General features: G+C 39.0%; 3 protein-coding genes across 5 annotated transcripts; 2 read left to right on the forward strand and 1 right to left on the reverse strand.

Moving 5' to 3' along the window:
* The first annotated feature begins 8,849 nt into the window (after window positions 1-8,849).
* LOC111890572 (glutamate receptor 2.8) lies at window positions 8,850-12,148 on the forward strand. The gene is made up of 5 exons (XM_023886677.3): window positions 8,850-9,152; window positions 9,249-10,588; window positions 10,670-10,982; window positions 11,083-11,489; window positions 11,587-12,148. Exons 1-5 carry the CDS (start codon window positions 8,873-8,875, stop codon window positions 12,049-12,051), a joined length of 2,805 nt encoding a protein of 934 aa, XP_023742445.1. The 5' UTR covers window positions 8,850-8,872; the 3' UTR covers window positions 12,052-12,148.
* Window positions 12,149-35,989: 23,841 nt separating this feature from the next.
* LOC111890602 (histone H3.2) lies at window positions 35,990-36,616 on the forward strand. Its single transcript, XM_023886705.3, has one exon. The coding sequence runs from the start codon at window positions 36,060-36,062 to the stop codon at window positions 36,468-36,470; it is 411 nt and encodes a 136-aa protein (XP_023742473.1). The 5' UTR covers window positions 35,990-36,059; the 3' UTR covers window positions 36,471-36,616.
* Window positions 36,617-51,252: 14,636 nt separating this feature from the next.
* LOC111890595 (glutamate receptor 2.7) lies at window positions 51,253-54,991 on the reverse strand. 3 transcript variants are annotated; one of them, XM_052764787.1, is made up of 6 exons: window positions 54,659-54,991; window positions 54,227-54,543; window positions 53,201-54,145; window positions 52,754-53,066; window positions 52,271-52,677; window positions 51,253-52,175 (listed from the first exon to the last, which is right to left on the reverse strand). In XM_052764787.1, exons 1-6 carry the CDS (start codon window positions 54,918-54,920, stop codon window positions 51,705-51,707), a joined length of 2,715 nt encoding a protein of 904 aa, XP_052620747.1. In that variant the 5' UTR covers window positions 54,921-54,991; the 3' UTR covers window positions 51,253-51,704. The 3 variants fall into 3 exon arrangements, with proteins under 3 accessions (XP_052620747.1, XP_052620748.1, XP_023742467.1); XM_052764788.1 differs by having other exon boundaries at window positions 54,649-54,779; XM_023886699.3 differs by having other exon boundaries at window positions 53,201-54,543.
* Between the last annotated feature and the right edge of the window lie 17,098 nt (window positions 54,992-72,089).

The following is a 72,089-nucleotide window of genomic DNA, read 5'->3' on the forward strand; positions in this document are numbered from 1 at the left end:
TAGTATCTGGAACTATGTGCTGCAGCAGGCTTCGAGGACGAAGCCTAATTTAAGTGGGGGAGAATTGTAACATCCCAAGTCAGAATCAAGAGTTCAGGGGGTAAAGTGTAAGTTTGGAAAAGAGGAACTCGGCGAGTAGGAGTTGCAACTCATCGAGTCTAAGCGTGTGTCGGGCACATGTTAAGTGACCGGACTCACCGAGTCGGAGGCTAGACTTGACGAGTCCGTGCTAGAATGAGAAGCCCTAATTTCTAGGGTTTGCACCATATATAAGGAACCTTAAGCCCCACCACATCCTCTTTAGCACCCCCTTTGATGTCCAGAAGCTTTCCCCATCGTTTCCAAACCCTAATTTGAGAGTGAGAGGGAGTTTAGTGTGTTGTAGAGCTTGGAGAAGAAGGATACTTGAAGCAAGAGTTGGGGGGATCATAGAGGAGCGAAGTGGATCTGACTTCTTTGCTTGTTGGCATCAGATTGAAGGTAAAAAGTTGTTGCCTTGACCTTGTTGTGCTTAGATTGTTCATAGATGAAGTTTTAGAGCCAAATTGTCATATATGAGTCTCTTTTCGAGTATGGGGTTCAGATATGTGGTTGCTACTACAGATCTAGACTGGTCTTGACTCATGAATCAGGAAAGTGATAGCTTTGGGGCTTGATTGAGAGTGTCCTTGCCTTAAACCTTCAGTTTTAGCTTGTTGGAGCTTGTTGAGCCTTACATACACGTAAAGTTGGAAACTTTACGCGTGAATCTGACCCTAGGAGTCCAGATCTATGTATTGGAAGCAATGGAATGGCCTGTAATCGTCTTAATGAAGATGTCACGAATGGACTCGGTGAGTCTGGGAGATGACTCGGCGAGTCGGGCTAAGGATCAGACTTTGAGTCGCGTAGTAACTTGGCGAGTCGCATGGGTGACTCGGCGAGGAGTATGATGATAAGCTTGGACTCGGCGAGTTGGAAGAACAACTCAGCGAGTCTGTTGAATATTGCCTTGGACTCGGCGAGTCTATTCTTGGACTCGGCGAGTCTGGTCGTGAAGTCATAACCTTTTCTGGTTAAGTTGTGAATCGGTGAGTCGAGGGATGACTCGGTGAGTTAATCAGGAAAGGACTCAGAGCTTGTTGAACTCGACGAGCATTGGGGCGACTCGGCGAGTTAAGTAGTGGCTTGGGGAGTTCTGAGCATAGGAACTCGACGAGTCAACAGGTTGACTCGGCGAGTAAGGTCAACCAGGAAGGTTGACTTTGACTGAGGACTTTGACTTGGACCAAGGGTTGACCAGTTGTCTTCCAGGGGTATTTTGATAATTATTGGTGTTTATTGGTTTTGGTTATTTGGTAATGATCAGTGGTGGAGTTCGTGCTGGTGGTCGAAGTAGCATGGTCTTATTTCTTCAAGTCGGCAGTTGCAGGTGAGTTATCCTCACTATATCGACAGGGTCTAAGGCACCAAGGTCGGCCCTTTATCGGATGGGAATCCGGGTAGTTGTTTGTTATGTTATTGCCTTGTTATGTCTGTATCCTGGTATTTAGGATTGTATATGTTAGAGAGCTGGTTAAGGTCGGTATCCTGGTATTTAGGATGGTATATGTTAGAGACCTAGTTAAGGTCGGTATCCTGGTATATAGGATGCTATGTTAGAGACCTGGTTAAGGTCGGTATCCTGGTATATAGGATGATGCTATGTTAGAGACCTGGTTAAGGTCGGTATCCTGGTATATAGGATGATTCTATGTTATGTGATCTGCTAGATCGGTTGATTAGTTGTGAATTGCTATATGATTATATGTTTATGTGCACATGGTTGTTGGACTGTGGATGGGTTGAGGCGGTCCTGCTTTGTTCTGTAGGCCAACATACCCAGGGCGGACCGGTTAGACCGAAGGCCCGGCGAGCAGTCCGGATAGGCCGAAGGCCCCAAGAGGGTGGACCAGACGTGCCGAGGCTCGGAGAGTGGACCAGACAGACTGAAGGCCCGGTGCGGGCGGACCAGTCATACTGTAGACTCGGAGAGAGAGTGGACCGGGTGGACTGAAGGCCTGGTACAGGCGGACCAGTCACACTGTAGACTCAATATGCATGGTTGTTCTGTTTATGATATGATATGTTATATGTATGGTATTGTGGTTGGTATTTTGGGGGTAACTCACTAAGCTTTTGGGCTTACAGTTTTAGTGTATTATTTCAGGTACTTCAGGAGACTGTGTCAAGTCGAATGCGTGATCGTACCGCTCCTCATGTGTTATGATTTATGTGATATGGTTCTGGGAAATGTTCTGATGTTTAAACTATTTTGAAAACAAATGTATGAACTTAATGGTTTTGAATGAATTAAAATGTTTTAATTTGGCTCAAATTTTATGGTCGTTACAATATGGTTAATTACACGTATTCTAGCTCGGGGATCATTGCAACCTCATCGAATCTAACCAAAAACACGTACAGGAGGTGAGTTCATACCCCTGCGTTTTTTACTATTTTTCACTTTTTTATGGGGTGAATACAAGTCTAACACAAGAATATTGTGTTTATAAATAAATGATTTTTAAATATTTCTAAAACAATTTTAAATGTTTTATAAACTCTTTTTAACTAATATGTTGCCAAAATCATATTTATATATATAGTTATATAAATAAAATTTAAAGGGCTTAGGACTAATAATCCGCTCTATTTACTTTTCATTGTTTGCATGTGGGCTTAGGATAGAGTTATTTGTCCGAATGTCATTTCAATTTTAATTAATTATATATATATATATATATATATATATATATATATATATATATATATATATATATATATATATATGTGTGTGTGTGTGTATATATATATATATATATATATATATATATATATATATATATATATATATGTGTGTGTGTGTGTGTGTGTGAATATAAAAGTTACTCTAATCATATTAATATCCTCTTTGTAACATGTCGAGCAAAGAAGGTACTTTCATGAATATTACATGTCAAACGTAACACACATATAAATTATAATAGGTATAATGTATGGAACTTTCACACCATTTTTACTAGTCAAGTATACAAAGTTTAACTATATACTCTCGTACAAATACTTTATACTAAAGTGGTACAAATGCAAAGTACCGGATTTTACTAACGGAGTACGAATGCAAAGTATCGGTTGATATTAATGGGGTACAAATACAAAATATCAGTTTATACTAAAAGGGGTACAAATGCAAAGTATCGAATTTTACTAACGGAGTACAAAGTCAAAGTACTGGTTTATACTAATGGTATACAAATACAAAGTACCGGTTTATACTAAAAGGAATGTAAAGTACAGGATTTTACTAATGGAGTACAAATGCAAAGTACTGGTTTATACTAATGAGGTATAAATACAAAGTACCAGTTTATACTAAAAGGGGTACAAATGCAAAGTACCAGTTTATAACAAAGAGAAAACAATGATTAATTTACTAATAATGTATTATCAAATAATTTTATTCGATTATTAACGTTACTTACGGGTTTCATAGCAAATGTATTTTCAATGGTTTTGTTTAAATAATAAAACCATATTACCTTATTTACTAGTACAGAATTTCCAGACTTACATATAGTCAGATGGAAAGTAAAACATCGCCTTATTTATTAATATGGTACGAACAAGAGGTCCAGTAAACATATATCGAGCTTCCAATTTATTAAAGTCTATGATTACTTAATGTATATGTCAAGATTATATATAGTAAAGATCCGATAGACAGTGGAATGTGTGACTTCCGCCCTTCTTCATGTTCCTTTTTTGGTTGTGGGCTTAGGGCAGATTCACCCAATCGACTATTTGTTCGATTTTAATCATTTATAATTAGTATACGTTAAGCAATCATAGGAGGTAACAGTACAGGTCATTTCAAATGCATGAATATGAACCTTGAGTCACAAGAGTTTTAACAATAAGAAACTGATACTTTTTAGTCTCAAATTACAAAGACTACAATTTATTTACTAAGAAAATATAGGATTTTCTGGAGGAACAGGCGAACCTTTCCAATGAACTAAGAGTATACTTTTTATAACAAAATACTTATGAACTCACCGACTTTAATGTTGACACTTGTTCAAACCACTTGTATGCTCAGGAAAGTTAGTAGACAGGTACATCCCCAGGATTTTGAGAAGACGGAGCGGTATAGAGACATGTCTTTTAGCTTTTGCTATATAACTTTTGATGTCGCATGTACAATGACTTGAATACTTAAGTAAAACTTATACTTTATTAATGCAACAGTTGTTGTAATTTGATTACTATGATGCATGTGTTGTGATACTTAATATGAAGTCATCCACCCCCGTACGTTTCCGCCGTTCCGGTTTGGGGGTGTGACAAGTTTCGAATTCGATAGCAAGAAATCAGGAATTCCATAGAAAGAAATCAGGAATCATAATCATATCCAAACTTAATCACCGGTTCTTGAAGGTATATTCTCTATTAAACCCTAATCCTCTTCCCTCTCCATCAATGGTTTGTTGCAAGAAACGGCATTCGAAACGAAGCATTAAGTGAAATCAACAGAAATCGGAGATGGTGTCACAGAGCGTTAAGTGAAATCAACAATTTTTTTTCATCACAGAGAAACGAAACATCTAAATGAAAGAAATGGTGTTCGATTCCATCAATCAGGTGAACTATTTGATTATATCATTTCAAATTTACGTCTTAACATGTTTGTCTTTCTCTTCTCCCATTTTACTCTAGTAATTATAGGCGGTTTGAGCTTTGTACAGCCTCCCTTCCACTCTTTCTACAACAAACACCACTCACGTCGATACAATCACTGAACTGGCTCAGGTACGACGACTTATCTTGACGAAGATGGATTTGTCAAGTTGTGTACTTCTAATTTGATACCAGAGGTAAGTTTGATTAATGTTGAAACGTTTTCCTACCAAGTGATTGGTAAAAGTTCTTAGTCAACTTTTTAAAGTTTGAGCCCTAATCTCTTACCTCTATTCTTTGCTCTGTATATTCAGCCTTATAAATTCATTAAGTTATAAAATTTGAAAGGATATGGGCATATTATGGCTCCCAAGTCCAATATTGTTGAAGGTTAATTTCATCTCTTCTTTGTCACTTCAATTATTGCTTTTACCCTTACACTGTTGTATAATTTGTAGGAATCGTGATTTTTGTGATTGTTTATCATGTTTATACCAATTTATTGTGGGTAATTGATGTCTTTGTTACTTGATCATTGATTGTTATATATTCGATTGATCTCACTAAGTTTACTCAAATGGTAGGCACAAAAGAAGACTTCATATTAGGCAACTCGTGAAAGAAACATGCTATTGATATGACTGGATTCTCAAGACAAGTTTATGAATCAGGTATGAATCTTGCATTTATTTATTCTTTTTTATTTTAGGGTTAATTTATTGCATGAAGCATCATGTATATCCATAGTTTTCAAAAATACCATGAAGAAAATCTATGTTGAACCAGAGAGACAAAAGTTAGCATACTAGTTTAAAGTTGGAGAGGTTCCCAGTCTATTTTGTGGCTGGAGATTTTCCAATGCTAGAATAACCTTTCTATAAAATTACCCATATATCCCTCCAGCAGTAAGATTTACCAAAAGACATTTGGCATCCAAATAATTAGTAGTATTTCATTAAAAACACCAAAAATTTATTAATTCACTTTATAAAAATGTTTTCTTTTGTTTTTGTTACAGTTTAACCGGATGACAAAGTTTGTATATTCAATTTTTCATCTCTGAGATGATGATCCTATTGCATACGAACTTGCAAGTGAGCACTAGACTCTAGCCCATACGGTATACCAGAAATAGAAATGTACTAAATTTATGTGGTACTCTTGAACCAACTAATCATATCATGAAATATGTACATGTTATAGGGGTTTAATGCATTTCTCATGATTCTGTAGGGTTGGAACTGTAAGTTCTCCAAATTCTTTATAATTATATGTAATATTAAATGATATTTTGACTAAGTTTGGTTTTCATGCGAGAGCCAACTTCAAATATTACATCATTATAATGCCTCATTAGACAATTGACATAGTTACTTATGGCTCTTACTTAGATGATTTCCATGGTTTATGGAAGGAATTTGATTGTTCTATATGAGCTTCTTTCTGCTTGTATAGCACAGATGGTTTACCTGAAGATAATAGTAAATATGAAAGACAAAAAAGGTTATCATGCTCCACACCATGCTGATTTATAGTTACAGACAACATGGTTTGACTTCAAATGGATCAAAGTCGTTAATTACTCTTCCTAGCAACTATTCTTTTAATTTATGTAATGCATTCCAAAAAGGGGAAAAAATCATTTTAGGAAGCAATTGATATTATTCTGGCATGCTTGCTTGTGGGTAAAATGGAGGCATACAAGTATCATTGGAGCTGCTTCCATTTGGTTTATTTGTTGAGTGACACCATTTGGTTGATTTTGTAGGTTGGAACTTACTCAGAAGGGCTTATTGATGGAGGGTTGACTCACTTACAACATGTGAGTTTACCACCTTCAATTTCCTCACAAATTGAAGAAAAAATAAAGTCGATTGATATCTTATGCTTTCAATTTTTTTTCTTTTGTTATTGGATTTTCGTTTGTTCAGGAGGTGTTTTGTGGACCTTGAATGCAATGAGAGCCTGGTATTTGAGGTTTTTGAGTAGAAACATGAATAAATGTGTTGTTGATTGAAGAGCAAGTACCACTAGATTATCACAACAGTTGAAACTCAAGAGGGTGTTTGTTTGACTATATAGTGAAATGCTTGGTACTTTTTTTTCATTTATTTGCTAAAGATTACTTCCAAATTTACATTTTTTTTTGTTTTAACTTAAAAACAAATGAACAATGTCTTGATGTTTAAAGGTAGCATAATTGTGCAATATATATTAGACATTTAACAAATATAGTTTCCCAATAGTATGAATGTAAGCTAAATGTCGTCCAGAAGAGATAAAGCTCCAAGAATAAAAAAGTATTTGCCAAGAAAGGATAGGAGTGGAGCTTCTATGCATCACCATTGGCCATTTGTTAAGCCCAAAAGTTAAAGTGCAAGTAAGTTGTAAGTCTATTTTATGTGAACTAAAAGAAGTCAAAGTGTAGATTTATCATGTTTATTAGATTACATGTTTCTATAGGGTGGAGGTTGAGCCTCAAGTATTGTCAATTAATGTATTTACCAAGTTCAACTATTGCAACAATATTCGGTTCATATGGGAAAATTCTTGCATCTTTTCTAATTATATTGTCAAAATAATCGATTGGGAAATATCTAAAGGTTCTGAGTGGACATTGAATAACACCTTGGGTGGTAAGATACAAAAGCATTAACCCTTTTTATTATTGTGACCTAATTAATTTAACATTTTACTTTCTTTTTTTTGATTTTACAGGTTAGATTTCACCTGTTGTGTCCAAAAGGGTACTTTTACTTTTTTTGCCATCTTTTTGCGAGGTAAAGAGTGTCCCCACTTTTGTTTCAATGTTAAGGCATGATGATAACCTAAAAATTAGGATGAGAAGTAATACATTCTTGATCATGAAAATAAGAAGCCTTAGCTAATACATATGTACATACTTTCAGTTATGTGTACGTGAAGATATCATTTCTATTATGATAGCCTACTTCCATTCTTACATATTAAGGATGAAACTTGCATTGTAATTTCATTACTTCAAGTTAGGATGCTTGAATCAACAACACCGAGTAAACCAACTATAATAAGTTTTATTCGAGCAATTAGAGAGTTTAGACCATTTTTTCATAAAAAGTTTGCTATTCTTTTTAAGGTTACAATAAGATGCTTAAGGTCACAGTATATTTTGCATTAAACCCTTTTTATCTATATTCAAGAAATAACAATGAAAAAAAATTGATATTGTATTGTTGCATCTTTACGTAAACCATTGGGAAAAAGCAATTTACTTCATTTTTTCTTATTACAACAATGTATTGGAAAATATATCTAATTATAGCATCATACTTGTGTCTCTACAAATGTCTTCTGACGCTCAATGTCTATGGGGCTGTTGCGGTGATTGCTTCCTAATTCCAGTCGATTTCATTGTTAAAGTGTTGGTTGGTGTTAGGTATTTAAGAGTTGATTGCTAAAGTTTGTAGTATCTTTTTAAGTTCCCAAGTTATTCATTCATGACATCCTTAATATTCAAATTTGAATAATAATCTCTTATTATTATTTTCCTCATTAAGACATTATATAATTAAATAATTTTCCTCATTAAGACAGTATATAATTGACAAGAAATGACCATATTTTTGTTGATTTATTTATTATAACATCACATTTTAATTTCTTTCTATTGTAACATTGTATTTTGAAAAATTACCAAATTATAGGATATGACATCCAAATAGATTTGAATATTGTTTCTTTTGTTTTTTTGCAAACCACTTATTTAGTTTTGCTATTTTAATTTGTGTGTTAGTAATATAAATGTTGAATTCACTTCAGAGTTCATAGATAATTTGACATCAATGCTTTCAAGGACCGGTATCATGCATTAACGTAGAGGCAGACGGCAGTTATCAATCATTACGTCTGATTTTGTTCCTAATTTTCTTTTATTCTCCGTGTTCAACTCCAAAAGTCATACTTGTCAATGTCAATGTATACCATTGATCGTCACTCTGTCTAGAAAAAGGGACCGAGTCAAATTAACTACATTACGTATATATAATCTTTAAAGGAGGTAGAATGGAATTTTAGTCAAGTCAACTCTTTATGAGGAGATTCTCTATATTTCTATGTATATATGTATATTATAAACCACATAGATAATTGCGTTTGTCTATATCATTTAAATTCAGCTCCACCTTCCTAGAAAAAGATGTGCAGAAAAAGAAAGATGGATATATCTATAGGCAACCATGGTGTGGTAGTGTTAGCTTTGATGTTGATCATGTTGGTAGCGAATGGTGAAGAACAAAGGACACGAGAAATAGGACTAGGGGTGATTCTTGATATCGATTCACACGTTGGGAAGAGTATCTGGGTCAGCATCTTGATGGCCATTGAAGATTTTTATGGAGATACGAACAACTCGACCACCGTTATTGTCCCTCACTTTCGAGATTCCAAATACGACAACGTAGAAGCTGTCTCTGCTGGTGCGTATAACCACTCTTCATTTAATATCACTACTAAGATTCTAGTATTATGCTGTTACCAAATATCGTAAATTGTTTTTGCTTCTTTTTGTATAGCCATAGACCTTTTGAAAAATACTCAAGTGATGGCAATTCTTGGACCCCAAAAATCATCCCAGGCAGCTTTTGTACTTGATATTGCACAAAGATCGAAGGTTCCCATGATATCTCCGGCAACAAACCCTGATCTTTCCCCAATCCGAAACCCCTACTTCATCCGAATAGCACAAGCTTCATCAACTCAAGCCCAACCCATTGCAGCTCTAGTCAAATCCTTTGGCTGGAGGGAAGTCGTGTTTGTTTACGAAGATACTGATTTCGGAAGAGGACCTATTCCCTTTTTATTTGACGCAATGGTAAACATTGGTACTCAGGTTAAGTTCCGCACCCTTTTGTCTCCATCCTCCTCGGATTATGAGATTCTGCAACTCCTTTACAAATTAAAGTCCATGCAAACTAGGGTTTTTGTGGTACACATGTTACCGGCTCTTGCTTCTCGTTTCTTCAAGAAAGCAGACGAAGCTGGAATGATGGCAAAAGGATACGCATGGATCATCACTGATGTGCTCACTGGTCTTTTGCATCAATTGGATCCGCAGGATATGGATTCCATGCAAGGTGTACTTGGTGTGAAACCTTATATACCACCATCCAACCAGCTAAAGAAGTTCGAGAGGAGATGGAGGAGGAGATTCCGTAAAGAATACCCTGACATTGATAGAGTTGAGCTTGACATGTTTGGTATATTGTCTTACGACTCTATTGTCGGACTAGCTATGGCATTAACAAGAGTTGGATCCGAGTTAAGTACTATCTTCAAGAGAGCAAAGAAAGCCTCAACTGATTTGGCTGCTATTGGAACCTCGGACATGGGATCCAAGCTCCTTCCAATGATCCAAAATATAAGTCTTGAAGGCATGAGAAATCGCGATTTCGAGGTTGTCAATGGACAATTACAGATGTCTAGGTACCAAATAGTGAATGTGATTGGGAAGGGGGAGAAACACATTGGATTTTGGAGTTCAAGAAACGGTATATCAAATCAACTTATAAGCCAGAATCAAAGTTCAGATTACACGACGAACAAAGATGATCTGGGAACCATCATATGGCCAGGAGATACTCCACGATTCCCGAAAGGTTGGGAGATCCCAACTGGTGGAGACAACATTTTAAGAGTGGGAGTTCCAGCAAAAGGAGGATTTGTTGAGTTTATTGAAGCTAGCATAGACCCTAAAACAAAAGTGGTTAACGCGAGTGGATATGTCATAGATGTCTTCAAGGCAGTTATAGATGCAATGCCATATGATGTACGCTACAAATTTCTTCCTTATGAAAATCCTGATGGCCAACGAATTGGAGATTACAACGATCTTGTGTATCAGATTGTTCTTGATGTAATTACTTATCTATTTTGCTTATATATAGTTGGTGTAGGATTCTAATGCTAACAAGTTTTTTCTTTTAACAACCAACAGAAATTCGATATGGTGGTTGGAGACGTGACAATCTTGTGGAACAGATCAAACTATGTTGAATTCACTTTGCCCTACTCAGAATCTGGAGTTTCAATGCTTGTTCCCGCTAAGGTTGATGATAGTAAGAACGTTTGGATATTCATGAGGCCTCTAGAAATGGAGTTGTGGATAACAATTGGAGGATTCTTCATCTACATTGGATTTGTTGTTTGGGTTCTAGAGCATCGTGTAAACAAAGAGTTTCGTGGCCCTCCTCATCAACAAGTCGGAATGATTTTCTGGTTTTCCTTCTCCACCCTTGTTTTTGCACATAGTAAGTCGTTACTTAATCACATACCCAAGTGATATGCAACAAGATAGATGTCTTATATGGATTAAACATTGAGTAACCAAAATTTTAATATATCTTGCAGAGGAGAAAATGATAAGCAATTTATCTAGATTCGTGGTGATAGTGTGGATATTTGTGGTTCTGGTGCTAACCTCCAGCTATACAGCAAGCTTGGCATCCATGTTAACGGTGCAAAAGCTCCAACCAACTCTTATGAATATGTCTGAACTCAAAGCAAGAGGAGATTATGTAGGATACCAAGATGGTTCTTTTGTTGTTAACATGTTAAAGGACATGGGTTTCCATGGTGATAAGTTGAAGAAGTATAGCAACTTCAAAGAGTATGCGAATGCGCTTTCAAATGGGAGTACGAAGAATGGAGTTTCTGCCATTGTTGACGAGGTTCCTTATCTCAAGATGTTGCAGGCCAAAAACTGTAACAAGTATGTCATGGTGGGTCCAACCTACAAGACTGCAGGCTTTGGCTTTGTAAGTAGCGATATTTCTTTATTGATTTTATATGACATGTCATTACCTCAGGGATATATGCTAATTGGTTAATGGGGTAATGCGTTCTTATGAGCAGGCGTTTCCGAAAGGATCACCGCTAGTAGCCGAGTTCTCAAGAGCAATTTTGAAAGTGATAGAGGAGCAGATGAGAAACATTTCAGACAAATGGATTAGAGATGAAGCGGATTGCCCAGGGAAAAATGAGGACGTTGAACCCTTTGATAAGCTGACACTAGAAAGCTTTAAAGGTCTATTTTTTGTTGCTGGATTGTCTTCAACATGTGCGCTACTCATCTTCCTGTTTATGTTCTTATATGAAAACAAGGAGATACTAGTCTCACATGATTCAATGCACCATAAGTTGACTGCGATCATACAAAACTTTGATAAGAAGAAAGATCTAGTGCCCTCTGAAACAGAAACAGTCAACGATAGCAATGATTATATAGAAGAGAATATAATTGGCGGTTCGCCGATGAGTCCGGCAATAAGTGTTTATCATCAAGGTGAAGGAGTCTTTTCACCTGCGAGTCCAATGTAACAATGAGCCGGTTTATCTTAAGTTAATATTAGGGCTAATGTATTAAAACTTGTAAAAGGGTTCAATAGGTAAACTAGGTGTAAAATTCTTGTATTAGAGAGTTCATTAAAAAAGAAATTAAATATTAAAACATAAATAATAAATATTTTTTAAAATGAAATTTTGGAATAAAAATTAAAGAGATTGACATGTAACAAAATGAATCTTCATTTATTATAGTTGATATATCTTTATTTAATTTTCATATAATTCTATCATTTTTTTACAAATACACCAATCTCTATAAAAGTTATATGAAATATTTGTTTTGAACTAATTTTTTATCACTCAAGGGGTCGATTGTCATTAAACTCCATATCCATACAACGTGAGATCCCATTATGGTTCACTTTAACATATTTGAAGGTCAACTATGCAAGATTGTTAAGATCGGGATCCTACCTATGATCGTTTTTAGGTTTGTAAGATCGGGATCGTAAGATCGAGAAAGGGATTCTAAGATCCCACAAAATAAAATATATTTTTAATTTTTAATCATGAAAAATATTTCAAACATTTAATTTTTCGTTCAAAAGTTATAAAAACTTCAAAATATTAGTCATAAGCCACAATACAAAATTATAAATGATAAATTGATTAAGGGTAAAAGACATAAAAAGATCAAAATAATTTTTATTTGCAAAAAAAAAAAAATCAAAGGAAGGTAGGATCTCGATCCTACGATCCTACCTCAAATACGATCCTTTTACGATCCATATCGTTTTTCATACCTAGGATCGTACGATCCTACGATCAGGATCGCAATTTTGACAACCATGCAACTATGCATTCCAAACATTTCACTTTTCTTTTAAAATATGAATTGTGGATGTTATAGACACTACATAAAAAAAGAAAACCATAACATGGTAGCCCGTAGTGTTGGCGAACGATGTTGACATGATGCACCTCAATTTTTGTAAAAATATATATTGTGTTCCCTGGACGAATGGTCCAATGAAAAAGAGAAGAAGAAGATGTCAAAGATGATTTAATCTTTCATATCTCAAACTTATATAAACAAATTTCTAGAAATAAAATGGTTGTGTATAATTGTTGGAGATTAAACGGGTATTTACTGGAGGTTTTAAAAAAAATTAGATTTTCAATTCTTTTAATTGTTAGCGGTCAAATTTCATAGGGGAAAGAAAAATAGGCAACGAGATTGGAGTCATGGTGGGATAGCACATGTCGATGTGGTTGTAACACCCATAAATTTAAGCCAATTTTAAACTTTTTCAAAACACTTAAAACCATTCAACATTACATAGTTTGTTTTCAAAATAATGATTATCAGAGTTTCCCAGTATCAAATCATAAAATCATAACAGCAGGAGGAGCGGTATGATCATGCATTCACCTTCCCGCGATCACCAGAAGTACCTGAAACAACCAACTGAAACTGTAAGCCCGAAAGCTTAGTGAGCTACCCCCAAAATACTCATACCCACGATAACATACAAACAATCATAAACAACATACTATGGGTCCAGCCAACCATTGGATTGGAATACCCCAGGCCCACAACCAACAGGTTGGAATGCCTACATACTATGAGTCCAATCATCCTCGGGATGGAATACTCACGGCCCACAACCAATACGTTGGAATGCCCAGTCTATTGGCTTTCGCACAAAGCTGATAAGCCTCAACGGCCAAACAAACATATGCACATATAACATATAATCACATAATAGTCTATAGACAACAACCGATCTAACGGATCATACCACATAGCACATAATACCATCCTATCTACCAGGATACCGATCTTAACAGATCATATCGCTTCCATATAATATTATCCTACTCCCTAGGATACCGATCTAACAAATTGTAACAATATCTACCAGGATACTGATCTAACATATCATAACAACACATAGCATCCCATCTACTAGGATACTGATCTAACAGATCATAATAGCATAACATGACTGGATAACAATCCAAAGGGTCGGCCTTGGTGCCTTAGACCCATAAGTATAGTGAGGACAACTCACCTCGCTAGTAGTGTTGAAATACTGCAAATCTTCGACTGTCGTCTCACCGGGAATCCCAACCTATTACACAATAAGCACCTAAATTAATACCCAACATAACCTTCTTGACCAAAAGTCCACAACATTCATTTAGTCCACTCACATTATTGGGCCAAGGCCCAAATACCCAATCCTTGACTTAAAAGTCCATATAAAAGCTCATTATCGGCCCAATTTACCAAATTGAGCCCAACCTCCTAATTAGGCCTAACCCTATGATCCACTATCAATACCTGGCCCAAAATGTCTCATTTACATAGTCCAGCAAAGGCCCAAATCCATTAGACCATAACCAACCCAAGTCTAAAGCCCATTTGACAAAACCCAAACAGAGGACGTACGCGGGGCGTACTCATCCGAGCTTTAACCACCATCGGGGTGGCTGACCCAGTACGCTGGGCGTACCAGATTTACGTTGGGCATACTGGACGATTTGGCAAAGTCTCATTAAGTGCTTAATGGCTTAAGCACTTAAGCCCAAACTTCAGATCCAGAGACCTAACATGACTAGGATCCATAAAGTCGTGAACTTTATCACTTTGGATGTCCATTAAGCTCTAAATGCTTGGTATTAATCCATTAAGACCTTATTTCCCATGCATGGGACACATTCAGCTGATGGGACCCCATTTTTATCATTCAAGGTCCCCTCAAGAACCCAGAAGGACAATCATTTTCGTTTAAAGCACAACATGCACCACCTTGTGGTTTTTGGGACAAGAAATGGGTCTTTAAAAGCAAAATGGAGAGATCTAATCAAATAATCATAAAGTTTGGAACTTTATACCTTCTAGAGCTTCTCGTGCACATGCTAACTTCAGATCTACAAGCTTGGTCCCTTCCTTCAACTCTTTGATGCAATGGCTTCCTCATAAGGCACTCAAGAGCACCAAAATGAGCTTATCACACAAAAGGAGAGGCTAGGGTTTGAGAGAGACAAGTTTGATCTATGGAGGCTGAGGTAAAAGAGGTGTGGGTGCTAATTATGTTGCTTATATAGGCCCCAAACCCTAAATATTAGGGTTTCATCCAGACATTGGTACGCCCAACATACTCAAGTTTACACCCAGCGTACTAGGGCAGACCTTAATATGCTCAACGTTTGCTTAAGTACACGCGGCGTACTCTCTTTTGGCCCAATTTGCAAGTTCAGCCCTTAAATTTATATTGGCTCTTCATTATCAAACCCAAGGACTATAACTGAAAAAGTAATGATAGAAGAGGGTTTGGAAATACCTGCGAAATCTCGGGACATTACAATTCTCCCCCACTTGACTTAGACTTCTCCCTCGAAGTCTGCTACAACAAATAGATCCGAGTAATGTTCCCGGATCTTGGACTCGAGCTCCCACGTCCACTCAGACCCCCTCCGATGCTCCCACTATACCTTCATCAAAGGTATCTCCTTATTCCTCAAAACCTTCTTCTTCTTCTATAGTATAGCCACAGGCCTCTTGTAAGTCCCCAATTTGCTTGAGTATCAATCAGATCCGTTTGATGGTGCGTAATCCCAATCAAACGGATGATGCCAAATCAAAATAGAAGAGAAGGAGAAGAAGAATAATATGAATCTTGTATGATATGATTAGAATGAAGTTCTTTACACAAGATTCACACACCTACACAGACATGTGCTCCTTTCTCTCTCTCTTGGCCGTACACTCTCTTCTATTCATCAATCACTCCTCACCCACCTAACACCTATATATATATATATATATATATATATATATATATATATATATATATATACACTTGGGGAATATGATCCATAAATGGGTTTACGGCCGTAAACACCTATTTGGCCGTAAACACTTTCCGGTCCTAGATGGAAAATTACAATTGCCTAGAAAATCAAAGTATAAACCATAATTTTAGACCCAACAATCTCCCCCTTGGTTTATAGCTTTCTTTTCTAATTGACCCAACACAATCCCCCTAAAAAAGTAGCTGGTTTTTTTAATCTTTATTTGGTGCTTGGCCTCAGCTTTAATCTTCAATTTCTTCACAACTTCAAGATGAACTTGATGAATCTTCAATGAATGAATTCATCTTGAGTAGTTGGGCTTTTCTTCAGAATTTGACTTTGAACACACGTTGGGTAAGGAGGCTTCTTGTAGAGATTCTTGAAAAATGGCGCTTTCAGCTTGAGAATCTTTAGAGAGAATAAAAGAGTGAACTAATCTTCTGGATCACTTCAGCAGGTTCATAGATAGTAGCAGACTGATTAATGAGGCTTCAATGCAATCTGTCACATAATCATTGCAGCTTCACCTATCTTCTGGGGATGAAAGATTGAATGTTGAAAGAATAATCTTCATTTTTTGCTCCTTCGAATGAGAATTCTTTGATGCTCACGGTTGAAGCCTTGGCTCAGAAATCTCGATACAGTCTCCATGGGACCCCATTTTTATCATTCAAGGTCCCCTAAAGAGCCCATAAGGGCAATCATTTTCGTTCAAAGCACAACATGCACCACCTTGTGGTTTTTGGAACAAGAAATGGGTCTTTAAAAGCAAAATGGAGAGATCTAATCAAATAAGAATAAATTTTGGAACTTTATACCTTTTAGAGCTTCTTGTGCACAAGCTAACTTCAGATCTACAAGCTTAGTCCCTTCCTTCAACTCTTTGATGCAATGGCTTCCTCCTAAGGCCCTCAAGAACACCAAAATGAGCTTATCACACAAAAGGGGAGGCTAGGGTTTGAGAGAGACGAGTTTAATATGTGGAGGTTGAGGTAAAAGAGGTGTGGGTGCTCATTATGTAGCTTATATAGGCCCTAAACCCTAAATATTAGGGTTTCATCCAGACATTGGTACGCCCAGCGTACTAGGGCGGACCTTAATACGCTCAACGTATGCTTAAGTACGCACGACGTACTCTTTTTTGGCCCAATTTGCAAGTTTGGCCCTTAAATTTATCCTGGCTCTTCATTTTCAAACCCAAGGACTATAATTGATAAAGTAATGATATAAGAGGGTTTGGAAATACCTGCAAAATCTCGGGACGTTACAGTGGTGATCTTGTGTGTAACGGCCCAATTTTTACGTCCGAAAATTTCATTTTTAAAATATGACTTTAGAAAACATTAATAAATAAAAACATTGTCTAAATAAAAAGAAACATTGTTTGTTCACACCATAACACATTGCAACCATGTTCTAAAAAGCCACACCATACATCCCATCAAAATATCAGAGTTCAGTCCCAGTAAATCTCATAAATGCGGAAACCGAAGAGTGTGTGTATGACGTGCCGCTACCGCGCCGGCTCCTTCCCCTTCGATGCAGAGGTACCTGAAAACAAAACTGTAAATGTAAGCACAAAGCTTAGTGAGTTCCCCCAACGTACCGCATACCATACGAACACATAACATATATACTGCCAGGCTATTCTGGGGTGCCTGACTACCCGGTACGGCCATTCTGGGGTGCCGACCTACCCGTGTCAAGCCATTCTGGGGTGCTGACCTACCCATACGGCCATTCTGGGGTGCCGTCTTACCCGTGTCAAGCCATTCTGGGGTGCTGACTACCCATCGGTCCTGACAACCGATCCTCGGGGACTATTTCACCCCTACTATTATGATCACATATAACATAACAAGCCAGCATGCAAACATATCATCACATACTGTCAGACGTATCTGGGGTGTCTGACTACCCTTCGGTCCTAACGACCGAACTTTACTACTATCACAGACAACATATCATGCTAGCATATAACATATCAGGTAATAGCAAACTTAGATGATATCACAAAGACAATCATCTACCATACATCCCCTACTGGTGGGTCGGCATTGTGGCCTTAGACCCACCGCTACTGGAAGGTAACTCACCTCAAAGTAGCTGCTGAACTGATCGGAAACTGACTGCCTACTGCTGCTCCGGAAATCCTCCGGCTGCAATTTCCACAATAAACCCAATCAAACATTGCTCACTGACCTTTGGGTAAAATGACCATTTTACCCATGACCATGCCCTACGTCCAAGTCAGAGTCAACTTTCAGTTGACCCGACTCGCCGAGTTGGCTTTCCAACTCGCCGAGTCCCTGTCCAAACGACTGCCCTGAATCCCGATCCTACCCGTCGAGTTAGGCGACGACTCGACGGGTTCACCTTCTTAACCAATATTCAAGTCCTTCATCCTACTCGCCGAGTTGTATGAACAGCTCGTCGAGTCCATCTTCATCCGAAGAACACTTTATGCTAAGACTCGCCGAGTTGTATGAACAACTCGTCGAGTCTGTTCTTGAGCTATGAAGATTGCCTTGGACTCGCCGAGTCAGGGCATTGACTCGCCGAGTCCTAACATGGGTGAGTTCAGCTCCCAACTCACCGAGTCACCCCCTGTGACTCAAGGCTCAACTCGACACATGAAGAAGGGACCAATTCTGTGACTCGCGACCAGACTCGCCGAGTCACCTATGCGACTCGCCGAGTCGTCGCCATGCACTCCTTAAATATACCGATTTGCTCGGTTCCAGACCATGCCATTCATAGATCTGGACTTCTAGGACACGAATCACACGTAAAGTTTCCAACTTTACGTGTGGATATCCACCAATAAGGATTATAAAGCTCAAAATGTCTCAAAATGGTAGATCTAAGGCTAACAAGCCTTATGGGACCAAAAAGCTAACAGATCTGAGCTCCTGGAGCTCAATCTTACATAGATCCAAAGGCCAAACGCCTTATTACAACATATAATGAACATGCAAACTTGGGAAAATGACCAAGAAGGACCCAAATGAAGTTTTAAGCATAGAATCAAGGGGAAAACGGGTTATACCTCAAAGGAAATGTTGAAATAACACAAGGATGGCTGATCTCCTTCTCCTCTTCTTGATCTACTCCTTTTACACTTCAAAACCTTCAAGAATACACTAAGAGCACCTCAAACTCTCAAGAAAACAAGGGGAAAACGATGTAGGGGGAGTTCTGGGGTGAATGGGGACGAGTTGGGGCGGAATGAGGGTTTAAATAGGGTGCAAACCCTTGAAACTTAGGGTTTCATCCCGCAGCGGTGACTCGCCGAGTCCAGGATATGGACTCGTCGAGTCGCCTACTTAAAACGCGTCCTGAGTCCCGTCCCTACTCGGCGAGTCGGACCCTATGACTCGCCGAGTCGAAGGCTAAATTAGGTCAATGCTCAAATAAAATTCACATACCGGAAACCAGGTGCTACAAATCTCCCCCACTTATTTTAGACTTCGTCCTCGAAGTCTGCTGCTTGATCCTGAAACAGCTCGGGGTAGTGCTCCATCATCTCGTCTACCGGCTCCCAAGTCCACTCTGAACCCTTGCGGTGCTGCCATTGCACCTTCACTAGCTCCACCCTCTTGTTCCTTAAATCCTTCGACTTCCTGTCGAGGATTGCGACTGGGCGCTCGATGTAGTTCAGGCTGTCATCAACCTGAATATCCTCCAAAGGTACTACTGCAGAATCGTCCACTAGGCACTTCCGCAACTGCGAAACATGGAAAGTGATGTGGATCTGGCTAAGCTCGGCTGGCAGATCCAGCCTATATGCTACCTTGCCCACCCGGGCTAAGACCCTGAACGGTCCGATGAATCGCGGGCCCAACTTGCCCCGCTTCCTGAATCGGATGACGCCCTTCCACGGCGACACCTTCAGGAGGACCATATCCCCGACCTGGAACTCTAAATCGGATCGACGCTTGTCGGCATAACTTTTCTGTCGACTCTGAGCAGTCTGAAGCCTGCTCCGGACCTGTTGTATCCTCTCAGTCGTCTTGAGCACCACTTCGGTGCTCCCCATAACTCTCTGGCCAACCTCACCCCAGCATATCGGGGTCCTACACCTCCGTCCGTACAACATCTCGAAGGGAGGGCGGTCGATACTCGCGTGATAGCTGTTGTTGTAGGAGAACTCAGCCAAAGGAAGATAGGTATCCCAGCTACCACCGAAATCCATAACACACGCCCGCAACATGTCCTCCAAAGTCTGGATGGTCCGCTCACTCTGTCCATCTGTCTGCGGGTGAAAGGCGGTGCTGAAATGCAGACGGGTGCCCAACTCGTCATGGAATCTCTTCCAAAACCTGGAAGTAAAACGCACATCCCTGTCTGAGATCACCGATACTGGCACCCCATGTCGTGCCACAACCTCCCTGATATAAATGTGGGCCAATTTCTCGGCCGATATGCTCTCCGGAATCGGAATGAAGTGAGCACTCTTGGTCAACCTATCCACGATGACCCAAATCGAATCCACCCCACGTGCGGTCCTTGGAAGCTTTGTGATAAAATCCATCGTGATATCTTCCCACTTCCACAGTGGAATGTCCAACGGCTGCATCTTGCCATGCGGCCTCTGATGTTCGGCCTTGACCTTCCTGCAGGTCAAGCACCGCTCGACGTACCACGCCACATCCCGCTTCATGCAGGGCCACCAATAGTCTAGACGAAGATCCCTATACATCTTCGTCGCCCCGGGATGAATGGAGAATCGGGACTTGTGCGCCTCCTCCATCAAAATCTGGCGCACGCCCCCGTGATACGGCACCCACACTCTACGGTGTAGTGTCAATAACCCTCAGCTATCATAATCGAAGGAGGAAACCTGACCTACTACGCGCTCGCTCTTCCGATGCTCCTCCTTGATAGCCTCCTGTTGAGCTTCCCGAATCTGCTCCAACAGGGGAGTCACCACCGTCATCCTCAAACAGGCGTCCCTGATCGGCGCCGCCTTGCGGCTAAGCGCATCGGCCACCACATTGGCCTTTCCCGGGTGGTAAAGGATTTCGCAATCATAATCCTTCACCACATCCAACCACCGACGCTGCCTCATGTTCAGATTCGGCTGGTCCATGAGGTACCTCAAGCTCTTGTGGTCCGTGTAGATGGTACACCGAACCCCATAGAGGTAATGTCGCCAAATCTTGAGGGCAAATACCACCGCCCCCAACTCCAAATCGTGCGTCGGGTAGTTCGCCTCGTGAGGCTTGAGCTGCCTCGAAGCGTAAGCAATGACATGCCCCCTTTGCATCAACACCGCGCCCAACCCAGAAATGGACGCATCGCAATAAACCACGAAATCCTCTACGCCCTCTGGCAGGGCTAAGATCGGCGCCTCACACAATCTCTGCCTCAGCGTCTCAAATGCAGCCTGCTGCTCGGGTCCCCACCGAAAGACCACGGCTTTCTTCGTCAGCCGCGTCAGGGGCACGGCTATCTTGGAGAAATCCTGGATAAATCTCCGATAGTAGCCTGCCAATCCTAGGAAGCTCCGAATCTCAGATGGGGACTTCGGAACCTCCCACCTCATCACGGCCTCGACCTTGGCCGGATCGACCAGAATCCCGTTCTGGTTGACGAGATGCCCCAGAAATTGCACCTCGCGCAACCAAAACTCACACTTGGAGAACTTGGCATACAAGCTCTCCCTCCTCAGGGTCTCTAACACCTCTCTCAAATGCTCCTCATGATCCTCTCGGGTCTTGGAATAAACCAAGATATCATCGATAAAGACTATCACAGACCGATCCAGCATCGGTCTGCATACACGGTTCATGAGGTCCATGAACGCGGCAGGAGCATTGGTGAGCCCAAACGGCATCACCACAAACTCGTAATGGCCATAGCGCGTCCGAAACGCGGTCTTCTGCATATCCTCCTCCCTGACCCTCATCTGATGATAACCCGAACGCAAATCAATCTTGGAAAACCAAGATGCGCCCTGAAGCTGGTCAAAGAGGTCATCAATCCTCGGAAGCGGGTAACGGTTCTTCACCGTTACCTTGTTCAGCTCCCGATAATCTATACACATCCGATGCGACCCACCCTTCTTCTTCACAAACAGAATCGGGGCTCCCCAGGGCGAACTGCTCGGCCGAATAAATCCCTTGTCCAGCAGCTCCTGCAGCTGCGTGGACAGCTCCTGCATCTCGGGAGGAGCCAACCGATACGGTGCCTTGGCTATCGGAGCCGCACCGGGAACGAGGTCAATCCTGAACTCCACCTGTCGCTCCGGAGGTATCCCATGTAGTTCCTCCGGAAAAACATCAGCAAAATCTCGAACCACCGGGACCTCGCTCACGGTCGCCTTACCCGCCTCCCGGGTGTCCATCACGTACGCGACATAACCCGCGCATCCCTGCTGAAGGTAGCGCCTAGCCCTCGCTGCTGAACATACAGTGGGTCCACACTGCGGCCGCTCTCCATGAATCACCAACTCTCCCCCACTTGGGGTCTTGACTCGCACTAGCTGCTGTGCGCAATCTATCACTGCCCCATTAGGGCTCAACCAGTCCATACCAATAATCACCTTGTTCCCACGCAATGGAATGGGAACCAAGTCTACCAGGTAACACTCCTCAAACAGTCGCAGGACACAATCTCGAAACACCCTCGATGCTCGCACCGATCGATCATCGGCAATCTCTACCTCTAACGGGCAATCTAATTCGCCTGAAGTCTCATGAAATCTCTTGCTAAGAGCAAGAGAAACGAACGATCGGGATGCACCCGAGTCGAACAATACCTGAACCGGGATGCCGTTCACATGGAACGATCCTAATACACATGCATACACACAGAGCACATATCAATATCATAACAACGAAAAATAAAAGATAGAAGGAAGAAATCATACCCGTCACCACATCGGGCGCGGCGCGTGCCTCCTCGGCAGTCAACTGAAATGCCCGACTCCTCACCACTGGAGCCTCTGCCTTGCCCTGACGGCCATCCGTAATCCGCAGGGTCGCTGGAGCTGGCGCCTTCACTGGCGCTGAAGCTGTCAACATGGGGCAATTGGCCTTCTTGTGGCCCCTCTGGTTGCAGTGGAAACACAGCAACTCCGATGTCTGAATAACGGTCGCAGGAGCAGTGCAATCTCTGCTGATATGCCCAAACTTGCCGCACTTGTAGCAGCCTGACGATCCCATCCTGCACGCCCCCTCGTGCGGCCTGCCGCACCTCCTGCAGCGGCTCGGTCCCGACTGGCCTTTCGGCCTCCCATCTGATCCCTTGGGCTTCTTCCCCGAAGCCCCTGATGCCTGACCATCCTCAAGTTTCCGTTTCCGGATGTGCTCCAAATCTATCTCTCTCTCCCTAGCCCTGGCAATCATGGAGTCCAGGGTAGGGCAAGCCGAAAAGCTAACATGCTCCCGAATGTCAGCTCGTAGCATGTCGTGGTAACGAGTCCTCCTCATATCCTCGTCACCTGCATACTGGGGCACCAATAAAGCCCTCTCCCGAAACTTGGCGGTGATCTCCGCCACGGTCTCTGTCGTCTGCCTCATGTCTAAGAACTCCCTGGCCAGCTGCTGAAGCTCGACCGCTGGCGCAAACTCTGCCCTGAACCTAGTCACGAAGTCCGACCAGGTCATTGCCTCGACAGCCGAGGCTCCCATCGAGTCACCCACTGACTCCCACCAATCTCGGGCCCGGTCCCGTAAACACCCTGCTGCGTACCTCACCTTCGACCCCTCGGGGCAGAAGCTGATCAACTGGGCGGACTCGATATCCGCAATCCACCGCCTGGCGACAATGGGGTCCTTCACCCCATGGAAATCCGGCGCACCACTGCTCCTGAAGTCCTTGAAGGACAGTGTGCGAGATCCTGACTGGCTAGAGGCCAAGTCGCTCCTGAATGCCCGTAGGCGATCCTCCATCATCTCCATGATCCCTTCCTTGATCGACCCAAAGATGATGGGGGTCGACTCAAGGATGCCCCTAGTGATCTCCGACGTGATGAACTCACGTAGCCTCTCCTCAATCGGCTCGGTGCCAGATCCCGAACCTGACCCCTCTCCTGACCCGCCATCTGTCGGTCTCGATCGAAGTACCACCATTCTGCAAAACATCAATAATAATCATTAGTGGTACTGCTACTTCCTGAGGGATCACAACTACTTACAAGTTCCCTGGTCTTATCTTGGCCTTCCTTGGTTCGGGTACGGATCCTCTGCTTTCAGTAGTACGGGCCCATACTACCTTCCACATCTATCCATACCTTCTTCAAGGAATGCCTCGACTCCACCAGATCCCTTTCACTACTGCTGATCACTGCTATACTCATCCTAGGCTTGCCCTAGGGAAATCTCTAATTCCACTCTAACCAGTCCTCAGCTGCTGCAGGCCTCCTTGAAATGCCAATTAGCCATTACCCGAATACCATCACATGTGACTAGGCTCAGATAATCCTTCGTGTACCCGACTCGTCCCTACAACGGTTGGACTCAAACAAGAGCTGCGCAGTAGGATCAAATCCGGCACTCTAAGATTATTCAACCCTGATCACATGTGACGTGACGCATTCGCCTAATGGCTAACACCCATTATTCAGAGTCCCACGTAGCACGAAGCAAGCAGCATTCAGATAAGGGTAACAATCTCAATTAACTCTATCTACTTCCAGGAATTGAGCTAGCATTTAGTGCTAAGCTCATACTACTAGGCATAACCTAATCAGGCTATCCTACTTACTGTCTACTCAATATCTAGCATGCAATTCTCATACAACTGAAACACATAAAGCAGGCACATAAGGCATCACTCCTAGATCCTTAGTCCTATTCTAGCATGCATTATTCATAAAGCTGATAAACATAACATAAACTTGTATGGGTACTATGGGGAATACTTACTTGAGCTCGGCCGGTCGCGCACGTCACACACTTTACTCTTTCTCGAAACTCTTTTCTCAATTTTAGAAAACATTTTCTTTTAGAAAATCTTTTAATCCCTCGATTTGAGTTCAAACACTCCCGAGGGTGTGTCCGAATCCCTCAAACCAGGGCTCTGATACCAACTTGTAACATCCCCCTCTGGCACGTATCACAATATTGTCCGCTTTGGGCCACTCGGCACGAGGACTTCCCAGGGGGTCACCCATCCTGGTACTACTCCCGCCCGAGCACGCTTAACTGCAGAGTTCTTATGGGATCTGCTGCCCTCACGGCTTTAAAACGCGTTGTGTCAAGGAAGGTATCCACACCCCTTATAAGGAGATGTTTCGTTCTCCTTCCAAGCCGATGTAGGATCAGGTGCAACCCACCTTCACCCCCCATTATAGGGTTCGACGTCCCCGTCGAACACATCGACCCGTGCCCTAGCTCTGATACCAACTTGTAACGGCCCAATTTTTACGTCCGAAAATTTCATTTTTAAAATATGACTTTAGAAAACATTAATAAATAAAAACATTGTCTAAATAAAAAGAAACATTGTTTGTTCACACCATAACACATTGCAACCATGTTCTAAAAAGCCACACCATACATCCCATCAAAATATCAGAGTTCAGTCCCAGTAAATCTCATAAATGCGGAAACCGAAGAGTGTGTGTATGACGTGCCGCTACCGCGCCGGCTCCTTCCCCTTCGATGCAGAGGTACCTGAAAACAAAACTGTAAACGTAAGCACAAAGCTTAGTGAGTTCCCCCAACGTACCGCATACCATACGAACACATAACATATATACTGCCAGGCTATTCTGGGGTGCCTGACTACCCGGTACGGCCATTCTGGGGTGCCGACCTACCCGTGTCAAGCCATTCTGGGGTGCTGACCTACCCATACGGCCATTCTGGGGTGCCGTCTTACCCGTGTCAAGCCATTCTGGGGTGCTGACTACCCATCGGTCCTGACAACCGATCCTCGGGGACTATTTCACCCCTACTATTATGATCACATATAACATAACAAGCCAGCATGCAAACATATCATCACATACTGTCAGACGTATCTGGGGTGTCTGACTACCCTTCGGTCCTAACGACCGAACTTTACTACTATCACAGACAACATATCATGCTAGCATATAACATATCAGGTAATAGCAAACTTAGATGATATCACAAAGACAATCATCTACCATACATCCCCTACTGGTGGGTCGGCATTGTGGCCTTAGACCCACCGCTACTGGAAGGTAACTCACCTCAAAGTAGCTGCTGAACTGATCGGAAACTGACTGCCTACTGCTGCTCCGGAAATCCTCCGGCTGCAATTTCCACAATAAACCCAATCAAACATTGCTCACTGACCTTTGGGTAAAATGACCATTTTACCCATGACCATGCCCTACGTCCAAGTCAGAGTCAACTTTCAGTTGACCCGACTCGCCGAGTTGGCTTTCCAACTCGCCGAGTCCCTGTCCAAACGACTGCCCTGAATCCCGATCCTACCCGTCGAGTTAGGCGACGACTCGACGGGTTCACCTTCTTAACCAATATTCAAGTCCTTCATCCTACTCGCCGAGTTGTATGAACAGCTCGTCGAGTCCATCTTCATCCGAAGAACACTTTATGCTAAGACTCGCCGAGTTGTATGAACAACTCGTCGAGTCTGTTCTTGAGCTATGAAGATTGCCTTGGACTCGCCGAGTCAGGGCATTGACTCGCCGAGTCCTAACATGGGTGAGTTCAGCTCCCAACTCACCGAGTCACCCCCTGTGACTCAAGGCTCAACTCGACACATGAAGAAGGGACCAATTCTGTGACTCGCGACCAGACTCGCCGAGTCACCTATGCGACTCGCCGAGTCGTCGCCATGCACTCCTTAAATATACCGATTTGCTCGGTTCCAGACCATGCCATTCATAGATCTGGACTTCTAGGACACGAATCACACGTAAAGTTTCCAACTTTACGTGTGGATATCCACCAATAAGGATTATAAAGCTCAAAATGTCTCAAAATGGTAGATCTAAGGCTAACAAGCCTTATGGGACCAAAAAGCTAACAGATCTGAGCTCCTGGAGCTCAATCTTACATAGATCCAAAGGCCAAACGCCTTATTACAACATATAATGAACATGCAAACTTGGGAAAATGACCAAGAAGGACCCAAATGAAGTTTTAAGCATAGAATCAAGGGGAAAACGGGTTATACCTCAAAGGAAATGTTGAAATAACACAAGGATGGCTGATCTCCTTCTCCTCTTCTTGATCTACTCCTTTTACACTTCAAAACCTTCAAGAATACACTAAGAGCACCTCAAACTCTCAAGAAAACAAGGGGAAAACGATGTAGGGGGAGTTCTGGGGTGAATGGGGACGAGTTGGGGCGGAATGAGGGTTTAAATAGGGTGCAAACCCTTGAAACTTAGGGTTTCATCCCGCAGCGGTGACTCGCCGAGTCCAGGATATGGACTCGTCGAGTCGCCTACTTAAAACGCGTCCTGAGTCCCGTCCCTACTCGGCGAGTCGGACCCTATGACTCGCCGAGTCGAAGGCTAAATTAGGTCAATGCTCAAATAAAATTCACATACCGGAAACCAGGTGCTACATTGTGTAAGGTCGGAGTTGCTACGTAAGGCCATTTGTTGTGACGGTCCCTATGGTACGTTTTCATTGTGTCTTTGGTCCTCATCGGACGTTAAAAGACAGTTTTCCCTTTCCCGTTTCTTTTCTAATTATTTTATTATTTATTTATTGATTTATTATTGAACTAAACAATAAATCGAAGTTGTAACGCCCCATCTCTGGTATGTTGTTCCTGTGGCTTTTATTTAAAAGTTTTATTGAGGGACTCGGCAAGTCTATGGCCTGACTCGTCGAGTAGGGTCGAGTTTTCGTGCACGTGTTAGTCGGCTACTCGGCGAGTCCATATTCGGGACTCGGCGAGTCTGCCTGCCTGGAAGAAACCCTAAATCCCCGGGTTGCTCACTATTTAAGCAATGCTATGTGCCCCAAACTCGTCTCCTTCACCCTCAGAGAGCTGTGAGAAAACCCTAATCCATCCCTTATTGTTTTAAGTGCTTTTGTGTGTGGATTTTGAAGGCTTGAAGAAGAAGAAGAAGAAAGGAGCAAAGAGAAGAGGTGTAGAGCAAAGATCCAAGGGCAAAATCAGAGTTCATTGAGGTATTTCTCGGATTCCTTCTGTTTTATGCTTTAGACCTCCATTAGAACTCTTCTAGGGCTAGTTTGATGCATTTTCCAAGCCTTATAGTTGTATGGATGCCTTAATAGGTCGAGATATCCCTAGATCTGTTCATTTAGGAGTTGTAGAGCCCGTATCTTTTGCCTTTTTGAAGATGCTTTGCATAAGAACCCTAGATCTAGCCTTTGTTATGCTTTTTGAGCCTTATTATCTTCTTGGTTGCTTATGGGCACGTAAAGATAGAATATTTACGTGCTAATCGAGTTAAGGAAGCCCAAATTTATTAGTTTCAGACGCTGGATTCAAGCAGAATCGAGTTTAGAGTAGCTGCATGGATGTGACTCGGCGAGTCGGAAGAACGACTCGGCGAGTTAAGCCGCGAGTCCCATTTTTCCCCTTTTTGAGTGTTGACGAGTGGAAGCCTGTGAGTAGTAGAGTGGACTCAGTGATTTGGAGGGCAGACTCAGTAATGGAGGGACTCGACGAGTTGTTCATACAACTCGGCGAGTCCAAGGCAATCTTTTTAGCTCAAGAACAACTCATCGAGTTGTTCATATGACTCGGCGAGTCGGATGAAGATTGTCTGAGTTCTTGGATCGAGAGAGTACTCGTCGAGTCGATGCTATACTCGACGAGTAGCCACGAGTAAAGTTGAGAAGTGAGACTAGAGACTCGGCGAGTTGGCGGCCCAACTCGGCGAGTCAGGTCAACTGTAGGTTGACTTTGACCGAGAGAGTTGACCTTGACCAAGTGTAAAAGAGTCATTTTACCCTAGTGCAGTGTTTAGCATTTGATTGAGTGTGTTTATGGACTTGTAGCCGGGGAGATACCGGAGCAGCAGCAGTTAGCTTCCAGAGCCATTCACACAACAGCCAGTTCACGAGGTGAGTTTCCTTTCAGTAGGAACGGGTCTAAGGCCACAGTGACGACCCGTTCAGTTAGCCGTAGTTCTGGACTTCGGTCCAATGCAGTAGCTAGTATGTTTGACGCCTCCGTGGCTCAGGCAGGATTTATGTGTTTGTGCTAGTTGATATGTTTATGCTATGTTCAGTCAGCTTCGGACTTCGGTCCGATGTAGGGGACAGAGGTCCCAATCAGCTTCGGACTTCGGCCCGATGTAGGGGACGGAGATCCCAGTCAGCTTCGGACTTCGGTCCGATGTAGGGGACGAAAGTCCCAGTCAGCTTCGGACTTCGGTCCGATGTAGGGGACAGAGGTCCCAGTCAGCTTCGGACTTCGGTCCGATGTAGGGGGCAAGGCCCCAGTTAGCCCGGACTTCGGTCCGATGTAGTGGGCAAGGCCCAGTATGTGCTTATTTGTTATTATGTGGTATGTGGTAGTTTAGGGGAGCTCACTAAGTTTTGTGCTTACAGTTTCAGGTTTGGTTTCAGGTACTTCCGCAAGCAAAGGGAAGAGCTCGGGATGATGGCATCGTACACACCACAACTTCAGATTTGTCCTGGGAGTTGATTTAGTTTTCTTGATATGTTTGGATACAGTTGTGATACAGTTTTTCTCACAGTATTTTATTATGGTTTTTGAAACACACAGCATATGATTTTATTATGTGATACTCAGTCTCATGGGTTTTGTTATAATAAAAATCGAAATTTTTGGGTGGTATTTTTGGGATGTTTCAGAAGTAAAATGAGCCAACCCCCCATTTATCCTCATCCTCACCGACCTCGTCCTTCTAAAGCTCCCCACATCCCTCTTCTCTAATATCAGATGAAGAGAATCCTAAATTATGACCACCGAACCACTACTATCAGAAACCACCAAACAATGCCAGAAAACCATTATACAACATTAGAAATCATTGGATGATGTCGAAAACCATCGGATGACGTTATAAACTATCATACGATGCTAGATATCGTTGATGTACACTCTTAACTAACTGGCATCCCCATTTTCACCCATCTCTTTTTTGCTATAAACATCGACATCCCTTTCCTCACCTTTGTAACCCTCCGCCTATTAAGGGAATTGTTGCCTATTAAAAGGTGCCACTGTTACCCTACTCCATTGTCGATTTGGAGAATTAGACATCGACTTGTACACCGACGCTATTGTTGTTCTCTCATATAAAGATGTGTGATTTTGCAAAATTTGACCATCGATTGCATATCTAACCACTGTAAACCCACCACCATTTATTAGAAGATATATCATTTATTTATGATTGAAATCAATCGATTGCTTCAATAAACCCTTACAAGAATCACTCATGAATCTCTTTTATCTTTGATGTCTATTTGCAATGAACTTTATTTGTCTTTGATTTTTTCACAAAGTCTGCACTTATTTTTTTAAAACGGTAAACTAACATATTCCTAAAACACAACAAATGTCTCCTAGTGAAAGACTTGAACCTATGACCTATCATTTGAGAGAGTTACTCCTTACTGCTGGGTCAAAGGCCCTTTGGTCATAAAGTTTGCACTCCATTAGTAAATTAAACTCGTTTTCTTCTAGTTTTGATTTAGTTATGTTGTAAAAGTGGTGTTTTTGTTTACTCTTTGAAACATGTCTTTGTATTGATTTTTATTTTGCATATCATTAATGATCTAAACATTTTTTCAATGGTTCTTGGATTGTGTTTTTGTTTTTTTATAGTATTTTACATTGAGTATGGAGGGTCACCCACAAGGAGGAAGGTCGTCCGCGGGCATGGGACCGAAAGTGAAGAGAGTGTCAAGGGAGGTTCAGGGGAAAGGGGCATCTAAATTTAGTTTTTTTTATAAAAATATATATCAAATAATAACAAAAAGTTAAAAAGAAATTAGAAAGGGAAAATGAGTCATCTTATGTTGAATGGGGACCAAATATACAACAAAATATATCATGATCACTATCTGATATAATCAAAACAAGTTAGGGAACAAGTGCACAAGCTACACCAAACCACATTGACCGTTTGTGTAATTTACTGTGAGGGTTAAAAACCTTTTTAACTAGAAAATTTTGAAAAAATTGTCTATGTGTTTAGCTGAAAATTATCACTTTAGTCTAAAAGTTTTGCATTAGCACCACTAGTCTAAAATATATTTTTTTATTGTGGTTTTAGTCCTAAATATTTTGAAGAAACTTCTAATGACTATTTTGCCTTTTTGTTTATTTATCAGTTTAGTTAATTAAAAAAAAGAATATATACGTATATATATATATATATATATATATATATATATATATATAATCCTTAATATCACCATCAATTTCCTCTTTCTCTTTCTTTCTCTCTCTCTCTTAAGTCTCACCCCTCTTATCTATAATTATCTACACAACCACTAGTCAACGTTGCCACAACCATCACCATTGATCAACTCCACCACCACACCCGTCAATGTCGCTACCAACACTAGTCAATGTCGTCTCAAACACATCAACGTCGTTTGAACGCCAAATTGAGATACAAATGTAGATTGAAAATGCTACAAGCACCACCACCATCGGTTAAAAAGTATCAAACACGTTTGCAGATATAAATCGAGAGGGTAGTGATGACGATACAATGAACAAACTTCGTCAAACAAACTAGCAATGAAAGGCGATGATACGACAAACTTACTACGATCTTTATAGCTTTTCACACATGTAGTTATGGTTTTTAACAAAGGGTAGACTAAGCTACGATTTGCAAAACCTAAAATGGTGAAGGTGAGAGTGAGGCATCTAGGATTTTTGATGAATCTTGACCTTCAAACAACCACGAATCTGGCGATGTTGCAAATCTGATTGGACGACGAAAACGAAGTTTAGAGTTTTTAGATCCACATTGTTGTAGGTTCAGATCTACTTTGTTAGATGTGGTATAGGATTTCTGTAAAAAAAAAAAAGGACGTCTCCGGTGAATAGGGTGGTCTAACAAGTGGTTGTTATCTAGCAACAATGGAAGTAGAGAGAGAGAGAGATTAAATCAACATATATAAGAGCGAGGGGTGAGTTAGTTAGTAGAGGGTAAGGGTAGTTTTTTTTTTAACAGAAAGATATCAAAGTAAATAAAAATGAAAAAAAATATCAATCACAAATTGTCGGCTAATGTTAAGATCTGTGTCATTGAAGGTGGTTTAGGTGGTTCAATAAGAAAAGGCATATCTAGTGAAAAGGGTGGTCCAACAATAGGTGGTGATCAGGCGTCGGTGATCCAACAACAATGAAGAGAGAGAGAGAGAGAGAGAGAGCGAAAGAGAGATGATCAATGTATTTAAGAGTGAGGGATGAGTGGTTGAGTTAGTATGAGGCGAGTAAACATATTTTTTTAATAGAAAAATACTAAAGTAAACAAATAATGGAAAAAAATACCGAAGGCAAATCGTTCATTTCATGTTTAACATCTAAGAAACTTCTACTTATCCTCATCAACGTTAAAGATTACATCGTCGAGCATATTAAAGAGGTTTGTCATAAGATATCGCCTTTGTACTTTGAGAGAATTTCCTTGAGCATATGTTGAACAAGTGAGGTTCCTAAAGAGTAAATAATTTAGACCAAAAGGACAATAAATCAAAAAGATAAAGGGGGGGGGGGGGGAGTTGTGGATGGACGTGTTTGAAAGCAAGTTTTTAGGAGCTTCTAACTTTTAAGAAAGAACTTGATTTAAACAAAAACTTTTGTTTAGGAGTACAAGATTTTTGTTTTTGTTGTTTAAACAAAAAGCACCAAATTTAAAAGTTATTTCATTTAGCATTTAAGAAAAAACCATTTAAACGTTTTAATCAATTTTTAGAACTGCCTATAATAAGATTAACATAGTATCTTTCTAATTATTATTTCATGTAATTCTATACATTTTAAAAGCTCTCAACTAATTCTATCAAACGATCAAATAACAAATAAAAACTTAGTTTCCAACTAATTTTGCAAATACACTCGATGCCAATTGGTGCTGATCAGGAGGTAACTGCTGATGAAGAGTCATGCTTTTAACAATCTACATCTTCATATGATTTGCTTATATTTTTTAACAATGGTGTTATATATATATATATATATATATATATATATATATATATATATATATATATATATACACACACACACACACACAAGTAAAAATCGGGCTTTGGCCATGCAAAAAACGTGTCACTAAACGTTTTTTTCATTCATTGTGTAAGCAAAGGTCGCATCATTAGAGGTAAGTTATGATGACATTTAATTATAGTGACTATAACCGTTACTATAGGTAAAACCCATCACCATATGGTACCATTTTTTTGTAGTTTTTTCAATCATGTTTTGATAACTATCACCATAAGCTACTTTCCCTCACAAGTTGTTTTGTTTTCATCACTATTTGTAACACTAGGTTTCGAATCACTTCATTATTCAGGGTTGTGGCGCGGTCATTAGTTATCATAAGGCTTAGGCCTTATGGAAGAAAGGATTTGGACCTTTTTGGAAGTGGGTGTTATAGTCTTAGTGATCCGAGTGTTCGATGGTGTTTTGGAGCCCAAGGGTGTAATCGTAGTTTGATAACTTGGTTCTTTATGAATTTTAGGTTTTTGGTTCATAAAGTTTTAAGGCTAATGTGAGTTGTTAGAAGTGTAGGACTTCTCGTCACCTTTCCGTGGATATAAAGTTCGTCAGAAGCGAAGTTGAAACGAAGATGTTATGATCTTTCGAAGTATTGTCAAAAGTGGTCCTTAGTGGAAAAGACCGGCAAGAATGGTCCCATGCATGCATTTTATGAACGCACGTGTTTGGGTGGGTACGTCTGACGTAAGCTGGGGTACGCCCATCGTAATTGGCAAAGTGTCAAACCTTAATTTTAGGGTTTGGACACTATTTAAACATCCTTGTGAGCGCATGACTCTCACATTTATCAGCTTTCACTGACCTTAGAGCCTCATTTCGAACCCTAATCCATTGGTGGTGTGTTCTTGAGCTTATAAATGATTTTGAAAGGTTTTTGGTGTTATTTCAGTAACATCCCGTCTGTTAAATAAATAAACAGATAAAATTAATAAATGAATAGTAGCCCTTAATGCGGGATAATTTAGGAAATAGTTGGTTTTGGGGGTTAAAAGTCATACTTGAGAGTTTGGGGGTTAAAGTGTAAGTTCCGGATCGGTTTTGCAAATATTTATGAAGGCATGGACCGCTTGGTAAATTATTGGGACTTAATTTGAAGAGATTTTGGAGGCTAAGGGGATGAATGGTAATCTATGGATTTCAGTTGAAAATAAATTATAGATGGGGGGTTGTTTGGTAACTGTTGGACTTATTATGAAAAGAATCATGGGAGCAGGGGTTTAAAGGGTAAATATTGGAGCGAATTCGAAATTATTTCATAAAGGAGGGACCATTGTTGTCATTATGGGATAAAGTTTCATGGGGCTTGGGATATAAAACCCGCCAGCCCGGTAATCCTAACCCTAACCCAAGAATGCAACCGCCATCGTCGGGAAGTCCTCCAGCTGCCACCTTGTCGTAACTGACCACCGCTTAACCAGCGGCCGTCTAGCCGTCGGACGCCACCTCAGCGTTACTGCCGGACGTCATGGGTTGCCGAATGAGCCGATGAGATCAATCATTGAAGCTGTGAACGACGTCTATTGCCACCGCTCCTCCGTCATCTTCTTCCTCTGCCCTTTGTCGTCATCTACAGGCGAACCACGCCCGTCACCAGTGCTACTCCAACCACCCATCGCCACCTTCTGTCCAACAGACGCCGTGGTGGAACCGCCGCCGTTCTCGGTTGAAAGCGGACAACTTTTCATCCACAGACGCAATGTCCGTCGCTGTCCTACTCTAAGTCCGACGTGCTACTATTATTTGCAGTCTTAGCTTCTCCTTTCCCATTGTTTCGGTGTTACACCACAACCATAACCGTCATTAACCGTCACTGTCATCACAAACTGCCGCTGCTGCCCACTATCTCGCGTCATCGCCTCTGCCGTACGCCACCAGGTGGGGTGCTGGGTCCATTTTGCAAACTGAAACATGTATGTGTGTGTTTATTACAGTGAAGTGTTGTGTGGTGTTGCATGGTCGAACATCTAAAGAGAGCCACCACCACCATCGTGAGGTGGTGGCTAGCACCTCCGACCACCACAAGGGTGGCTTGGTGGTGGTGGTGGTGGTGGGGGGGGGGGGGGGAGTGTTATATTAAGAGTATATTTCTTTTGATGATGTGTTATACATATATTATTTGAACGGAAAACCCGAAGAAAACCCACCACCACCATCGTGAAGTGGTGCATGCCGCCTTCTGCCGCCACCAGCCGCCGTGTTGGGTAGCGGTGTGCATTTGTATGATTAGATTGCTATTTTGGATGTTTGATCGTGTTTTGGTTTAGAGTCATAACCACCACCGTGAGCCGCCGTTGACCACCATTACCCGAGGTGGTAGTGGGTGTGATTCAGACATACTCTCGGGTAAGTCTGGACTCAAACTGAGAGTTTTGTGAAAATTTTCATAAAATAAATGTTTTATTATCAGGGCTTTTAATCGAAGAAAGAGATGTGATGCATTAAATAACAAAAATAATATTATTTTTTTTTTCGGATTTTTTCTTTTATTTTTCAATTTATAATTTTTATTTTTATTTATTTTGATATCAATATGAATGACTAGGATCACAACTTAATGTCTCAAGAAATTAAAAATAAACCAATACCTATAAATATAATATAATAAATTTTTTTGAACAATAGCACATAGACGATAGGTTTTTTTTTTTTTTTTTTTTTTTTTTTTTTTTTTTTTTTTGTATTTTACCCTATAATAATTATAAAAGAAAAATTACCATTATTTCATTATTCGGTTCCAATCCCAATCGTCAAACAAATGAATCAATGAATATCGCTTTCACTAAAGAGGCACATGGATTGCGATCCGCATTCTCTACTAATATACAATCTGAGCCGTCCTTTACTTACCGTACAATCTAACGGTGTAGGATCTTTCGCGCTAACTAGTCTCCCCCAAAGTTTCAAATCCACCGCAACCTCCGTCACTGTAAACCCTAATAAATACAAGCATCTTCTACCTCATTTTCCACAACACTCGATCGAATCCACTTACACAAAACAAAAGCTCAGTTTACGTTTTGAATTCTCTAAACATGGCGAGAACAAAGCAAACTGCTCGCAAATCAACAGGAGGAAAAGCACCAAGAAAGCAATTGGCAACTAAGGCCGCCCGAAAATCCGCTCCGGCGACCGGAGGTGTGAAGAAGCCACACAGATTCAGGCCAGGAACTGTTGCCCTAAGAGAAATCCGTAAATACCAGAAGAGTACAGAGCTGTTGATCCGCAAGCTTCCGTTTCAGAGACTTGTTAGAGAAATAGCTCAAGATTTCAAGACAGATTTGAGGTTCCAGAGCAGTGCTGTTGCTGCACTTCAAGAGGCGTCGGAGGCTTATTTGGTGGGTTTGTTTGAAGATACTAATTTGTGTGCGATTCATGCTAAGAGGGTTACAATTATGCCTAAAGATATGCAATTGGCTAGGAGGATTAGAGGTGAAAGGGCTTAGATTTGTGATAATGTCTATTGATTGAAAATCAGTCTGGGACTTTTTTGATTGTAGAAAGTAATCAGGGCTTTAAATTCATATGTTATTTTGATATGTCCGAACTTCATTCAATGTGAAATATGGATGTCTTTGTTCAAAGTTTCAAATGATTGCACATATCATTCAATCGTGTTTGTTCGGCTGAAGAAATCAAATAGTATCCTTCTTTAAGCACCAATTTCGTCAACTCTCATGCCATGTTGAATTTGTAATGAAAAAGTTGATTACTTTCATGCATATGGGTATGCCATGGGAAATTATCGGCATTTTTCTTATTACGTGCATGCTAATTACATATAGATTATTACTACTGTAACGAAAAAAAATTAAAAAAATTACATTCCAATGTCTTAATTCTTAAAAAGTCATGTTTTTGTGTATTGTGAATAATCTCAAACATCTGTTACATTATGCTCATTACTTGTCATCTCTATCCTCGACATGCTCAAAGCTCTCTCAAACATTGGGTTTTCAAATTTCTTTACTAAGAACCTTCAAAGCCAATTGAGCATCTCGCTTGATGAAGCCGTTTTTGTCGAAAGTGGTTTGAGATTGCAATTACAAATAAAGCAGAGAGAAGTAGGAGATGTGCAGTTAAATTAAAGCAAACACAACATTTCTATTTATACCGGAAAAACTATGGTTAATATGACCAAAATACCCTCAAATCTAGCATTAGAAGGGTAAGTTTGTAATTAAAATAAACTATAATTGTCATAAAGGCTTATAGCCCATATATTAAAAGTGGACATAGTTAGTACTTAGTAGGGAAAATCCAAAGGCTCTAGGAGCGTTTTTGTCCATCGGGTCAAATGAGGAGGATCGAGAGGGAGTTTCTTGCACTAGAAAAAGGAACCATGTCTTTTGCAAAATACAATTCCTTGTTCTCTGAGAAGCTATAATTCGGGAAGAATTACAGTCCCCCCCGAGGCAAAGTAGGTGGAGAACTATGCAGAGGGGTTACTGGTGACAGAGTATCAGGCAAATGTGAGACAACGCAACACTTTGGCAGCTTTCATGGACGAGACTATTCGGATTGAGGGGGATCTGGCTACACCGGGATGTACTGTTGTCACAAGTGGAGAAAATAGGGAGTGGGAGGGTTAGTCTGACTCCCCCAAGAAGAAGATCTTTTTTGGGAAGAAAGGTGACAAGTCGAGTTTCTATAGGAAGTTTAAGTCTTCACATAAGGGTCCTCGCAGCAGCAGCACTATCAGCTGCAGACAATGTGGCAAATTAGGCCACAAGATATCAGAGTGTACCAATACCAAGCCTCTTTGCTATAATTGCAAGAAGATGGGACACATGAGCCTTAATCCGAAAGTCGTTATGGGTAGTTTAGATCAAGAGACGGAGAAAGGCAAAGCTCCAACACGTGCATTTCAAATAATAGTCGAGGAGAGAAGACGGGATGAAGAGGTACTCTCATAGCCTTTTTCATCTAATTGTTTTTTTTTGCTATGCGTAGTTATGTTTGATGCTAGCGGAGGGTAGATCATTGTATTTTCTGCTTTTTTGTGTTAGTTCAAAGTTTTTCTGAATTTATGTTAGACATTGTGATAGCGGTAGGGGATATTGTTTTCATGTTTGGGGAAATGTAGGATGAGTGTTCTAATGTGATGGTTGGACATGTTTTTTCCCTTTCACTTGGACTCCGATTTGGATCAAGTCGTGCGATGTCGTCATTGATATGTTTTGGTTATCTGCTAGTTAGATAAGATTCTCTACGCTAAAAGCGTGTGCAAGTTTCACGTTTCGTGTGAGGGTACGTCTATTTTGTTAGATGAGAACTCTAGGATTCGTTTCCATCATTTATGCTTTATGGCGAGAAAGTGTTTAGCGAGGATGTGTGAGGTTCCTTTGGCTCATGTGATGGAGAGCTCAAGGTAATCAGTGGCTGCCTTTTGTAGAGGTGGTCAAGGAGTTTCAGCTATAGACTGTCGAAGAGTGATACTGAAAAGCACTAATTGGACGAGATATACTTGTTTTGACACTAGAGGCAGGTTAAGAGCCGGATGTCTCGCTGATGGACAAGTTGTGACTCGGCTAGTTGATGCACGATATGGGAGAACTGGTAGATGTCTTCGACAGAGAAAATCAAGAAGCGGTGAATAAAACGATTCAAGCTCATCAAAGTCCAATAGAAGGATGGGTACGGGTCAGAAGTGACTTGGGTGGTCAAAAAAGAAATGAAGGTTTGTTTCCCTAAGTCGTTAGAATCGATATCTGATTCCAAGGACAAAATCATTTTAAGAAGGGGAGAAATGTAACAACACGCAACTCCTTTCGTTAACGATGTTAGCTTTTCTGTTAGTCAATATTTTGTTTCGTAAAGTTATTTCGATTCTAGGTTATGAATTGAAATAAATTTAAAAAATATCAATTAATATCTAAACAAAGTAGTCAATGATTAAGAGGGATATAATCCAATTAAACCGATTTATGGAATTATTAGGGTGATTATAAAGCATTAATTTGTGTAAATGGTGTTGAGGGGCTAGAATGTCAGAAAAAGAAACTTTAATTGATAGGTTAATTAGGGTTAGGGTTGAAGGAATGCAAGATGAGATTTGAGGGACCAATAAGTAAAAATGGTATAACCCCCCAAAGAGAAGGATCGATCCTTCTCCTTGCACACGTTCCCTATTCACGTGCATTAGAAAAAAAAGTGGAGGATCGTTCCCCCTTGTTGTGTCGGCAGGAGGCAAGGACGAAAGAAAAAAAAAACTAACTAAGCTAGGGGTAAGGAGGGCAGCGAACCGAGAAGAGGAGAGGGAAAGAAGGGCTGTGTTCTTGTCAATCCTAGAGGGATTGGAGGCTGTGAAAATTAGCCTAATTGGTGGTAAAATTCTCTACTTCACTCTCTTTTAATGTTTTCATCTCAATCTCTTGAGAATTGCTGGAATTAGTGAATCAATTTTGATGTTTATGATCATATCTTTTGCCTCCTTACAATCTTCAAGTGTTCATATGATTGAATACTAGTTTTAGTGAGAGCAATTTGATGTTTCATTGTTTTCAATTTCAAGTATGAACTATTCCAAGAATGTGACGCTTCCTGTTCTTGAAAAGCTCCAAGTTTTTCAGAACATTGTATTCTTTAGTGATTGATAAAACTTATGTTATTTCTACCTTGATTCAAGAGGGTAATTTTTTAGTAAAAGATCATGTTTTGAACCATCCAAAAGGTCTTCAAAATAGTCTCTAAAGGTCTTAATATGAGGCTTAATGGTGGAGGAAACTCAAGCACTAATGGTGTTTTTTCTTTTAACAATGAACTTTGTTTTTCCCATAAAAAACAATGTACTTTGAATCATGGCTTGAGGTTGAAATTGTTATTTTAACTTCTTGACATTTTGCTACTGTTAAAAAACTCAATTCCCATCTTTTTAGTTGATTTTGGTTATGGCTTAAAGGGTTAAGTTGTCAATTAACCCTTAAAATGCAATGTTGGGAAATTCTGCAAAATTACCAATATGTCCTTGTTTTGGAAAAAATATAGAAAATCATTCGAAGTCGGATTGGGAATCCGTAAACTCTTTAAGTTTGAGTTTTGAGTCTAGTTTGTCCATGATTTTTCCTAAGACCTGATATTGTCCCTAACCAAGGTGAAAATCATATTTTTCACTGACCGGTCAGAAATTAGTTGCACGGACATGTTGTCTTGTAAAATTCATACAAAATCCTAGAAAAATCGTATGGACTTATGCGAGCACTTTCTGAAATACTAAAAGTCTGATCTACTGGAATGTCACACCGGAAACGTTCGGGGGTGGAGGACGTCATGTATAATATCACAACAATTGCATCATAGTGATCAAAGTAAACACATCCATTACTAAAACTTGTATTAACTAGTTTACGTGTAATGTAGTGTTCTCTTGTACTTTAATCAGTATGTATGTCTTGTAGAGCAAAAATAATTATACTTAAATAATTATTTTTATATTGTACTCTTGTAATCGGAAAGTAGTGTTGTATATCATAAACTATATTTACTTTAGTTTATATGCTATTATGGTGTAAGGTTCTTTTATTTGTAAAACCATGTATTGAATCCCAAACTATACCTATTATAATTTTGTATGTATAACATGTAGTGTATTGAAAACCTTACGATCATCGTCGTATATTGAAAACCACCCTCATGCTCATCATGTTACATAAGGGACAAAATATATAAATATTTTATAAAACATGGAGATCTTTCGGTTATATCAATTGTATAAGTTTTGAACCTATTTAAATTCCTTTGTATAAGTTCACAAAATTCATTTGTGTTTGGCTTGTATCCCCCCTGAAAACATTAAAAATAGTAAAAGCATAGGGGTATGAACTCACTGTCGGTTGCGTGAAAGCTCGGGTAGCAAACCTGTGAGTGAAGACCCTCGAGTTGCTGTATGTGGCACTTAACGGAATCCTAATAACAATTAAATACATATATGTATCTAAATTAGCGATTTCGTTAGATAAAGTGTTAGAAAAACACTTGCTTTCGGTTAAGGAATGTTATCGGGACTTGATTGAATCGAGGAAAGCGGGTTTTCAGTCTAATGCACCACTTAGGAAGTGTTTACAGCCGTGAATGGGGTTTACGGCCATAAAGGGAGTTTACGGCCGTGAACTGCCTCTCGAAGGGTTTACGCCCCTTGAAGGTTTGAAGTGTGTACGGCCGTGAACTGGTTTGCAGTCAATGAAGTTTTGTAGATTGGAAGGGTGTACGACCGTACACTCAAGAACAAGGGTGTTGGATTCGATGAAAAACGTGTTCTAGGTGCTCCAAATCAACCCCCAATGACGATTCTCTATGAGTTTTTTTAAGAATAAGGGTGTTTTTGGTGTTTACGGTCAAGAGTTTAGAGAGAGAAGGAGAGAGTTTTCGACCAAAAAAGTGTAAATGAGGGCCAGGGGCTCGTATTTATAGGAGGTTTGCATGGTCGGTGGTAGGGGCCACCTGGCACTAGCCGTGAACCTCACTTATGCCGAAAACTATTGATTTTTCAACGGAGACTCAAGTTTTTCGCGCGATCTTGGTTCTGACTCATATATATATATATATATATATATATATATATATATATATATATATATATATATATATATATATATAACTAGTTGATTTTCTAAACCAAAGAAGTTTGACAGAAACTCAATAAAATTTAATTTTTATTAACGGAAATAAGTTAATAGCAGCAGAAAAAGGTTCTGGTTGCCACATGGAATAGGATAAATTATTGCAACTTATTCAGGTCTAAGTGGGGGCTAAAGTGGCCTTGAACAAGCTGTTGTTTTAGGTTAAAATCTAGGAATTTGATCTAAAATTAATTTGCATGTTTAGGTAGTAGATTGCTATTATTTGTTCATGTAAGTTTATAGTAATTCATTTATTTGTGCTTTACTAGGGGAAGGTTTGATACCTTAGTTCATGCAAGAGTTGAAGTGTAGAGAGAACGCGTTTTTGACAAAGGTGAATCATTTATTGTGGTTAATTAGCACTTGTTTAAGGGGTAGCATGCTTGTACATTTGTTTGGTTGATGTGATGAATGTTTGATGATATGTCTTGCTTTATATGGGATGTATTCAAGTATGATCTAGTGGTGAGTGTGTGCATGTTGGTTTGAAAAAAAATTATTTTGGTATGGATTAAATAGTGCTAATTTGTGAGTTGTAGTTGTAATATGCCTTAGATAACACACTATAATCTACAAGCATGATTACAAGATAATGGTGAGGTGTGTGTTACCCATGTGAGTGAAGTAATTAATTATAAATTAATTAATAATATTAGGAACACAATGCGAATGATAAAAGGGTAGAAACCTAACTTTAGGTGAGTGCCTTTTTAGGATATCGCGGTGGAAGGATATCGAAGAGAAAGAGCTTAAGCCAAGACAATGTCGAATGGTTTTCTAGACAACCATCGAGGCATGGTTCGAGTGCACTAAGGTGCACAAGACTGGAGTGATGTCTGTGATCTTGGATGCCATGTGCAAACATCACGTTTGGGTGTAGAGATGCTTGTGGAGGTGTTGATACCACCCTCGAACGACAACGCATTGGTTATGTTCTTGCAAAGTCAGAGTAGTGAAGACGGAGAACCGATGACAATGTTACTGGTGTGAGTCGCGCCCCATTTGGTGCAATGGGTCGCCGGGTCACGTTAGTAGCAAACGAGGTCTTACTTCGGGGGGAAGTTAGCGATGGGTTGACCTATCTAGCGAGGGGCGTTAATAGTAATTATAACGATGAAAATAATAAATAATTACTGCGATGAAAGAATATCCATGTTAATAACTTAATATATACATTATATATCAATATTTATAAGAGCATCTCCAACCCACTCTCATTCTCCATATTTTACCCCTATTTCTTCCCCTATTCTTCTCCAACCCTCCTCCATTTATTCCCCATTTTGGGAGATACAAATAGTATTACACCAAATATGGTGTTATACTATTCATTTCTCCCAAAATGGGGATGAACTTTGCGTTGTCGATTTTAGTCCCTCTGTTATATATTTATACATTTTTAGTTCATTTTTACCACTAAATATAATTTAAATATAATATTTAATACTTATAATATTTTGTTATATATTAAATTATATTAATTAATTATAAATATAAAGTTTGATTTTTGTTCATCAAATTCATATAAAAATTTAAATACATATTGACATTTTAAAAAAAGATAACGTATTTTTACAAAAATTTATAATTAAAATATATATTACAAACATGATAACATATGTTATTAAACATGTAGTTAATCTATATATTACAGTAATAATCTAATAAAAACCAACAAGTGACAATACTATTATTTATTTATTTAATATTTATTTAAAAGTATGTATGTGTAATATTTTTATGAATGCATGTATAATATTTATTTATAAGTTTATTATGAATTTAATCTTTTGTATTTAATATTAATGTAATGAAAAAAATACAGATCATATATTTGTTAAAACTAAATTAGTAGAGGGGTGTGTTTGACAATCTATGTAAGTTGGAATAATAGAATATACTAGGAATATACTTTTTTGGGGTAAAAATAGGGTAAAAAATGGAGTAGAGTTGGAGATGAAACACTAGTTGCCCAATTTTTTACTCCATTTTGGGGGAAAAAATGGAGATGAGTTGGAGATGGTCTAAGCGATGGAAGATGAGAACCACTAAAAAGTAATTACACCGATGATAAAAAATAAATAATTACTGCGATGAAAGAATATCCAAATTAATATATAATTAATATATTAATAATTCTATCCATTTTTGATGTTTGTTTGGCATGGATTGTTTTTGTGTTTGAATATGATGTATGATGTATGTTGCCTTCTTATCTATGTGCTTGAGGCAACTCATTGTGCCGATGCTAACACTTGTTCTTGGTTGTTGTTATGGCTACATTGGTACAAGCAGAGTGATATTCGATGGCTTGGTGAGGATGAGAATCTTGGGATAGTTATTATTTGATGTTTTTTAAATGATACCATTTTGAGACTCATGTGATGTTTTCATTTTTCACATGGTTTGGAGTGTTATGGTTTGAAATTACAATACTTGATTTTTAAAGGACATGTTTTGAAAATAAATGTAATATTGGTGATGTTTTCTGTAAACTTTAAATAAGACTTCCGCTAACGTTTTTTTTGATATAAAAATGGTTAAAAATAAAAAAAATTAGGTGAAAAATCAAGGTGTTACAATATTCAACAAGACTCTATATGTATTAATTGCATTAGGAAAACAATTGACTTTTTCATATATTTTAAAACATCGGTGGGTTTAGTAGTTTCACTCGATAATAACTCATTTCACTCGGTGGGTTAGTAGTTTTGTTGATGTCAATATCTTATCGTGTACCATACTTAAGTGCGACTCCAAGACGGCTACAACACAACTTAAGATCTTTGTCATCAAATTCCTTAATTTTTTTAGAAAGCAAAAAACAAAAAAAAATCATATTTATTGTATTGTTCAAATCTTGTTTTAAGAGAAGTTATCCTTGAAATTGAAACAATCAAACACACAAGCCATAACAGAAGTCAGTCGATTTTGAACTTGAAACACGGCAGGTGAGCATCGGATTTCTCATATTATCGATTCTGATTTCTAAAATTGAAACAATCAGTTAATCAATAATATGAAATTGAAGGCAAAAAACAATTATGAAATTGAAGGCAAAAAACAATTATGAAATTGAATGATCTTATTGGGTTTTGAAACTTTCAGTTTTGATTGATGAATTAGATGGTGCATTGATTTTGAAACAATAAGTTAATTAATAATCACACACATCCTCAAGGACTTAGCAATTTAAAAGGAGTAGCGTCGTAGTTATTTTCGACTTGGATTGGCGAGAATCGAAGGGTGAACTAACATTGGCCTGGTGACAATACCTTTTGATCAATTTTGTTTTCGGCCATGGATTACTGATGTACTTTAACGAATTGTATGTAAAAATTGGGCCCCCTCCACGACATGGGTGTTGTGTGGTCGCCCCACCTTGCCCACCCTCAAAGACGCCCATGGTGAACCTTGATCTACTGATCGTAGAGGTGTTATCCTGCCTTCAAATTTGTGTCCATGGTGCAACATTGTAGAGGAATCAGAGAGTTTTGAAGGTCACTAGAATGGATGAGGTGGTTATCTAGGTGTTTCTATGGATTCTTTGGTCTTGTAGAAATGATTTTGCTTTTAGCAGTATAGAAACAGATTGAATCAAGCACGCGTTAATAGTGTGTGATCTTGTATATTTATAAATAAGAATACAACATACTCTCCTATAATCATGGAGAGATAAATACATAAACAAATACATACTAATCAATACAAGATCATTATCTAATATCCCCCTTCAAGCTTAGCGGTGGTGGACTAAGACGAAGCATGGTGCGAAAATGTTCAAACTGAGCACGCGGAAGACTTTTAGTGAATATGTCAGCCACTTGAAGCTTGGTTGGAAAGAACTTGGTATATAACTTTCTAGATGCTACAAGTTCTCGAATAAAATGATAATCAAGATCAAGATGTTTTGCACGTTTATGAGAGATCGGATTCCGAGTCATGAAAAGAGCACTCTTATTATCACAAAGAAAAGTAGGTCTATCTGGAGGTAGAGCATGTAATTCTCGAAGAAGATGAGTGATCCAAACAATTTCAGCAGTTGTGTTAGCCATAGCACGATACTCAGACTCACTACTAGAGTGAGAAACAGTAGATTGCTTCTTAGCACTCCACAAGACCGAATTACCACCAAGAAAGATCGAGTAACCATATGTAGAGCGACCGTGTTTCCAAACATCTGGCCCATTCGGCATCAGAGCAACCAAGAATATTAGTGGAATAAGGATGACTATGGGTGAGTCCAAAAGCAATAGTTCCCTTGACATAGCGAAGGATACGTTTGACGGATTGGAAGTGAGCAATCGTAGGAGCATGTAAGTACTGACTTGCTTGGTTGACAGCATAAGACAGATCAGATCGTGTAATCGTAAGATATTGTAGAGCCCCAACAAGAGACCTATAAAGAGTAGGATCAGAGAACGGAGTACCATGAGGATTGAACGTCTCATGAGTAACAAGTGGAGTGGGAACAGGTTTGGACTCTAGAAGGTCAGCGCGAGTCAAAATGTCTTTATCATATTTCGATTGATTGAGGCATAAAACATCATCGATATAGCTGACTTCTAACCCCTAAAAATAACTAAGATTGCCAAGGTCTTTGATAGCAAACTATTGATGCAAACGGTTAGTAAAAGAATGAATCACAGATTCCTGATTACCTGTAAGAATTAAATCATCCACGTATACTAGAAGATACATAACACATGAGTCTCTAGAAAAAATGAACAAAGATGTGTCAGCTCGACTACAAGTAAACCCATTGGCAAGAAGAAAAGAGCTAAGTCGATGAAATCATGCTCTAGGAGCTTGTTTTAAGACATATAAAGCTTTCGAACGTTTGCATACATGATTCGGAAAACTAGAATTAACAAATCCTGGTGGTTGCTCCATATAAACTATTTCATTTAGATGACCATGTAGAAAAGCGTTTTTAACATCTAGTTGATGAAGACGCCATTGATGCAAAACAACTAAAGATAGAACAATACTAACCGTGGAAGCTTTAACTACTGGGATAAAAGTATAGGAGTAATCAACTCCATGAAGTTGAGAAAACCCTTGAGCAACGAGACGTGCTTTATACCGTTCAATAGAGCCATCAGAGTTGTATTTCATACGATAAACCCACTTGGAACCAACCACATTAGATCCAAGAGGTCGTGGAACTAAACTCCAAGTTTTGTTTTGATGTAGAGCCACAATTTCATCATGCATTGCCATAAGCCACTGTGGATTTTTAGAAGCAGACTTGTATCCTTTAGGTTCTTTTGTAGAAAGCAACGAGGGATGTAAGGCATGCTGAACAAGGAGCCCAAAATCAGTAATATGGCGTGGATTGAATATACCTGATTTGGAATGGGTAATCATATGATGAGATGCCGGTGGAGAAGTGTGCAGGTTGTCTGTGGTAGAGGCTGGTGGAGAAGATAAGTCGTCATCATCAGTCGTGTTGTAACACCCCGAGATTCAGGTGCATTTCTTTCACCCTTAATCTTTGTCAATTGGCCATGATTAGTACTTGAGTGGTGGGAACTTAGCAAGTGAGTACGTTGGGCGTACCAGAGGGGTACGCTGCGCGTACTCATGCGCTTAGTTTGGACGCGGAGTCGCCAAGGTATGCTGGGCGTACTTAGAGTTATGCCGGGCGTACCCGGCCCAAGTGCAAAAACCCTAATCCGTCTTGTGTAATATTTAAAGGGTGCTAAGGATCATTTCTCAGCCTCCATACCAGTGAGTGAAACCCTAAAAGAGAGCTTCCCATCGTCCTTAGTGTGTGTGAGTGTTATTGGAGCTAATTATGCTTTGGGGACTTAGTGAAGAAGAAGGAAAGGAGCTCTTGGAAGCTAAAGCTTGAGGTGCCATTTTGGATCTGAGATCTATAGAGCAAGGGGCTACACTTAAAGGTATAAAGTTCAAAACTTTCCTCTTCTTTTGGTTGTTGTTGCATGTGCCATTTCTAGGGTTAAAAACCCCAAAGGTGGAGACTTTATGAGTGTAAGGTGCTCCATGGTCCGAGATCTGTCCCTTTTCAGTGGTATTAGTGATTTAGAACCATAAAGTTTCCATTTTGGTTGTTAGTTTGAGGTCATGCTTGAGTAATAAGCCTTCTAGAGTTAGAGGATGGAATATTATGGGAGTTGGTGGCTTGTTCAGCCATGCAAAGGCTTAAAGTCATCAACTTTATGGATTAAGAGGCTTAGATATGGTCAAATCTAGAAATTGGACGTGGGTCTTAACTGTTTAAGACCTCAAGAGCTAAGGGGCTGAAGCTGGGGAGTACGCCGGGCGTAATCCCAGTACGCGCCGCGTACTGGGTGGCGTTCCCCGATTCTGAGATGCAGCCAGGTACGCTCAGCGTAACCCGGAAAATTGACTTTTGGTTGACTTTTAGGGTATGGTCTATTGTGGGGTCTTTTGAGTTATGAAAGGGGTAAAATGGTCTTTTACCCTTCTGAGAGTGTCTTAAGAGGACATAGTCTAGCCTTTGAGAGTTATATTAATTAGGGTATTTATTCCATATGATTAGGCGGAGGCTAGACCAGCGTTTACCAAGTCAGAGATTTACCGAGATACCCGAGGTGAGTCTTCTCACTATACTTTACCTAGTGGGGTAACAGAGTTATGTGATAGAGTATTTTAGAGTTATATGCCAGTGTAATTGCATGTTATTTATGTGTTGTGATTTATTGTGATATGTGATATGCATGATTCAGAGTTACAGAGTTAGGACCTTTGGGTCCACAGAGTTAGGGCCAAAGGGCCCACAGAGAGTTGGGGCTGGAGGCCCCCACTGAGACACATTGACCTGAGGGTCAACAGAGTTATAGCCTCGAGTGGCTAATATGTGATAGAGTGGTATTTTGGGGAACTCACTAAGCTTTATCCTTACAATGTTACGTGTTATGTGTTTCAGGTACCAGTGATGACCGCGGGAAGGTGCCAGCATGATTCGTACACACACACATGGGATTTTATGCATTTCGATCTTGGGGAATGTTTTGTGAAACAAGGATATGATACAATGACATTTTATTAATAAATGTGTTTGGAAAAATGTGTTTTGAAAATGTGAAAAATTGTTTTAATTTTTATGGTGTTACACGTGTTGGATAGGGAATCGGAAGTAGGTGATGGATCCTCAGCGGGTGGTGAATTGAGACGCGGCGTGGTTGCTGGAGCCCCAGAAGTGGAGTCACACAGTTGACACAGAGTAGGCTGAACAAGCTCATTAAGAGCAGAGGTGGACCGAGCAGTCGTGGGTTTGGGAACCAACCCAGATGAGGTAGCAACAGTCGGCCTATCATCCAAAAAAGATGACAACTCTAAAAATGATAGATTTGTGTGAGGAAGAGAACCTTGGAAGGGATAAGGGATATCATTAAACCTTGCATGCCTTGTGATGTACATACAAGAGGTAACCGGGTCCATGCATTTGTATCTTTTATATTGAGTTTGATAACCAATAAAAACACAAGGAAAACTCCGTGGTGCCAATTTGTGAGCAGAGTAATCTCGTAAATAAGGATACACAAGGCAACCATAAGTTTTGAAATTACCATATTGTGGTATGCGTGAATAGAGAAGCTCGTAAGGAGACTGATTGTCCAACAATTTAGTGGGTAGGCGATTAATAATAAAGATTGCAAAACTAAACACATCAACCCAATAAGATGTGGGAACGTGAGAATTGAACAACATAGCTAACCCGGTTTCAACAAGATGCCTATGTTTTCGTTCAGCACGACCATTTTGCTGAGGAGTGTATGGACAAGAAATTTGATGAAATATTCCATTGTCTTCAAAGATTTTGTGAACCGTGTTATTGAAATTTTTTGTACCACCATCACTTTGAAACACCTTGATGTGCCTAGAAAACTGTGTTTGAACAAGTTTAATAAAGGCGTTTAAGACATCATAAAACCCATTTTTAGTTTTTAAGGGATAAAACCAGGTGAAGCGTGAGTAATCATCAACAAAAATAACATAATAAAGGTACCCATCAGACAGAACAAGAGCAGGTCCCCATAAATCACAATGAACAAGATCTAAAGGATGTGTTGCACATTTCAGATTGTTTTCAAAAGGTAAACGTTGTCCCTTTGAAAGTTGGCAAGATTCACATAAAATAGGTTTTGGTAAAATAGAAGTAACATTCAAAAGACCCGATCTGTTCAAAGAAGAAATAACATCAAACGAAGTGTGCCCTAATCTATTATGTCAAATTTCAAATGCTGCTTTGCTAGAAACTCCAGAAAGTGCAACCAAAGCCGTTGGGCCATCTTTTAGAACATATAAACCATCTTCACACTTTCCTTGTGCTATCACTTGTTTGCTTGCCCTGTCCTGAATGTTAAAAAATGATTGAGAGAAAAGCACATCAACGGGGTGATCTAGAGTAAGTTTCCTAATGGAAAGTAAATTTTTGGTTAATTTGGGAATAACCAAAACATCTCGTAGCAATAAGTTTTTAGAGATTTTATGAGAACCCATGTGAGAAATAGGGAGCTTTTCTCCATTACCAAAAGGAACTTGGCAGGAGAGGATGTCATATGTGCAGTAGCTCCTGAGTCAACATACCAATCAGGGCTTCCTTGAGTGACGTGGCACTGAGAATGAAAGGCTTGTGCTAAAGTCGAGTCCGTGGTGGATGCATTTGAGGCATATGTGTGCAAGCTAGGACAAGAGGAGGCATAATGTCCATTGTTCCGACAAAGCTGGCAGTGAGGGGGACGCCGACCCCCTCGACCTCTTCCACCACGACCACAGGAAGAAAATTGTTGTCTGCCACCTCGAGTGGGTGCGCACGGTTTTGGGTTTGATGAGAAAAAAACGCAGCAAGTGGTGTCATGGTCCCATGAAGAGTTTGCAGGAACAACTCGTGCCCCTCAGCCTGAGCAACAAGATCTCGAAAAACAGGTGTTGAATTTGTAGTACGAATTGTAGTTGAAAAAGTTTCAAAGGAGGCCCCCAAACCACAGAGGAACCAATGAACTTTATCCATGGGATCAACCGGTTGACCGAGTGTAGCAAGCTGGTCACAAAAGTTTTGAATTTTCGACTATATTCAGAGACTGAGGAGGTGCCTTTTGTCATGCTGCGTAGAGAGTCACGTAACGAATGAATCCGTTCAACAGATGAATTGCTGTAAGCTTTTTCTAGTGCAGACCAGATTGTATGAGTTGTGGACAAACCAATAACTTCAGTAGCGGCCTCTTCGGTGAGAGAAGAATTAAGAAGAATCACAGCACGTTGATTCAAATCGTGCCAGACTGTGTAATCTGGATTTGGAGATTTTTTGCCTTCAACCTCTAGGTTTTCTGGTGGGGCAACTGTGGTGCCATCAATGTGAGAAGTGAGCTTCTGATAGGAAAACAGGGGGAGCATTTGATTTTTCCACAACAAGTAGTTGGTGGAGTTTAGTTTAATTGGTATCATATGGAGTAAGGTGTTCATGGGAAAGGTATTATCAGTTGAGGTAGACATGATGAAAAAAAAAGATGATACGAGAATAAGAAGCATAAGAAGAAGCGACAGGAGCTTAGGGTATAATGAAGAAGAAAGAAGAAGAAGGGAGGTGTTTGTTAGGCTGATACCATATAAAAACAGATTGAATCAAGCACACGTTAATAGTGTGTGATCTTGTATATTTATAATTAAGAATACAACATACTCATGGAGAGATAAAGACATAAACAAATACATACTAATCAATACAAGATCATTATCGAATAAGCAGCAAGACTAATGCACTAAACACCTAGTAGTAGATGTTAAATTTGGTTCTTTCCTTTGGTTTAGATGTAGAGGAAAAGGGGTTGGGCAGCATAAACCGGAACAATTGGGCTTTGTAATTTGTTTTTCTCTCGGTCTAGCTTCTAACTAGCCATGGTGAAAATCTTACCCTTAAAAAAAAAGGTGTATACAAATCAAAATAGAAGGGCCGAGATATACACTTAAGATGGCCGGAGATACATGGGCTATAATATAAATAATTAAATACATTTATAAAATGTAATACACTAATCTAAATCCCATCGTGATTAGCTTAGATACAGCGGCTCATTGATAGGTTGAACTCGCAGGTGAAAAGACTCCTTCACTTTGATGGTAATCACTTATTGCTGGACTCATCGGTGGATAGTTAATCATATTATCTTCTATATACTCATTGCTATCATCGACTGTTTTTGTTTCAGAGGTTATTAGACCTTTCTTCTTATCAAAGTTTTGTATGATTGTGGTCCACTTATGGCGTGTTGAATCATCTGAGACAAGTATCTCCTTGTTTTCGTATAAGAACATAAAAAAGAAGATGACTAGAGCACAAGTCGAGGACAAACCAGCAACAATAAATAGACCTTTAAAGCTTTCTAGTGTCAGCTTCTCAAAGGGTTCAACATCCACATTTTTTCCAGGGCAATCCGCTTCATCTCTGATCCAGTTGTCCGAAATATCTCTCATTTGCTCCTCTCGCACTTTCAAGATCGCTCTTGAGAACTCATTTACTAGCGGCGATCCTTTTGGAAATGCCTGTTCATAACATCGTACAACTCAACCAATTGACATCATATATATATCCCTATAGCGTAAATAAAACTAAATTAAAAAAAAAAGTCACTACTTACAAAGCCAAAGCCTGCAGTCTTGTAGGTTGGGCCCACCATGACATACTTGTTACAGTTCTTAGCCTGCAACATCTTGAGATAAGGAACCTCATCAACGATGGCAGAAACTCCATTCTTTGTAGTCCCATTTAAAAGGGCATTCGCATACTCTTGGATGTTGGTATACTTCTTCAACTTGTCATCATGGAAACCCATCTTCTTTAACATATCAACTACGAAAGAACCATCTTGGTATCCGACATAATCTCCTCTTGCTTTGAGCTCATATATACTAGTAAGAGTTGGTCGGAGCTTTTGTACAGTTAACATGGACGCCAAGCTTGCTGTGTAGCTGGAGGTTAGCACCAGAACCACAAATATCCATACTATCACCACGAATTTAGATAAGTTGCTCATCATTTTCTCCTCTGCAACACATATAATCACATTTTAATTTGTTATTTTGCAAAAATCGATTGAGATTGTGATTAAAAAGGGACTCACTATGTGCAAAGACAAGGGTGGAGAAGGAAAACCAGAAGATCATTCCGACTTGTTGATGAGGAGGGCCACGAAACTCTTTGTTTACACGATGCTCTAGAACCCAAACAACAAATCCAATGTAGATGAAGAATCCTCCAATTGTTATCCACAACTCCATTTCTAGAGGTCTCATGAAGATCCACATGTTCTTACTATCATCAACCTTATTCGGAACAAGCATTGAAACTCCAGACTCGGAGTATGGCAAAGTGAACTCAACATAGTTTGATCTGTTCCACAAGATGGTCAAATCTCCAACCACCATATCAAATTTCTATCAAGTTTTAAATAATAAAGAAAAAATTGTTAGCTAGCTAGTATTAATTAATTATAAGACTACGTACACCAACCTCAACTATATATATGTATCTATATATACATGCCTTGGATAATTAAGTAATTAATTACCTCAAGAAAGATCTGATAAACAAGATCATTGTAATCTCCGATTGGCTCTCCATTTGGATTTTCATAAGGAATGAACTTGTAGCGTACATCAAATGGCAATGCATCTATGACTGCTTTGAAGATGTCTACGCAAAACCCACTGGCGTTAACCTCTTTGGTCTTAGGATCTATGCTGGTTTGAACAAACTCAATAAACCCACCTTTTGTTGGAATTCCCACTCTTAAAATCTTGTCTCCCCCAGTTGCGATCTCCCAACCTTTAGGGAATTCTGAAGTATCTCCAGGCCATATGATGGCTCCTAAGTTATCTTTGTTAGTCGTGTAATCTGAACTTCCATTGTTGATTATTCGATTTGATATTCCATTTCTTGAACTCCAAAATCCAATTGGTTTCTCTCCCTTCCCAATCACATTCACTATTTGGTATGCCGATGTTTGTAATTGTCCATTAACCACCTGGAAATCCCCACTTATCATCCCTTTAAGCCGTATATCTCGGATCAATGGAAGGAACGTGGGACCCATTTCTGAGGTTCCAATGGCAGCCAAGTCTGTCGAGCTCTTCCTTGGTCTCTTGAAAGTGGTACTTAATTTGATTTGATCGATACTCTTTAATGCAATAGCAAGTCCAACAACATAGTCATAAGACCATATTCCAAACATATCAAGCTCAATTCTATCAATGTCATCAGGGTATTCTTTATGGAACCTCCTCTTCCATCTCTTCTCGAACTTGGTTAGCTGATTGGAAGGTGGTATATAAGGCTTTACACCTAGTACACCTTGCATAGAATCAATAGCCTCTGGATCCAATTGATTCAAGAGATCAGTGAGCACATCAGTGATGATCCATGCATATCCTTGAGCCATCATTCCAGCTTCGTCTGCTTTCTTGAAGAAACGTGAAGCGAGATCCGGTAACATGTGTACCACAAAAACCCTAGTCTGCATGGTCTTTAATTTGTAAAGCTCTTGCAGAATCTTATCATCTGAGAAGGATGGAGACAAAAGGCTTCGGTACTTAACCTGAGTGCTAATGTTTACCATGGCATCCAATAAATAGGGAATAGGCCCTCTTCCAAAATCAGTATCTTCGTAAACAAACACGACTTCCCTCCAGCCAAAGGATTTGACTAGAGCTGCAATGGGTTGGGCTTGAGTTGACGAAGCTTGTGCTATGCGGATGAAGTAGGGGTTTCGGATTGGGGAAAGATCAGGGTTTGTTGCCGGAGATATCATGGGAACCTTCGATCTTTGGGCAATATCAATTACAAAAGCTGCCTGCGACGATTTTTGGGGTCCAATAATTGCCATAACTTGAGTGTTTTTCAGAAGGTCTATGACTGCACACAAAACAGAAAGAAAACAGTTTACCATGTATATTGTTTGGTAAGAGCAAATGCTAAAATAATCCCGGTTGTAATATTAATTAGATGAAGAGGGGTTACAATTACAAACCAGCTGAGGAGGCTTCCACGTTATCGTGTTTGGAATCCCGAAAGTGAGGGGCAATGATGGTGGTGGAGTGGTTCGTGTCTCTGTAAAAATCTTTAATGGCCATCAAAATACTGATTCGGATGCTCTTCCCGACATGGGAATCCATATCAAGAATCACCCCTACCCCTATTTCTCGTGTCCCCTGTGTTTCACCATTCGAAATCAGCATCATCATCATCAGAGCTAACACTACAATACCAGGGTTACCTACAGAAATTTTCATCTTTCTTTTTCTGCAAATCTTTTCTGGGAAAGGTAGAGTTGAATTTAACTAATATAGACAAACGCTACTATTTGTGTGGTTTATAATCCACATACCGACACACATAGAGGTATAATACGTCTCTTCGTAAAGGGTTGACTTGACGAAAAGTCCATGCAGCCCCCTTATACGTAATGTAATTAATCTGACTCGGTCAATCAAATAAATGAAACTAAAGAAGTACAAGTCAAAAACAATGAGTGATGAACAGTATCCTAATTTCAAACTACATCCAAAAGAAAAGATAGAATGAAATCGGGAAATTGACACATATAATCTATGAATTTTTTAGGGTTTATTTTTTTAGTCGCTAAACATTTTAAGTGACTTTATAAGGGAAATAATTGTGTTGCAACCTAACAATTTAGTCCCCTTCACTTATTATACCCGGTCACCTTGCCACATCGTCCCAATTTGACACATCACCGATGACATGGCGACATTGTATTTAAGTCTTGGAGCCAAACGATGTCGTTTTGGAATGTGAAACGTAAGTCTCAAGTTCACACTGTTCACCCGCCTCTGTATAAATTGTGAAGCTTGTGTCCTAAAATAGCACAATTCATAACTTGGTTACTCCGACTGCAGCATAGACTTCGATACCAAACGCATAAACAATGCCTTCATGATCATCTCAAGATCACAGTTGGTCACCCAACTACAATCGGCACATGGCTGAAAATGTGTTGAATGGAGTCACAAATGAAGACCTAGTGATCAATCTACTGCAGACATAGTTGGAAGTGTCGTTTGTGAGGGAAGAGATTGCAAACGACCTTCATGAACTACGACACAGCCTCACCAGAGAGATGGACGCCCTAAATCATGAAGTCGATGATGTTAGGGTAGGTCGACTAGATCTATCTAACATGGTTGCTGATTTGAAGAATCATTTTTGTTCATTGCAAGCGTTGTATGTCAACTTTGTTCTGAGAAAAAAGAAGTCGAAGAAAGTGAAATGGGTCTTTGGGGTTTTTGTCGTTGGTATTGTGGGCGTTTTAACCTACAGGTTTTATAAGTGACAGAAAAACTTTAGGTTAAACATTTCAATCCTGGGTTTCTATTTTGTTTTGATGTGCATCTTATATTTTGTCCTTATTAGTAACAGGTTTTGCTGGTTGTCTTTTGGTTTCTGGTTGTAGTATTTGGTGGTTTTGTGATCATGATGTTTAGATGATTGTTTGGTTTGTCAAATCCAACAAATAAAAGAGTACAAAATGACTCCAAAACACTGTTACATTGCACTAAAAATGTAATACAAGGTAAGCACGGTCGATCCACAGTGACACAGGACAAATGCTTATACCTTTTTACGCAAGGTACAATATGATCACAAAAGAAGGGGATTTAAATGCAATGATTCAAATAAGAGCTAATTTAATGAGTAAGCAATTGGTTAAGTGAAATAAGTTCAAGATTTGTAAGCACTCCAACTCTATGCAAGACAAATTAGCAATGTGATTCCATAGATGACAAGATATTTGTTTAATTCTATCTAAGTTGGTACTTCAAAGTGTTGTCAAGCTCTAACACTTCCCATTCACCACAATAATTAACCAAAACAAGCTCTTTGATTAATCCTAACCTTACTAACCTAATCTAAACAAGCTCTTAGAATTAGATTGAAAGGTTGCTTTAAACTTTATGTGAATGTTCCCAACAACACTCAATACTCCTCACAAGCTCGGGATTGTAAAAATGTGTGAAAAGATTTACACTAAATTCATTCAATAGAAATCAAATTAGTGCTTGTTACCTAGTCCAATTTACAAAACAATTACAAATTTTGCAATTAAATAACTTGAATGATCTAACCCTAATTCAAATGGCCAATAAGAATCACAATTAGAATCAAACATTCGATTGAGACAAAATCAAATTCACTAGATAGAAAATTAAAAACAAACATCAAGTCATATGATTGAAATCACATCCAAATGTCAAGACATAAAGTTTGAGAAACTAGGGTTCTAGCCAATCATGGCTAGAACAAGATCACAAATCTAGAAAATGAAATTAAAGTTCTTACAAAATGAAATCAAATGTTCCCAAGTGTTAATCAACTTCAAAATCCTCAAGAAAATTGCATTCTCTACTCCAAAAGTCGACCCCCTAAGTAAAAAGTCGGTTCCCCCTTTTAAGAATGGTGAAAAACTGCTTTAAAACCACGTTTACGTTTACGCGGCCCGCGAAAATTAACACTGTCATTTACACGGCCCGCGTAAACGTAAAAATATACTGTGCAGAAATCTACGTTTACACGGCCCGCGTAAACGCAAGGCTTGCATTTATACGGCCGTGTAAATCTCTGTAAAGCCAAAATCTTCATTTCTTTGATATCTTGCTCCTCGGTGCTCCGCAAGTCCTGAAATTTTGTTTGTAACTTTTATTTACCTCCTCCAACAATATCCTATCTCCAAAAGTCCCTGAAATATCACAAAAGTATTTGAATGAAATTGCCTCATGCAAAATCCCGAAAAACATGCAAAATGCATGAGTTTAAGTCTATATGTAATGTACTTTTATGAAATAAAGCTACAAAATGGGTACATGAAATGCACCTAACAAATCTCCCCAAGCTTAAACCTTTCTTGTCCTCAAGAAAGAACAAGAAAATTTAAACCGGAGAAAATAAAATAAAAGAGAAGAAAAGAAAATCAAAGTTAAACTTTTTTTTGAAATTTGATGTAAGAAATCAAAACAAACATGAAGAAATATATCCAACCCAATTAACCCTGTTTTGTACCATAGTTGAGAATATACCTGTCGTGCCTTGAGTCAACTTGGCTTTAGTCTCAAAATATTATATAACAATAAAAATAAGACCTTAGCCACTCCCTAATACAACTCAACAGAATCAAAGATCACCACACTTGTTCCCTCTCAATATTAGCAAGTCAATTAATAGAACAAATTATGGTCTTACTCTCGTGAAATTGTATGTGACAAAACATGCTCAATCATCTTTCTTTCACAAATTATAACAATGATCGACCCCAACTATTTGTTGATCAACAACAATCTTTTTCTGAAAAATCTTTTCTAAAAATTCCCTAATATTTACCCAAATTGATTACAAGATTCAAACCACTTACTCCAGTCAAAGTAATTAACATTCGGTCACAATGTCATAAGTTCAAATCCAAGTCCAAGGAAATCTTTTGGCAGCCAAATATTTTTCCTAAACATAATATTCAATTAAACTATAAACACAACTATATACAAACTTCATAATTACATTTCTTTTACAAATAAAGCTCATGGCTTTCTTTAAAATCCGTGTAACGGGCTTCCAAACAACACATCCAGATCAAATGACCTTAGTGTGCTAGATTTAAAAGGATCCCTCGGGTTTACTTGCCCGAACCTCAAAGGCCACATATTAGCTTTATTTGGTTATTAATTTCATGACTTTCTATGGAACCCGTGTAGCGAATTTTCAACTCAATTAGTCCCAAACAATTTAGCTATAGGCGATTAGGTGTAAAACACCCCTCAGAGTTTACTTGTTCGAGTCCCAAAGATCACAGATTAACTTAATAATATATTTTTAAAAAAAATTATTATTATTAACACTCTTATTAATTTATTTGCTAGGCCTATTTCTTTATATTTTCGTCCTTGACTTTTCTAATGTGGGACATCTCACGGTCTATTACCGTGAGGGACTTCTAGACATTTTTCGGGGGACTAAAGGTCAACATGCAAAGACTCGTAGGTATAGTTGGAAGTTATGTCCCCAAGCACGGTATATAAAAGGGAATGAGTAGAAATGACTTTTTAGAGCGCTGGAAATCTCGGAACATTGAGATTTTGTATTCTTTTTATGAACTTTTGAATTTGGCATTTTAAGTTCAATTGAGCATTACTACTCATAAGACCGATCATATGTCCCAAAGAATTAACTCATACCTACTGTTATGCTCCAATGTTGACAATCTTCTCACTTTCTGTTTTGCACAAGTAGCTTCGGGAGGTGTGTTCGTGTGTGATTAACTTGCTTTTAGATTTTTCAATAAAAAGAGCAAGCCAATTTCAAGGCACATGACTCATTTACCAGCTCAACTGTTTTGAAAAGATTCGGTTGCTTGGGATTGGATCTTTTTTTTAATGCAATGATTGCAATGCAAAAAATTTAGATGCAAACAAAATGCAAAGAAAATAATAAAAATTAGAATAGAAAAAAAATCTTTTTGGTTTTTGAAAAATTTTCCATGTAGAAAAAAAATGAAAAAGAAAATGAAATGAAAATTAATGCAATATGTACAAAATTACATGCAACGGGATTTATGCATGGATGGATGCCTCTCCCCAAGCTTAAAATATAGCATCGTCCTCGATGCTTGGAGAAAGGCATAGCCGGCCTATTGAGAGTCGGATGGTGGAGGATGGTAGCTGGGTTGGGAATGGGTCCAATACAGTCACAGATGCATACCAATTTAATTTTTAAGCAAAATATGAACGATTAAAGATATGCAAAGAATTTACCAAATCATTCTTGGAGCCTTGCAACTATGGTGAGAACTTATGGGTTTTGGTCCTAAAAACATCCTATGTGCTCATACAAACCCTAATGCTTGGATCTAGGTTTCTCTATTGTACATGCAAGTTATCCAAGACTATAAACCCTAATCTAGCATACAAGTAATCATATTAACATGAGAATAGGTTTATAATGTTACCTTGATTGTTATGTAGCAATAACAATCCCAAATCTCCTTGTATTGACTTTGGAAGGCTTAGAGTCATAAGTGTCACTCCTCTAATGGTTCACAAACACCATAAACAAGAGGATGAAGAGGAGAGTGGATGGAGGCTGCCCAAAACGTGTTCTAACCCTAGAAGAGATGTTCACCCCGTTTTTGAGCCTTAAGGGTTCTATATATATAGTGAGGCTATTAGGGTTATCTAACAAGGAAACCCTAATTTGGATGCTTAAGCCCTAAGCAACCCATGGAGCCCTTTCCTTAAGGCCTTGGACGATTTCATATGGGCTTCCCCCATAGAATTCGTCCACCTTATAATAAAAGGCAATCCATGGCCCAAATTGTAATTATCTTATAATTACAATTCCAGTCCCTTAAGTTTAATTAATCTCTTTTAGTCACAAAACTAATTACCAATTAATTATTGACTAATATTAATTAAACAATATGATTTCTCCTTTAATATATTATTCTTATAATATGTTAATAAATCATATTTAATCCTTTCTCTCCATAATTCATCCTATCAAGTTGCTTTAGTGAAGGCAACCCAAAAGGACCATGCACCATCGGGTCAAGTACATACCAATTTAATTTTAAGAAAAATATGAACGATTAAAGATATGCAAAGAATTTACCAAATCATTCTTGGAGCCTTGCAATTATGGTGAGAACCTCCTCTTCATCCTCCCCAAGCTATCCGTGAAGTATTTTTGGAGTCGGAGATTCATTTTCTAGGCATAAAAAATAAGTTTAAAACCATTTGGGACATTAAAAAAAAGAATTGAAATTTACCAAAGACTAAAAAGTTTTAAAAGAAAGGAAACAAATAACCCCGGGTTGCCTCCCAGTTAGCTGCCCTTGTTTTAAGTCGTTGGCTTGACTTGGCCCCTGAATGTGCTTTGTTCTAAGTAGGCGGGCCTTTACAACACATTAACCTTCTTGCCACTTCCTTCAATTGAAAACTTATCTTCTACCTGATTTTTTTTAAAGCACCTGCTCACAAAATGCTTGGCATAAACAATTAGTAACATCGTGTCCCCGGCAACGACGCCAATTTGTTGGTTTGTCAAACCCAACAAATAAAGGAGTACAAAATGACTACAAAACACTATTACATTGCACTAAAAATGTAATACAAGGTAAGCAGGGACGATCCACAGAGACACAGGACAAATGCTTATACCTTTTTGCGCAAGGTACAATATGATCACAAAAGAAGGGGATTTAAATGCAATGATTCAAATAAGAGCTAATTTAATGAGTAAGCAATTGATTAAGTGAAATAAGTTCAAGATTTGTAAGCACTCCAACTCTATGCAAGACAAATTAGCAATGTGATTCCATGGATGACAAGATATTTGTTTAATTCTATCTAAGTTGGTACTTGAAAGTGTTAACAAGCTCTAACACTTCCCATTCACCACAATAATTAACCAAAACAAGCTCTTTGATTAATCCTAACCTTACTAACCTAATCTAAACAAACTCTTAGAATTAGATTGAAAGGTTGCTTTAAACTTTATGTGAATGTTCCCAACAACACTCAATACTCCTCACAAGCTCGGGAGTGTAAAAATGTGTGAAAAGATTTACACTAAATTCATTCAATAGAAATCAATTAGTGCTTGTTACCTAGTCCAATTTACAAAACAATTATGGATTTTGCAATTAGATAACTTGAATGATCTAACCCTAATTCAAATGGCCAATAAGAATCACAATTAGAATCAAACATTCGATTGAGACAAAATCAAATTCACTAAATAGAAAATTAAAAACAAACATCAAGGCATATGACTGAAATCACATCCAAATGTCAAGACATAAAGTTGGAGAAACTAGGGTTCTAGCCAATCATGGCTAGAACAAGATCACAAATCTAGAAAATGAAATTAAAGTTCTTACAAAATGAAATCAAATGTTCCCAAGTGTTAATCAACTTCAAAATCCTCAAGAAAATCGCATTCTCTACTCCAAAAGTCGACCCCCCCCCTAAGTAAAAACTCGGTTCCCCCTTTTAAGAATGGTGAAAAACTGCTTTAAAACCACGTTTACGTTTACGCGGCTCGCGTAAACGCAAAAATATACTGCGCAGAAATCTACGTTTACACGACCGTGTAAATCTTTGTAAAACCAAAATCTTCATTTCTTTGATATCTTGCTCCTCGGTGCTCCGCAAGTCCTGAATTTTTGTCCGCAACTTTTATTTACCTCCTCTAACAATATCCTACCTCCAAAAGTCCCTGAAATATCACAAAAGTATTTGAATGAAACTGCCTCATGAAAAATCCCGAAAAAAATGCAAAATGCATGAGTTTAAGTCTATATGAAATGTACTTTTATGAAATAAAACTACAAAATGGGTACATGAAATGCACCTAACAATGATCAAAATTTTAATGTAAGTCAGGTGATGGTTCTCGTATGTACTTACGTAGTTGTGGAAATCCTGTTATAAGTTGTTCAATATATGTAAAGATGCAGAAACCCATGAATGAAATGTTGATTGAGTTAACTTGTTCCTGTTATAAAAGGAGTACTCTTATAAATGTACATTTACATGTTCCTGTTATAAAAGAAGTAGTCATTTTTTATGTTGATTTTGTTCTTGGGACCACATGAAAAAGTCAAACGTTTAATACCATTAAAACATGAGCCCCAATGTTTGTTTGTGGGGACATGAGACAAAATAGAAGATGCAGAAACCCAGATTTGTCGTTGCCTATACCCAGAAATGGAAAATAATGAAAAGTGCTTTTTTGTTGTATTTATGATTGTCCAATTTGAATAATTTTCTGGAGGAATTGAAGAAATGAAATACCCCTGATTGGTTAAGTCAAATAATAAATTTGATTAAGATACCCCTAGTGGGTTTGGTGACATAATAAATATTGACTGAAATACCCCTAGTGGGTTTAGTGACATAATAAATATTGACTGAAATACCCTTAGTGGGTTAATTCAAATAATATAAATTGCCTCTAATACCCCTGATCGGTTTATTAAAATAAAAAAATGACAGAAATACCCCTAGTTCTTTAACAAATTAAAATGACAGAAATACCCCTAAACTAACATTCACATGCCCTCTTTTACCAATTAAAAAGAGACTAATACACCCGGGGGATTATATGTAATTTCACTTCTTCAAATGACCAAAATACCCCTACTATAATAAGTACATGAAATGCCATACACCTATTGCTTTAACTAATTGAAATGACCAAAAGACCCCTACTTTAATACTAACATGAAATACTCATACACCTATTGTATTAACTAATTCAAATGACCAAAATACCCCTACTTTAATAAGTACATGAAATACCATACACATATTGCTTTAACTGATTGAAATGACCAACATACCGCTACTTTAATACTAACATGAAATACTCATACACCTATTGTATTAACTTATTCAAATGACCAAAATACCTCTACTTTAATAAGTACATGAAATACCATACACCTATTGCTGTAACTGATTAAAATGACCAACATATTACATACCCCTACTTTAATACTAATATGAAATACCCATACACCATTGTATTAACTGACTGAAATGACCAATATACCCCTACTTTAATAAAAACTTGCAATACCATACACCTATTGCCTAAACTGATTCAAATGACCAAAATACCCCTACTTTAATAATAACATGAAATACCATACACCTATTGTATTAACTAATTCAAATGACCAAAATACCCCCACTTTAATAAAAACATGACATACCATATATTTTATAAATACAAACATGCATCCAAATATCAAATGTTAAGATTGGTATAGCATACATCAACATAGCAAACATAAATTCCCTTGTTCAATCCACATTACAGACACACAGTTAGAAGTGTAATTAATCTAACTCCATTGGCGATCCAACACTACTACCTTCACGTTCAACTCTTTTAGCAAGCTTTAGTTTAAGAATTCTCTCTGACTTTTTCATTTTGCTTGGTTGACCCGTAGTTTTTAGTTACCTAACAACTTGATTAACCCTGACCAGTTCCTTAGCTTCATTAACCCTCACCACTTGCTCAGATTTGTTTACCCTCATAACTTCAACAACTTGTGGCTCAACTGTGTCGCCCATAACAACATCTTCTTCAACACCTTGCATATTCATTGATTCTTGTGTTTGCATGATTTTTTTTCTTTGTGACATTAGTTTTAGGTGGCTTTGGCACTTGAGTGCAAGTGGTCTTGTTGTGCCCTTTCTCTTTGCATATGCCACAAGAACCTTTTTTCCTACCTTTGAAACAGTGTGTTTTCCAGACATTTCAGAAGCATCCCTAATTCTTTTGACTTTTAGCCTGCCTAGAATTCTTCTTTTTAAAGGAGGAAATGTAGATGTAAAGGTTGTTGAAGGCCACATGTTCATCCCATTCATGCCACTAATATACTTTTTGTAAGTATTATGGAAGAAGGTTGCCAGGCACAAAGGGTCTACATATGGCCCATCAGGTGTTGCGTTTAAAACGCTAATGTAGCCACTCAATGAACACAACCATACCCATTTAGTTGCCCTAACCTACAACTATATTCCTTTTTTGTAACATCGACAATGTATGACTCATCCATATTCCTTGTTTCAAACTTCATACTGCCACAAGACACAACCTGCCAATGCCTACATAAAGTAATATAAATTTTAGAGTTGATAGAGGTAAGTTATGTATGAAATAAAAGTGTACATACCTTTGCTCATTTTGGAGAATATTCAATCTTGTTCTGATGTTTGGACAAACAGAATAACGATTCCAACCTTTACTTGTGAGTTTCATAGTGACCATCCTTTGCATCACATATATACGAATGTCCTCCAACATGTTGATAACAGGTTTCTTCCTAGCATCCAAAATGACACTATTACATCTCTCTGAAAACCCATTCTCCACAGATTCACATGAATTGTGAACTCTAAAAAAAGCTAGAGACCAAATCTTGGATATCTATCCATAAGATACTTAACCGCTTCAGGATTCAACTTTTCAATATCTTTCATGGCCATGTTAAAATGTGCTTCAGTTGTTGCCTTGCTTGCTCTCCAAAACAAATTTTCAAACTTGGCTCCACTAAACCTCTTTTTAAAATTAGCATATATATGCCTAGCACACTGCCTATGTTCTGCTGTTGGGAATACTTCTTTGACTGCCTCAACCAAACCATGCATATGTACCAGTAATAGGTGAAGTTAGAAATGTAAATATTTATTTTATTATGTTAAATACTTTACAAACATACCTTGTGTTAATCATAAATTAAGACCAAACCACTTCCATCATTCCAACATTGCAAATCTTCTGCAAGATTTTCAATGAACCAGTTCCAATTCTCCTTGTTTTCCACACATACAACTTTTGGGTTATGAGCATACTAACACTCCTATGGTGTATATGCAACCCTAGAAACCTTGGATCTATGTTTTCTCTAAAATACATGCAAATTTGATTTCCAAGATTCACAACCTAACTAGCATGTTATGGGGTGCTTGTAATACAAAACTTTAAGTAGAATAACATACCTTTCTTTTGTGGTTGATTGCTTGGAGTTTATGAGCCTAGCACCAATAGTGTGGATGCCTCAAGTGGTGTCACAAATCACCAAAACAAATTGGAAGCTCTTGAGAGAATAAGAACACTTGTAGAAATCAGCTCACTCTTATGCTCACACACACTAGTGCCAATTCTAGAACCAATGACTCCTTTATATAGTATGGAGGATTAGGGTTAAACCCTAATACCCATGACTCTTCATTTACCTAGGATCCATGGGTTAAAAGCTCCATGGATTATCCACGGACTCCATATACTCTTAGCCCATCATAAATAAATCTTAGCCCAATCCATATATATAAATAAGAGTCCATATTTAATTAGCTCCATTTTGATCATTAAATTAATTCTTAATCAATACTAACTAAATAATTATGATATCATATTAATATATTATAACCAATAATATATTAATATATCATAAACATCTAATTCTCAAAAGTATATCCATACAAGTTGTTAGGTGAAGTGCAACCCAAATGGACCATGTCGGGTTGGGTCAAGTTGATACCAAATATAGTTACGGACTTAGACACCTTATCCAACAACAACTACCCAAGCAATTGGGAATATTCCATTGTTAGCTTCCCTACCAAAAGCACATAACAACTCACCTTGGCAAAAACTTTTCAAGAAACAACCATCTAAGTTAATGATCCGTCTACACCTCCACGCCACCCTTGTTTGACTGCATCAAAACATATGTAAATCTTGCTGAAGTAATTCTTATCATCAGGCATTGTATCCACATAAATTTTAACAGTGGATCCATGATTTGATCCTTTAATCTCCTCACCGTAAGACCATATTCTAGCATAATTTTTTGCAACCGTGCCTTCAACTAGACTCAATGCATACTTCTTGGCTCTCCTACATTGACTCATACTTACAACAATACCAAAAGTGGTTTTCACCTCCTCTTTTGGTAATCTCACATGCATCTTCTAATTGTTGAAAAATTGTTAGGTAAAGTGGGTACTTATCCATTTATAAGTTACAATTGATCCGAATTTGAAATTCTTTGAACAGTTGTGCTCACTAATAAGAGACTTAATTTGGAAAGACTTATCATCACTCATCCATGAACCCCAAACCCTAAATGTATATTTTCCATCACAACATTTGGCTAGCAACCGTCTACTATCATTTTTCACAAAACATAATTGATAGCCATTTGCAACATCATAGTTACAAATCATGTGTTTCAATTGTTTAGGACTCTCAAACCTCATACCTAACACAGGTTCCTGCTCCTTCCAGTGAAGCTTTTCATTGAAAATGTTTGGCAACCGAGATAAAACATCTTCATCCTCATCTGGCTTCTTCCAAATGCCTCCCAAAAGCTGCATTGTCACCCATTTTGACATCAGGGCCATTACCCTTTTTGATAAAATGAGGGTTGCTATGGTTATCCACATCTTCATTAGCATCCACATCCTCAGCCCCATGGTCATCCTCATGCTCATCCTCATCTTTATTTTCATTTTCATCCTCATCATCCAAATGGTCTGTCTCAATTTCTTTAACTAGTTCTGCACCATCAAGAACCTCTTCTATTATGTCATCAACTACCTCTTCTTTGTGTTCTTCCAACCATTCCTGCATATTAGTATTACCAAAATGGTCTACATACATAGGCAGTATAACACCACATTCATATGATACTACTATAAAATCGGCATAATCCTGATGGGTTTTGGTCCTAAGAACATCCTATGTGCTCATACAAACCCTAATGCTTGGATCTAGGTTTCTCTATTGTACATGCAAGTTATCCAAGACTATAAACCCTAATTCTAGCATTCAAGTAATCATATTAACATGAGAATAGGTTTAAGATGTTACCTTGATTGTTATGTAGCAATAACAATCCCAAATCTCCTTGTATTGACTTTGGCAGGCTTAGAGTCACAAGTGTCACTCCTCTAATGGTTCACAAACACCATAAGCAAGAGGATGAAGAGGAGAGTGGATGGAGGCTACCAAAACTCGTGTGAAACCCTAGCAAGAAGCTTCGCCACGTTTTTGGTCCTTAAGGGATCTATATATAGTGAGGCAATTAGGGTTATCTAACAAGGAAACCCTAATTTGGATGCTTAAGCCCTAAGCAACCCATGGAGCCCTTTCCTTAAGGCCTTGGACGATTTCATATGGGCTCCCCCCATAGAATTCGTCCACCTTATAATAAAAGGCAATCCATGGCCCAAAACGTCTACAAACCCTAGAGGAGTCTTGTCCACGTTTTTGGTCCTTTAGGGATCTATATATAGTGAGGCTATTAGGGTTATCTAACAAGGAAACCCTAATTTGGATGCTTAAGCCCTAAGCAACCCATGGACTCCTTTAATTAAGGCCTTGGACGATTTCCTTATGTGTTTCCCCATAGAATTCGTCCACCCCTTAATACAAGGCAATCCATGGCCCAAATTTCAATTATCTTATAATTACAATTCCAGTCCCTTAAGTTTAATTAATCTCTTTTAGTCACAAAACTAATTACCAATTAATTCTTGACTAATATTAATTAAACAATATGATTTCTCCTTTAATATATTATTCCCATAATATATTAATAAATCATATTTAATCCTTTCTCTCCATAATTCATCCTATCAAGTTGCTTTGGTGAAGGCAACCCAAAAGGACCATGCACCATCGGGTCAAGTATATACCAAAATAGTTATGGACTTAGACACTAATCCAACAAATCCAACTCATTAGAAATTAAGGTCAGACCTTTGGGAAAATGAATATACGGTTAGCAGTAATAGAGCTTCACACACTTTTCTTCGGTGAACCTTTCGATAAAGTCATAACACTCGATCTTGTCCAATCCTGCAAAATCGATGTTCGATAACCTCTGAGTAATCCCCCCGGTGTAATGTATGGGGTATTTTGCAAAGATTCCTTGGAAATGCACTTCGACTTGGATGAATACGGGATCCATTTTTGAGGTTTGAGGAGACAGAACGAAAGTCAGGGTTTATCGAACGAGCTGGAAGTGGTGAATGGTGAACAGTAGATGGGAAAATATCTCATTTCAGTTAAACTGTTAGTAAATGATATGGCATACACAGTCAGCAAGGTTGGGGATTAACTAACACATGTGGCAGGAATATGACCGGCTGACGCCTTCACAATTCACATAATGACTTAATTGACCCGACAAAACAAAGTCCGTTCCCTTATAAAGCCACTTAAAAAGTTTAGTGACTAAAAGGGTAAACCCTGGAAAGTTCATAGGTCATATGTGTCATTTTCCCGAATGAAATCACTAGCGACAAGGAAACAGGGTATTAAGGGTTATTTATTAGATTTCTATTCATTTTTTTAATGTTTGGTTCAACTTTTCCAAAAGAATTTTATTTATAAATGAAAAAAAATCAATGGATGGGAATTAACTCCGGTTCATGAGGAAAATGCAAGATTAACATATTACCTTCTATCGTTATCACCACCAACACCGTCACCGCCAACGCTACCACCCATCACAACCACCATCACCACTACCACCACCACCACCACTAATACCACTGGCCACCATAACCACTTTTACCACCAAATCTGTAACATCCAATTTTCAGGAATGTTATTAAAGATTAAATTGGGATTTATAAGTTTAAAGCGTTGGACGGATGCACAACGTGATCCTAGGTTGGTTGCGGCAATAGCCTTGAGAGAATGCCACGATATGACATGGTCTTGATCATGGTGCGACATCACTAAGTGGAGAAACCCTAATTTTCGGCCTTTGGGCCTTATTTTAAGGATCTAATCCATATGGTTGCCTCATTTGACAACCATAATTTTCTCCAAATGTCCTTTACCCTAACCTTAGCCTCCATACTTGAGTTTTGAGTGTTTGAACCCCTTTTTTATGAAGTTTGAAGGTGAATGAATACTCTCTTAGTGCGTAGAAGCTTTGTCTCAACTTAGATCCATTATCCCCAACATATTCTAAACCATCAAAAGTCCTCAAGCTCCAAGCTTTATGCATTCTCCTTGGAAGATCTAGGTTTTAAGCATGATTTGGTCCCTTGGTTGATGTTGAGTTGGAGTTTGGGAAACTTCAGGTTCAAGGTTTCATCTTTTTAACTTCTGAACCCATTGTGGTGAGAAGGAGAGGCTTCTATCTTTCTATTTGATCCATGCATGTTCTTAGTAGCATCTTGGGTTTTATTTTAAACTAGGTTAGAGAATGGTGTGTTTGAGTCATGAAAATGGATAAAGTTGGAAACTTTATCCATTAAGTCCATATTGTGAAGAAATATAGAAGTTGTGAGCCTTGATCTGAAAGGATTAAGAGCTTAATGGAAAATATAATTCTGATAGGAGCTCACGGCGCGACTCCAAAAATTTCCCGACCATTTTATTATAAAGCCCCAAAAACAGTGGTACAATTTTTCATTTTATAAATCATTAATACCATACATCAGATGTCTCAAAATCAACCACGATACAGTATTTCAAAAATCAGCAAAGTAAAAATATTCATAAATGCAGAATCACGAGGGGGATTTTGTGCGATCTTGGCAGACCATTCCTTTTCATATCAGAAGTACCGGAAGCCATAAACATAAAATTGTAAGCACAAAGCTTAACGACTTCACCAAAGTACCACATACCATACAAATAGTTGGGCCCAACCCTAGGGTATATTCCAACTCAACATAAAATCATGGGCCTGTCCCTCGGGTTTGTTTCAACCCGAACATGCAATAATGGACCCAACCTTGGGGTTTTTTCCAACCTAAGCATACAATTATAGGCCCAGCCCTAGGGTTTATTTCAACCCAACATACAAAAATTTAAGAGTCACAAAGACAACTAGCATCCTACATAACACAATCCAATGGGTCGGCATTGGTGCCTTCGACCCACAAGCATAGAGAGAAGACTCACCTCAATACTCAACTGCTACCACTCTTACTGCCAGAAATACCGTTGCTACACACCACATATACAATTATACCAGATAAACCCTTAACTCATTAACTCCATAAGGGTTTGAAACACTAAAACTAACATAAAAGTTGGTGCTTTATAGAAATGCATGTCCAATGCATGTCTTGAAACCATAATGAGTCAAAATAAGGGTTTTTGATAAAAATTATCATACATGGCTCAAAAACTCAACTATACTTCAGATCTAAACCAACAATCATACCAAATGTTCCAGAGATTCAAAAAGCTCCAAACTTTTTGATATCTTACCACTCTAACCATCAAGAACATGAAGATTAGGCGACAAAACTCAAGATCCAACAACCTAACATGATAAAAATCGAACCTTAAACACTTACAAAGGTCTATAAAAGTGCTAGGGCGAAGAATGAAGACTTGTTTGTTGAATCTTAGATTACGTCTTTTTCTTCTTCCTTCTTCCTTCCAGAACTTCCAAAAACATTAAAAATGGCTTCAAATTGGAGGAAGGAGAGTAGGGTTTCTTCATATCTTTAGGATGCTAACGGTGAGAAAACCCTAGCCTCCTCATTCCTTTAAATAGGGAGAAAACCCGAAAAAATAGGATTTTCCAGCAGCCAGCTGCCACGTCGTCGCCATATACTGCCACCCTGTGGCGGCTTAAATGAAACAAGCGTTCCAACTTGCCTCACTACGTCCTGTGTGACATCCCCAAAATCACGGCCAGAAAAGACCGGTTTGTTTATGCTTTGTTTAAAAATCAGAGTTACATTTTAAATGAAAGTGTTGCGGAATTTGTCCCAAAACAAAAATATGATAAAGATTTATCAAAGCATTTCCATAGAAATGTATTTCATTAAAAGACTCAGGATGTCATGTTCGTACAGATCAAAAGCATAAACAGTACAATATAAGCCTTACTACATTATTTCATATCTACAGGCCTATATCCGTAATCCCTCGTCCAAAACATCACACCTATGCTCATGCGCCACTACCTGTAATACATAAAACTGAGTGGGTCAGGCTTGGGAGCCTGGTGAGCACATAGGGTTTTCAACCCATAATAAATAAGTTTATTAATTTCATCGATCAACAATAACCCGATTACCCGTTCCCGTTATCCTCACTTTACGTCCCTAAACACCTATCATAAGGGACCTAGCCTAAGGATCATCATCGGGACGGACACTACTGCTAAGGGGATTCCTCAGCAATAAATGTCCTAAAGGCAACCATGTGGGGGGTGGAGTACACCGGTGAACACATCGTTCACAAACACCTACAGGTTGCGAGCCTGCTAGCGTTCCACTGGACTGTCTAGAAGAGTCCGTGGTCGTCATCCATACTCCGCTAGATGACAGAAACAACAACATCAACATCGAGGCCTCTCATCATTTTATCACACATCAGCTATTACATCTACCCATGTTTTACCCCAACATTTTCATAGATATAAAATACATATACAGTTTAAATCATTGAAAACATGTATAACAATGTTCATCCAGCATAGATAGCAAGTATTCAGATAATATGCACATATAGCACGTAATTTATATAAAATACTTCATATCTATGTGTAAGCTGAAAGTAACTATGCACTCACTTGTTAAGGTGATGATTCCAAAATCGGGCAGCGCTTGCTTCTAACGATTCTATTTTCCTTCGACGAAACCTAGCATTATTATCGCTAAATTTTAGTCTAATATTTACCGTGACCAACTATTAGTCTTAGTATTATTATTATTATATAAGCGTTAAACAATATTTTCCAACCACTATGTACAGACAGGGGCCAGACATAAAACACCGGAGGGCAGGACCATTTTGGCATATAGCACTTCTGAAATCCAACAACCCTATGCGGCCCTTTAAACCAGATTCCCTGTACCGCGAGTAGTTAAAAAAAAATATTATAACGACAC

The sequence above is a fragment of the Lactuca sativa genome, chromosome 6 (genome assembly GCF_002870075.4).
Source record: "Lactuca sativa cultivar Salinas chromosome 6, Lsat_Salinas_v11, whole genome shotgun sequence".
Taxonomy (NCBI): Eukaryota; Viridiplantae; Streptophyta; class Magnoliopsida; order Asterales; family Asteraceae; genus Lactuca; species Lactuca sativa.

Bases quoted from the DNA above. Each gene is read 5' to 3' on its own strand.
- LOC111890572 (XM_023886677.3), top strand. From the start codon at position 8,873: ATGTGCAGAAAAAGAAAGATGGATATATCTATAGGCAACCATGGTGTG. The intron at 9,153-9,248 runs GTGCGTATAACC...CTTTTTGTATAG, and splicing joins CGTAGAAGCTGTCTCTGCTG to CCATAGACCTTTTGAAAAAT. The intron at 10,983-11,082 runs GTAAGTCGTTAC...TATATCTTGCAG, and splicing joins CACCCTTGTTTTTGCACATA to AGGAGAAAATGATAAGCAAT.
- LOC111890602 (XM_023886705.3), top strand. From the start codon at position 36,060: ATGGCGAGAACAAAGCAAACTGCTCGCAAATCAACAGGAGGAAAAGCA.
- LOC111890595 (XM_023886699.3), bottom strand. From the start codon at position 54,920: ATGAAAATTTCTGTAGGTAACCCTGGTATTGTAGTGTTAGCTCTGATG. The intron at 52,678-52,753 runs GTGAGTCCCTTT...TATGTGTTGCAG, and splicing joins CACCCTTGTCTTTGCACATA to AGGAGAAAATGATGAGCAAC. The intron at 52,176-52,270 runs GTAAGTAGTGAC...TGTTATGAACAG, and splicing joins AGACTGCAGGCTTTGGCTTT to GCATTTCCAAAAGGATCGCC.